The 72,089-nt window shown below is 38.3% G+C and overlaps 2 pseudogenes; both read right to left on the minus strand.

Moving 5' to 3' along the window:
• Positions 1 to 30,274: 30,274 nt before the first annotated feature.
• LOC126061077 (putative olfactory receptor 8G3) lies at positions 30,275 to 31,220 on the minus strand (annotated as a pseudogene).
• Positions 31,221 to 40,112: 8,892 nt separating this feature from the next.
• Positions 40,113 to 41,063, minus strand: LOC126061078 (olfactory receptor 150-like; annotated as a pseudogene).
• Positions 41,064 to 72,089: the final 31,026 nt, after the last annotated feature.

The raw sequence follows: 72,089 nt of genomic DNA on the forward strand, positions 1-72,089 counted from the left end.
ATGACGAAAGTTATTATAAAGTAATCTTAGTCCTTGCTGTTAGCAATTTTCACATGCTTACTACTTTGTGGATTACTATTAGAATTAAATCCTCTAAAATCTTAAATCATTATATTTTGAAAGTTTTTGTTTGTTAATAGGAAATAGTTTTGTTGTTGAAGCTTCTTATCTATAGTAGAGTTTACCCATGACTGTGAAAGAATTCTTTTGAATGAGGGCCTGTTAGTCTGTAAGTAGCATCATAACACCACAAAGTTACAATTTAAAAGTGATTTGTCTAGAATTTAGTAATAGTACCAGAAAAACTGATTATCTTCTCAGGTAAACAATTATGTGACTTTTTTGAAAACTAAAGTGAGTTTGAAACAAAGAAGAAGGAACAACAGCTGGAAAATATGGTCTTGGTGATAAAAATGACATGGGAGATAGCATGATACAATTTTCCAAGATCAACAACTTATTAACTGGAAATACCTTTTCACAACATAAATGGTTACTAAACAGCTGGATGTCACTGGATGGATACACAGGAATCAAATTGACTACATCTGTGGAAAGATATGATGGAGAAGCTCAGTATCATCAGCCAGAGCAAGGTCAGGAGCCAACTACAGAACCAAACAGCAATTGTTCATACATAAGTTCAAACTGGAGCTGAAGAAAATTAAAAGAAGTTCACAAGAGCCAAAATGCAATTTTGAGTATATCCTGCCTGAATTTAGAGACCACATCAAGAATAGATTTGATACAGTGAACTCTAATGACTAAAGACCAGGCAAGTTGGAGAATGACACCAAGGACATCATAAATGAACAAAGCTAAAAGTCATAAAAAGACAAAAAATAGGGGAAAAAAGGCCAAAAATGGATATGAGAAGAAAACCAAAACTTGTTCTTGAACTTAGATTAGCTAAAGAGAAAAGAAGAAATTATGAAGTAAAAGAGCTGAACAGAAGATTTCAAAGAATGGATCAAGAAGAAAAAAGTAAAGTATTACAATGAAATATGCCAAGGCCTGGAGCTAGAAAACCAAAAGGAAAGAGCATGATCAATATTTCTCAAGCTCAAAGAACTGAAGAAAAAAATTCAAGATTTGAGTTGCAATTTGAGGGATTTTATGGGCAAAATATTTAACAACTCAGGAAGCATTTAAAGAAGATGGCAGGAATACCAAGAGTCACTGTAACAAAAAGAGTTGGTCAACATTTATTCATTTCAGGAAGTTCAAGCTTCACTGATGGCATTGCTGAAAAACACGGCTCCAGGAATTGATGGGATATCAATTGAAATGTTTCAACAAAAAGATGCAGGCCTGAAAGCACTCACTCCTCTATGCGAAGAAATTTGAAGGACAGCTTCCAGGCTAACCTAATAGAAGAGATCCATATACGCACCTTCCCAAAGAAAGGTGATCCAACAGAAGGTGGGAATTTTGTAACAATACATTAATATCACAAAAAAGTAAAATTTTGCTGAAAACACTTAAAAAATGGTGTCAGCAGTACATACACAGGAAATTACCAGAAATTCAAGTCAATTCAGTAGAGGATGTGGAACCTGGGATATCACTGCTGATGTCAGATGGATCTTGGCTGAAAGCAGAGAATACCAGGAAGATGTTTCCCTGTGTTTTATTGACTATGCAAAGTATTCAGTTCTGTGATCTTACTTAACAAATTGGGATGACATTGTGAAGAACAGGAATTCCAGAACACTTAACTGTACTTATGCAGAACCTGTACAAGACCAAGAGGCAGTTGTTCAAACAGAACAAGGAGATACTGCATGGTTCAAAATCAGTAAAGTTGTGTGTCAGGGTTGTATCTTTTCACCATACTTATTCTGAATGCTGAAAAATAAATCCTAAAATCTGGACTGCATGAAGGAAAACAGGGCATCAGGATTGAGCAAAACTCATTAACAACCTCTGATATGCTGATGACACAAGGACCTTGCCTGCTGAAAGTGAAGAGGACCTGAAGCACTTACTGTGAAGTTCAAAATCTACAACCTTCAGTATTGACTATACCTTAACATAAAGAAAATGAAAATCTTCATAACTGGACCAAAAAACAACATCATAATAAATGGAGAAAAGATTGAAGTTGTCAAGGATTTCATTTTACTTGGATCCACAATCAATACCCACAGAAGCAGCAGTCATGTACCAACAAAGAATACTCCAAACTGAAATTAGAAAAAAAAATACATTTGCAATAGCATCAAAAAGAATAAGCTAGAAGTAAATTAAACAGAAGAAATTCGAGACATGTACACTGAAAAGTACAAAACATTTTTTAAAGAACTTAAGAAAGACCTAAGTCAATAGAATACCATCACATGTTAAGCAATCAGAAGCTTGATATTGTTAAGATGACAGTACTCCCCAAATTTATGTACGGCATCAAAGCAATTGGTATTAAACTCCCAGGTTCTTTTTTTGCACAAGCTAATCCAGAAATTCGTAAGGAAATTCAAGGGGACTTAAACAGTCAAAACAAATTTTAATGAAAAGAAAAAAAATGGAAGAGTAACTATTACTCATTTCTAAATTCAATACAAAGCAACAGTAATCAAAACTGTATGATACAGGCATAAGGCCAAACATACAAATAAATGGAAAAGAATTGAAAGCTCAGAAATAAACCCATACAACTATGGTCAATTGACTTTTGACTAGGGTGCCAAGACCATTCAATGGGGGAAGAATACTGTCTTCAACAAACGATGTAGGAAAACTGGATGTCCAGGTGCAAAAGAGTGAAGCTGGACCCCCTTCTTCACACCATACATAATTAACTCATAATATATCACTGATCTAAATGTAAAAAAGTACAACCATAACACTACTGAAAGAAATATAAGAGCAAATTTTTGGGACCTTGGATTGTGTGATGGTTTCTTAGATATGACACCAAAAGCAAAAGCAACAACAACAACAAAAATAGATTAACTGGATTGCAACAAAAATAAAAGAAAAAAAATTACATTAAAAGACATTAACAAAAACATGAAAAGACAACCTACAAAATGGAAGAAAATATTTTCAAAGCATATATCTAATAATCAACATCTGATTGATGCAGCAGCCAAGAAATCAGATGACACATTGCTTTGGGCAAATCTGCTGTAAAAAACCTCTTTAAAGTGTTAAAAAGCAAAGACATCACTTTAAGGACTAAGGTGTGCCTGACCAAGCCATGGTCTTTTCAGTCACCTTATATGCATGGGAAAGCTGGGCTATGAATAAGGAAGACTGAAGAAGAATTGGTGCCTTTTAATTATAGTGCTGGTGAAGAATATTGACTACACAATGGACTAGCAAAAGAATGGACAAACTTGTCTTGGAAGAAGTACAGCCAGAATGTTCCTTAGAGGGGAGGATGGTGAGACTTCATCTCACATACTTTTGTCATGTTATTAGGAGGGATTTGTCCCTAGAGAAGGACATCATGCTTGGTAGAGAGTCAGCGAAAAAAAGGGGGAGCCTAAACATGATGGATTGACACAGCAGATGCAACAATGGCTCAAGCATAACGATGATCATGGGGACGGCACAGGAAAGGACAAGATAGTGTTTCATTTTGTTGCATATAGTGTCACTATGAATCCGAACTGACATGACACACCAAACAATAACAACACTATGTAATAAGGGTCTAATATCTAGAGTATGTAAAGGAGACTTGTTGGAGTAGTGGTTAAGTGCTCAGCTGTTAACCAAAAGTTTCGTAGGTCAAACTCACCAAATGGCTCCATGGGAGAAAAACTTGGTGATTTGCTCACGTAAAGATTACAGCCTAGGAATCCCTGTAGGGTAATTCTTATCTGTCACATGGGTATCACTGTGAGCTGAAATTGACTTCATGGCACCTAATCACAAAAAAGTCTAGAATATGTTAAGAATTCTTACAACACAAGAGTAAAAAGACAAACACCCAATGAAAATATGAGCAAAAAACTTGAATAGACATTTCTCTAAAAAGGATATACAAATGTCTTATAAACACATTAAAAGATGGTCAACATCATTAATCAATAAAAGGATGGAAGTAAAAACCACAATGAGACAACACTTCACACTCACTAGGAAGACTATAATTAAAAAGATAGACAATAAGAAGTTTAGACAATACATTGCTGGTGGGATTGTAAAATGGAGGAGCTGCTTAGGCAGCTCATCAAAATGCTAAATACAGTGTTAGCCAGCAATTACACTCTTAGGTACATAGCCAAGAGATTGAAAACATACGTACACATAAAAACTTATACATGAATGTTCAGAAAAGAAATATTCATAACAAAGAGTGAAAATAGCCTAAATGTCCATAAAGTGATAAATGAATAAAAAAAATGTGGTATATTGCAGAATAACATTCCATAAAAAGGAATGTTATTCTGCAATAAGAGGGAATGAAGTACTAAGACATGTCAAGCTATGAATTAAAAATATTCTGTTAAGTGAAAAAGCTATTCACAAAAGGCCAACAATTGTATGATTCCAGTCATATGAAAACTTCAAAAGAGACTTGTAGAGACAGAAAAGAACTTAGTGTCTGCCAAGTGGTAGGGGGAGGGGAGAGTGAAGAGTGACTGCCAATGAGTGTGGGGATTGTTTTTGTGGGGATGATGAAAATGCTGAAAAATTAAATAGTTGTGAGAGTTGTACAACTGTATGAACATACTTAAAAACACTGATTCACACCCATTAAAAGTGGAAATTTTGTGGTACGTGATTATATGTCAAAATAATAATAAAAAAGAAAGCAAAGACGTTATAAATAATAAACCACCAGCACTACCAACACCACAGCAACAACCACAAAATAGTACCTCCAGGCTGAGAGTTTACCACCCTTCTCTAAGCCTTTCCCATTTAGGTTATACCTGGTGTATACCACTTCATTTATTTCAAACATACCCTTAAGGTCTTGTCCAAACAATGAAGTATTCCCCTAGTCGAAAAAGGAATGCTATATTGCCTCAAAAACTATGACCCAAAAACTATGACTATCTTTTACAATTATAGTCTTTCTCTCTCTCTCTCTAATACATTAGCAAGAAAAACATATGCCTTTGCAATCATAAGTTACATACATGGGGTAGATATATATCTATTTGAATTTTTCCCCTATGTCTTTTGAATCAAGAAATATGGAAATAAGATAAATATAACCGAAAAACAAACCACATCCATTCTCGTTGAGTCCATTTCAACTCATAATGACCCCATAGAACAGGGTAGAACTGCCCCATAGGGTTTCTAAGACTTCAAATCTTTACAGAAGCAGACTTCCATGTCTTTCTCCCATCAAGCAGTTGGTGTTTTCTAACTGACAAACTTTCAATTAGCAGCTGAGCACTTAACTATGCGCCCTTAAAAAAAAACTTAGGGCTCCTTAAATGTAGCTTCCAAAAACAAAAAAAAAACCATTGCTATAGATTCCAAGTCATAGTGACCCTACAGTGTAGTGTAGAACTGCCCCATAGGATTTCCTATGTTGTAAAATTTATGTGAGCAGATCACTGGGGCTTTTCTCCCGTGGAGATGCTAGAGTCTGAACTTGGCTTCCAAGGGTTCTACCCAGTTCAATCATGGCCGAGGAGGCAAAACCGGAACAGACCCAAATTTTTAAATTTGAGGTGAACTGGAACCATACCTAGAGGGAAAATTTATGGTTTGAAGTCCTGCTAGAAACTTAATCTCCCTCTTGGAAAACAAGGGCAGCATACGCATTGCATCGCAACAAACTCTCATGTCTGTCAGATTTTGAGAAGAATTGGAAACGGCGGTGCCTGTTCCAGATGGCAACTGACCACACCACTTTGAATGTGTGTCACTCTCCTCAGTCCTGGCAATAATCCAGTCTCACACATCAGACTCCTGAAAGGACTCTCTACCCCTCTTCGTAGTCACCCATTCCAGGGCTTCGATCTGTAATTTTTCTCATTTCAGTTATGTTTCCGGATTACACAAATTAAAAAAAAATTGGGTCTACTCTGGATTCGCGTTGGCTGCCATGACTGAAATGATCTGAACCAGTTTGAAAAACTAATTTGAATCTCCAGGCTTTCAGTTAGTAGGCAAGCTCTTAACCATTGTGCAAGCAGAGCTCCTTGAACATAGCTTAAAACCAAAACCAAGCCCATTGCCATCAAATCCATTCTGACACACAGCAACAATATAACAAAGTCAGCATAATATTACTAAGGTATGCTGATATTTTTTATTTTGAGTTTTACTGGTTTGGTAGAATAAAAAGATGTTATTGTCCTAGGTTTTCTTGATGTTAGTCAAGTAGTTGCTAAATCTCTTGTAATATTCTTATGTACAGGATGTGGTTATCTGTGGTGGATGAAAATACAGAAAAATACCTTAAAAGTACATGAACTCAAAGAGCATCTCAAGACTAAATATAAGTGAATAATCTATGATTATCATTCCATATGACTTTACACATAGTCTTGTCTTGAAAAATCATCTTATGAATAGTTGGATGAAGTCGTAGAAGAAATTATTATAAAATTCAAAGATAGCATCAACACAGAAAAGAATAATGAATACTTATATGATGATAATAATTCAAGAAGATATTGTTAGATATGGACTGATATTTAAAAGAATAGCTTTAGCAGTGATAAACATACTTTTTCTGTGAAATATAAATTCCTTCATTTCATGGACATTTGGGCACCCTGCACTAGTCAGAAATTATTTAGGGCACTCAAAATAGAGAGATGAATAGTATAGGATTCCCTGCCCTTCAGGATCTCATAGTCTAGAAAGAGAGAAGGGAAGACTAGAAACTGTAATAAATGTTAGGATTGCACAGGTCCTACAGGAACATAGTGAACATGGTACTAAATAAGAATGAGGGGTCATTGCAGAGGCATAGCAAGTGGGGGGAAGAAGGAGGCATTTGCTCCCAGCTGCAAATCCAAGAGGGCAGGACACAAGGCACCAACTGACATTACCATGCACCACAAACATGAAAGGCACCTGACTGAGGCAGCCAGACAAAAAGGGAGGAAGACATTTCTGCTGACATGTCACTGCCATCAAAGTCTTTTCTTGAAATTGGTGTGTAGGGGGGTGCAATTTAGAGATTGCCTCTGTGCGCTGTTCATTTCCCTATGCTCCTGGATCATTGAAGGCTTCCAGGAGCAGCCTGAATCCAGAAGTATAAATAGGGGTTAGCCAGACTTGCAAAATGTTCAAAATTGAGAAGCATTGAACTAACAGATCTTCATGTTCGAAAGATCTGCATCAAGAGAAAAGAAAAAAAAAATTTTTTTTTTTTAAAAGACACCTGAAAATGCAATGAATCCCAAAGGATTCATTAAAAGGAACATAATACCCAGAATAAGGGACATGATATCCACATAAGATCAGTTGCACCTGGTGAACTGTGCTTAGTTCTAGGTTCTATATTTTAGGATGGCCATTAACAAATTATAACTATCCAGGAAAATTGAAGATATGGATCAAGAAAATTTATAAAAAATATCAACATGACTAATAACACAGTAAAGGGATTTGACTTATTGTATGTTACCTCAGATGGCAGACCTATGTCTAATGTCTCAACATCAGAACCTTTCTAACAATAAATGTGACTGGAAGTAGGATAGGTTGACATATGCAAAAAAAAGATAATTTTATGCCTTTGAATGCATTACAGGAAAAAAGGAGTAACCATTTGACAGGTGGCTTTAGGAATTTCCTAAATTGTTGTAAGGAGGGTAAGACTTCAAGAAGATCAAAAGGTACTAGGACAGAGGGGAGTCAGGTACTCACCTTTTCTCTGCGTGGGGAGACCAAGTGCCCTCTGAAGGAAACAGCTCTTAGTAACGTTAGTAGTGGCAGTGCTGAGGGTTCAGAATGCAGATCTCAGTTTTTGAGCTGCTCATGTAAAGAGTATGAGTCAAAAGTCATGATTCCTTAGTCTAGCTCCCTCAGAGTGCTACCTGAGACACTGGACAAAGTGGCATGTTTTTATCCAGGCATTGGATATACCAGAGGTCTCACCAAAAACGTACAGATAGAAAGTCCCTCAAGATTTCTGTTCATCAGGGATAAGCTATTGGGAAAAAGGAAGGAGCAATTAAAATTTTGTTTTCTTGTCCTTCTTACGATGCTCTTGTTAGTTCCTTTGTGTACATGATATTCTCATTCATTAGGTTATTGATTAGAAACTAAGATTTAGTAGACATTGTTCTAGGAGGTCCTCATAACAACACCTTCCAGCATGAATATTATTTCTGAAATATTTGAAAACATAGTTTTAATCTTTTTCTGTTTCTTTAAGGTTTACAGAAGTAGTTCATTGTATTTGTTAGTGTTGTTCTCTATAGTTCTGAAGACTATTTTTACTGAATACTTACTATGTACCACTCACAATTTTGAACTTGTTACTTGTATTAACAAATTCAATCCTCTCCCAGCCCAAATTGAAAAATATTAATTTGAATCAAGTAGCAATTTCACATGATTTATCTTAGTATTTTATGCCCATTTAAAAAATAATGGAGCTGAGGTGCAGAAAGGTAATTTGCTTACACTTACCCAGATAGTCAGATGAACTTTAGTTTGCTCATAAAATGATTACATTTAGTATACTGCATTTTTAAAACATTTATTTAGTTATTCATTTAACACATGTGCAAAACACCATGGTGACTTAGGATGCAAACTCACAAATACAAAACTGTTTTTAAACAAATTTTCCTAGCTTAATATGTGTTTTGTACACAGATAACACTTACTCTGATGGTGCAGTGATGAAAGCTAACTACTGCTAACAGAAAGGTCTTCTGTTCAAAACCACTGGTGGCTCCAAGAGAGAAAGATGTGGCACCTTGCTTCTGCAGAGGCTAATAGCCATGAAAACCCTATAGTGTTACTAGGAGTCGGGATTGACCTCATGGCAGTGGGTTGGGTTATTTTGGTTTTATACATCAAATAGTGTTTTAAGCACTCTACAGCTTTAGACCTCCCATGTTTATATGTATTATCCTCTTTTATGAATGAGGAAACTGAAGCACAGAAAGGTTGATCAACTTTTGAACATGAGGGTACTGTCAATAATTATGCAAAGACGACGGTTATAAACCAAAATTGCGCAAGGTAAGCTGAGACTGTAAATTTATTTTGTAGAATCTATTTGTTTTCTTTGCAAATGTTGACCAAAGATGTGTCTCTTTGTAAAAATCTACATCACACTGGTGACTAGTAGTGTACTTAGACTGAAATCCATAATGCATGTTGCATATGCTCTACTAAACCCAATCTCCGCAATCTGTAACTTCCTCCTGTAGCAAACACACCTGGAATATATGATATAAAAACTGATGAGTATAGAAGACATGTAATGTTTGACTTCTAAAACCCTTCATATCTTTTAGTAGTATACACAGTCTTCTGACCTCTGACACTTCAGACATGAAGTCAAATTAAAGTAGTAGACCTATCATCATAGTCTACTGCTCTTTGGGCCACACGAGTGGAGTTAAAAAACAAACGAACAAACAAAAACCAAGCCCAATGCCATCTAATTGATTCCTACTCATAGTGACCCTATAGGACACAGAAGAACTGCCTCAAAGGATTGTCAACCAGCAACAGGTGGATTCTAACTGCCAACCTTTTTGGTTAGCAACCGAATGCTTAACCACTGTACCACCAGGGGTCCCTGGAATATTTAGAGGGTGCTAAATTAGTCAATCACTGAGGAAAAATATCTCTGAGTCTCTATTAGCCATAAACATCACAGACTTTAATTCTCTTAGATGTAAGTCAAAATTCAGGAAAGAAATATTCACACTGAGTTTAAATTATCAATAACATTTATTGTTATATGAAGTGATGCCTTTATTTTGACCACTTTTCTGTATCTTGAGAGGTCATTGTAAGTCAGTTCCATTTGTAAGCGTTTACTATAATCTCTACTTTTAGAACAAACACAAGCATATCCATCCAGTGATACCAAATTCACACTTGCTCTTGGGCCTTCTTGCTTCTTTGTTATGAACAAAAAGGAAATCTCTCCAATTCTCTGTTATTCCCTGTTTTAGTTGGCTATATGCCCAGCTGGTGGAAGCAAGTGTTTGCCTTCTCTGTCAATATTAACCCACAGGTTGACCTCTATCACTCTCTACATACTGAGTATTCAGGAAAGGTCTTTCTGTAAGAGGAAAGAAGAAAATATATTCCTGTCATGACATAAATAGTTTATACTCTCAAGCTCTGAGTTAGTTCTGCTTCTACCAAAAGGCTGTGCATGTGTGGTGGGCTGTTCAGTTATGTACTTCCTCTCATTTGTCTAGAATGCACCATTTATAAAAACACATTGACATTCATTACCTCATTTCAGTAAACCTGTGTAAAGATTTGGTGCAAATTACGATGGTTCAGGTTATGTGTCAACTTGGCTGGGCCACGATTCTCAGTGGTTTGGCAATTATGTTGAAGTTTGGCAGCTATCTAATGATGTAATTACCTCTATCATGAGATCTGAAATAATGTAATCAGGTCCATGATGAGGTCTGTTATGAGCAGCCAATCAGTTGAAAGGGAGTTTCTTTTGGGGTGTACTTGCATCCAATGTAGGCGAACCTTCTGGTAAAACTCTAGGGCTTTTCTTCGTTCTGAAAGCTACAGCTGTCTCCTGTTTATCTGACCTTCAGTTCTTGAGGCTTTAGCTATCTGCTTACCTGTCCATCTTAGTATTCCTCAGCCTCCACCGTCTCTGAGGCAGTGACCTGACAGCTTACCTTGGGTTAACCAACCCAGGCAGCTACATCAGTCAGGAGAAGCCACCAGCCTAACCTACTGATTTGGGACTTATCAGCCTCTATAACTACATGAGTAGTTTCCTTGATGTAAATCTCTCTCTCTCTCTCTATGTATGTATATATACACATATATATATTGTCAGGTGCCCTCACTTCGGTTCCAACTCATAGTGACCCTATGTACAACAGAACAAAACACTACCTGGTCCTTCACCATTCTCACAATCGTTGTTATGCTTGAGCCCATTGTTGTTGCAGCCACTGTGTCAGTCTGTCTCATTGATGGCCTTCCTCTTTCTCACCATCCCTCTACCAAGCTTGATGCCCTTCTCCAGGGACTGGTCCCTCCTGATAACATGTCCCAAATATGTGAGATGAGGCCTTGCCATCCCTGCTTCTAAGGCACATTCTTGCTATACTTCTTCCACGAGAGATTTGTCCATAGTATATTCAATATTCTTTGCCAGCACCATAATTCAAAGGCGTCAATTATTCTTCAGTCTTCCTTATTCATTGTCCACCTTTCACAGTCATATGAGACGATTGAAAACACCATGGCTTGGGTTGGGCGCACAATTAAATGTTTCTGAATTCCCATTCTTCACAATGTTGCTCATGATTTGTTATGATCTTCACAGTCAAATGCCTTTGCAGAGTCAATAAAACACAGGTATACATCTTTCTGGAATTCTCGGCTTTAAGCCAGGATCCATCTGCATTAGTAATAATATCCCTGGTTCCACATTCTCTTCTGAATCCAGCTTGAATTTCTGGTAGCTCCCTGATGATATACTGCTGCAACTGCTTTTGAATGATCTTCAGGAAATTTTACTTCCCTGTGATATTAATGATATTCCTCGATAATTTCCACATTCAATTGAATCACCTTCCTTTGGAAAGGGCATAAATCTGGATATCTTCCAACCCAATTGGTCAGGTAGATGTCTTCCAAATTTTTTTGCATAGGCTTTTAGTGAGCACTTCTAAATCAGCATCTGTTTTTTGAAACAGCTCAGTTGATATTCCATCAATTGCTGGAGTCTTGTTTTTCGCCAGTGCCTTCAGTGCAACTTGGTCATCTTCCTTCAGTATCATGGGTTTCCGATCATGTGCAACTGCCTGAAATGGATGAACAATGACCAAATCTTTTTGGTACAGTGACTCTGTGTGTGACTTATATCTTCATTTGATGCCTCTTATGTTGTTTAATATTTTCTCTGTAGGATCCTTCAATATTGCAACTGTAATACTCTTGTTAGCAAAACATTATCTGTCAGTCACCATGCGTTGCCAGTCTCACTATTTCCAACAAATAATTACTCACGTATTTAGTTACGAGATCTCCTTTTAAGAACCTTGTCCTACCAATGGGATTGACATAGTATTCAACTATTTAAATACATAACCCAAAATACTGTCCACTTTGCCTTTATTTTGGAGGCCGTTGTTGTTGTTAGGTGTCGTTGTGTTGGTTCTGACTCATAGTGACCCTATGCACAACAGAACGAAACATTGCCCAGTCCTACACCATCCTTACAATACCTGTTATGCTTGAGCTCATTGTTGAAGCCACTGTGTCAATCCACCTCTTTGAGGGGTCTTCCTCTTTTCCACTGACGCTGTATCTTGCCAAACATAATGTCCTTCTCCAGGGACTGATCCCTCCTGACAACATGTCCAAAGTATGTAAGATGCAGTCTCTCCATCCTTGCTTCCAAGGAGCATTCTGGTTATACTTCCTCCAAGATGGATTTGTTTGTTCTTCCGGCAGTCTATGGTATATTCAATATTCTTCAGCAATGCCACAATTCAAAGGCGTCAGTTCTTCTTTGGTCTTCCTTATTCATTGTCCAGCTTTCACATGCATATGATGTGATTGAAAGCACCATGGCTTGGGTCAGGTGTACCTTAGCCTTCAAGGTGACACCTTTGCTTTTTAATACTTTGAAAAGGTCCTTTGCAGCAGATTTACCCAATGCAATGCATCTTTTGATATCTTGACTGCTGCTTACATGGCTATTGATTGTGGATCCAAGTAAAATGAAATCCTTGACAACTTCAATCTTTTCTCTGTTTATCATGATGATGTTGCTCATTGGTCCAGTTGTGAGGATTTTTGTTTTCTTTATGTTGAAGTGCAGTCCATACTGAAGGCCATGGTCTTTGATCTTCATTAGTAAGTGCTCCAAGTCCTTTTCATTTTCAGCAAGGAAGGTTGTGAATAAGTGGCATAGCTTCCAGCATCACAGCAACATGTAAGCCCCCACAGTACGGCAAACTGACAAACATGTGGGGGATTTGGGAGGCTAGAGTTACAGTAATTTTGATCTATGGAAAGTTTTGAATACTTCAGGTTTAACTCCAAGTTTCTTTTAACAAAAACATTTAGAATGAGGCCCAAGAATTCTACCAACTAGCTTTAATTTTAATCTCTTTCACTTTTATTTATGACCACTAATGACTAGAGCAGAGAACAGAGTACATCTCCTACTCATCTTATTTTGAGAACTTTATTGATTGAATGCTATAATCCACTTATGAAATAGGCCCAGCTTATAATTATGTAAAATATTGATAAGAAGTATGCTTACTCCGTCCTTATTATTGGAAAATAGAATTGGGATAATTTAGATCTGTAGAAAATTTGGAATGTTTCTATGCCCCCAAATCTATTTTATTAATGAAATTCAAGAAGAGAAAAATGACTTTCCAGTTAAGATGTAATTCAAATGACTTTTAATTTTATTGATTTCCATTTTATTTAGGTTCATTAATAACTAGGTTTTACAATTAAGTACTCATCTACTAGGCAGTAGCGTCTTGGGAGACAATCTTGGTGATAAGTTTTTAAAGGTTCACAGCCTTGAAAACTCTATGGAGTATTTCTATTTTGCATACGTGGCACCACTCTGAGTCAGAATCCTATGATGGGAACTAACAATAACTATGAAGACCAAAAAGCCCATTCCTGTGGAGCCAATTCCTATTCATAGCAACCCTATAGGACAGAGTAGAGCTTCCTCATAGAATTTCCAAGGCTATAAATTCTTACAGAATCAGGCTGCTATATCTTTCCTCAAGGGGAGCTGGTGAGTTCAAACTGCCAACATTTTACTTAGCAGCCAAATTCTTTAAACACTGTGCCACCGGGGCTCCTTAATAATAACTATAGTAAAAAAAATTAATTTTGATATAGCACAGAGAATAGAAAACACAGAACAGAGTTCCAGGGAAACACAGTATCCTGCACATATGGGGCAGGTTGCTACCTTCTTGGGGGTAAGAAATCACTTCTTTCATTCACACATTCTATACATGCCTTTTTGATTTTGTTGTGAATACCATTATGAGTTTTAAGTTATAAGTGCCCCTTCCTTTGTATAATTCGCATTTATCATGGAAATGACACTGAAATTACTCTCCTGTTAAAGAGAACAGATTAGCAAATACTTGACTCCTACTTGAAAGCACTTAGGGAAAAAGAAAAAAACAATCCAATGTTTTATGGTATGATTGTAATTACAGAATATTGCAAATAGAAAATTCCAATTTATTTCTCAAAGATGCAGTTTTATTGGTAGGACCCCACTTCTGCCCAAGATACATTCTTTATATCATTCAAAACCAAACTCACAGCGGTTGAGTCAATTCCTACTCATAGCAACCAAAAAGAACAGAGCAGTACCGCCCCATAGGGTTTCCAAGACCGTAAATCTTCACTGATGCAGATCGCCATGTCTTTCTCCTGTGAATCAGGCTGGTAGGTTCCAACCACTGACATTTCAGTTAGTAACCAAGCCCTTTAACCACTGCAACACCAGGGCTTCTCTTCATATCATAGGTTATTAAAATATATAGCTTTAAGATATGTTGAATATAATATTATTCACCATTACTTTTAAGGGATGAGGTAGCTAAGGTTTTGATCTAATGACTCTTCTGAAACTCAATATTTGTTGAATGATCGAATAACATTACACATATGCACACACATACAGAAATACACAAGTATATTACTTATCTACTGAGAGTTTCTCAAAATAAGAAGACTTTACACAAAACTGATTCACAGCAATTAAGCTCTGTTTTGGGTATAGAGTTCCAGACTGGGAAAGCCTTGCTTGATTAGGTTTTGTTCTGTTTTATTCCCCCACCACACACACACCACCCTGCTTAAATAATTAAATTAGTCAGTCTTGCTCTTAACCTAAGGGGTTGCAGTATATTATTTTCTAAATCATTAGCTAATTAATAAGAATTTCTGAAGAGAACTAATAACTGCTCACATTATTCAATGGTGGTTTCATTTCTGTTTGTTCACTTTTTTTTATTGTTTTATTTTACAAAGTAAAATTCTGACATAAACATTTTGTTCCTTTACTGAAAACGTCTTCAATATGTTTTCATTTTCTTTTGACTTCAGGACTAATTATGTTGAGTTTGACATTCAGAGCTTTCTGGCTCTGCTTTCAATCTATATTGCACATTTAATTCCTCTATCTTCCTTTCCAATTGAGACACTTCAACAAACAGATGCAGCACTAGAGGTGCTCATTTCTCTATGTCAAGACATTCAGAAGACAGCTTCCTGGCAAAATGACTGGAAGAGATCTATATCTGTGCCCATTCCAAAGAAAGGTGATAAAACAATTGTGAAATTATGGAATAATATCATTTATATCACGTATAAGTAAAATTTTGCTGAAGATCATTAAAAAGCAGTTGTAGCAGTGGATCAAAAGGGAGCTGCCAGAAGTTCCAGCCAGATCCAGACAAGGATGGGGAACAAAAGGTATCACTGCTGATGTCAAATACATCTTGGCTGAAAGCAGAGCATGCCAATTAACCTATATTTTAGTGACTATGTATAGACATTCAACTCTATGGAACATAACAACTTATGGATAACACTACTAAGAAATGAAATTGAAGAACACTTAATTGTGCTCTTTAGGAACCTGTGCACACACCAAGGGCAGTCGTTTGAACAGAAGAAGGGAATACTGTGTGGTGTAAACTCAGGAAAGGTGTCCATTAAGTTTGTATCCTTTCTCCATACTTATTCAATCTGAATGCTCAGCAAATAATCCGATAAATTGGACTGTATGGAGAAGGATGCTACATCAGAATAGGAGGAAGACTCATTAACAACCTGTGTTATACAGATGACTCAAATGTTGCTTTGCTGAAAGTGAAAAGGACTTGAAACCCTAAGCTATGAAGGTCAAAGACTATATAGCATTCAGATGGATTGCACTTGAACATAAAGGAAACCAAAATCTTCCCAACTGGACCAATAAGCAACAACATGATAAATGGGGAAAAATTTTGAAGTTGTCAAGGATTTCATTTTATTTGAATCCACAATCAACACTCATGGAAGCAGCAGACAAGACATCAAACATCATATTGTACCACGCAAATCTGCTGCAAAAGACTTCTTAAAGGGTTAAAAAGCAAGACATCACTTTAAGGATTAAGGTGCATCTGGCCCAAGCCATGTTTTCAATTTCCTCATGTGCATGCAAAAGCTGGACAATGAGTAAGGAAGATCTTAGAAGAATACACACCTTTGAATTATGGTGTTGGCGAAGAATATTGATTATACCATGAACTGACAAAATAAGAAACAAATCTTTCATGAAGAAATACGGGGTGAAGCCAAGAAGGCAGAAAAGACAGACTCTTCTGCCCAGCCCTCAAAGACCCGAAAAAACAAGTGAAATGAGTATGTTTGTGACAAGCTGGGAGCCCTGAGCATCAAAGGCAAACTTCGACAACGAACTGAGGAGTGGGGGAGGAAGAGGCTGTTCAGAAGTGGAGAAGAGTTACCAGACCTGAATCATGGGGAGCCCTCAGACACCATTCATGGAGCAGCAGCGGTGGCAGCATTGGGCTGGTACTAGGGTTCAGCCGCAGCTTCCTCAGGGAGAAGCAACCAGCCACATAGCCCACTGAGCCCTCCAGAACCTGAGGAGAACTGCGCTCTCAGCAAAAGCGAAGTACTTCCATATATTTTATCATGCCCCCCCCCCCAACCCCCAAGCCAGCTTCAGTGGCTGAATCCCTGGGCCTGAGGTAGACCCTGGTGAGCACCTAGAGCCAGCCTCCTAGCATTGGGGAAGGAAAAAATTTGCAAATGCGGAGAAAAGATAATTTGCTAGCTCCATTAACCGGGAGAGCTCAGGAGAGAAGTGGCTCCTGTCTAGGCCTTAAACCGTCCATGGACCTTGAGCACCTTTCCCTTCTGCATGGACCTGTGTGGGCCTATTTCAGAAGAATAGACCTTTGTTGGCAGACTCCAGCCATTTCAGCTGTGTGGTGGATTGGTGGATGTTTGACATTTGACATCGCTTTGCCTATTAAACAAGGTCCTCGCCTGCCCACAACAGGGACATAAGGACTAGCAACTCAACTCAGGTTACCTGGCCACCCATGACAGGGGGTTCAAAGATAACTGGTACCTCCCAGTCCTTACAACCAAAAACTTTGGAAGCCCATGGTCCATCTGCAGAATCCTACCCACCTGCACACTCTAGGGAACAGGGATGCATTTTCTTCAGAGACACTCGGGGGGGTCAGTTCTCAGCCCCTACCTTGTTCAGAGCGTGACTCCCTGCTGCAATCAGATACTGGTATATGCGCCAATCACCCCTGCCCCTCTAAGACTGTAGGATGGAGCCTGTCCCACACACTTGATGATCAGCTACCTGGAAACATAAGCTGAATTCATACAAGAAAACTGAATGGACCCCTAGGCTGATATACCTGATAACAGCTCTAGCCAGCTGGGGACAGGACATCAGAGCACCAAAAGTGAAAATAATCAAGCTACCTCACTCAAGCAACCCACATGGGTATACCAAAACAAAACAAAGCAAGCAGCTACAACACAGTAAGCAAGCATAAACTAATTAAATAACTTATAGATGGCTCAGAGACAACAGTCAATATCAAGTCACATAAAGAAACGGACCACACAGACCATGATCACCTCAACAGGCTCTCAAAACAAAGAATCCAGGGATCTTTTAGATGAAAGTGCATTCCTGGAATTACCAGATGCAGAACACAAAACTTTAATACACAGAACCCTTCAAGATATCAGGAAGGAAATGAGGCAATATGCAGAACAAGCCAAGGAAAACACAGATAAAGCAACTGAAGAAATCAGAAAGATTATTCAGGACCATAATTAATAGTTTAATAAGCTCAAAAAATCCGTAGACAACAATCAGAAATTCAGAAGATTAACAATAAAATTACAGAATTAGACAACTCAATAGAAAGTCAGGGGAGAGAATTGAGTAAGTAGAAGCTAGAATTTCTGAACTTGAAGATAAATCACTTGGCACTAATATATTTGAAGAAAAATAAGATACAAGAATTAAAAAAAAATGAAGAAATCTTAAGAATCATGTGGGACTCTATCAAGAGAAATAACCTACAAGTGATTGAAGTACCACAACAGGGAGGGATAGCAGAAAACACAGAGAAAATTGTTGAGGATTTCTTGGCAGAAAACTTCCCTGATATTGTGAAAGAAGTGAAGATATCTATCCAAGATGCTCATCGAACTCCACAGAAGGGAGATCTTAAAAGAAAGTCACCAAGACATATTATAATCAAGCTTGTCAAAACCAAAGATAAACAGAGAACTACAAGAGCAGGGAGGAATAAACGAAAAGTCACCTACAAAGGAGAGCCAATAAGAATAAGCTGGAACTACTCGGCAGAAAAGATGCATGCAAGAAGGAAATGGGACGACACATTTTGAAAAATTGAAGGAAAAAAATTGTCTGCCAAGCATCATATATCCATCAAAACTGTCTCTTAAATATGAAGGTGAAATGAAGACACTTCCAGATAAACACAAGTTGAGGGAATTCATAAAAACCAAACCAAAACTATAAGAAATACTAAAGGGAGTTCTTTGGGTAGAAAATCAACAATATCAGGTATCAACCCAACACTAGAACAGTGGGCAGAGCAACCAGAAGTCAATTCAGGGAGGGAAATCCAAAAAAACAAAGCAAGATTTTATATACATATATATATATATATATATATATACACGTATATGTATCTACGTGTATATATATATATATATGAAAGCCCAAAACAGGGTAACGTGATGTTCTTATATAAAAGAAGACAACATTAAAATAATAAACAGGGACTAAGAAATGTAATCATACACCTTCCATATGGAGAGGAAGATATGGTGATACAAAGAAATAAAAGTTTTATATTTAGAAAAATAGCGGTAAATAATAAGGTAACCACAAAGGAGACAAACTATCCTACTCATCAAAATAAAATACAAGGGAAAAATACAGACTCAGCAGAAACAAAATCAACAACAACAAATATGAGGAAAGGACAGTATATAAAGAAAATCTACTCAGCACAAAAAAACAACATGGAAAAAGAAACTGTCTACACACAAAAAAAGACATCAAGATCTGTCTATATGCTGCCTACAAGAGACACATCTTAGACTTAGAGACAAAAACAAATGAAATCTCAAAGGATGGAAAAAAGTATATCAAGGAAACAACAATCAAAAAACAGCAGGAGTGGCAATATTAATTTCTGACAAAATAGACTTTAAAGTTAAATCCATCAGAAAGGATAAGGAAGGACACTATATAATGATTAAAGGGACAATACAACGAGAAGGTATAACCATATTAAATATTTATGCACCCAATGACAGGGCTGCAAGATGCATAAAACAAACTCTATCAGCATTGAAAAGTGAGATAGACAGCTCCACAGTAATAGTAGGAGACTTCAACACACCACTTTCAGTGAAGGACAGGACATCCAGAAAGAAGCTCAATAGAGACATGGAAGATATAAACACCATGATCAACCAACTTTACCTCGTAGACATATACAGGACACTCCACCCAACAGCAACCAACTATACTTTCTTTTCTAGTGCACATGGAACATTCTCTAGAATAGACCACATATTAGGTCATAAAGCAAGCGTTAGCAGAATCCAAAACATTGAAATATTACAAAGCATCTTCTCTGACCATAAGGCCATAAAAGTGGTAATCAATAGCAGGAAAAGAAATCAAACACTTGGAAACTGAACAATACCCTGCTCAAAAAAGAATGGATTAGAGAAGACATTAAGGATGGAATAAAGAAATTCATAGAATCCAATGAGAATGAAAACGCTTCCGATCGGAACCTTTGGGACACAGCAAGGGCCGTGCTCAGAGGCCAATTTATATCAATAAATGCACGTATCCAAAAGGAAGAAAGGGCCAAAATCAAAGAATTATCCCTACAACTTGAACAATTAGAAAGAGAGCAACAAAAGAAACCCACAGGCACCAGAAGACAACAAATAAAAATTAGAGCTGAACTAAATGAAATAGAAAACAGAAAAACAATTGAAAGAATTAACAAGACCAAAAGCTGGTTTTTTGAAAAACTGAACAAAATTGATAAACCACTGGCCAAACTGACAAAAGAAAAACAGGAGAAGAAGCAAATAACCAGAATAAGAAATGAGATGGGCGCTATTAAAACAGACCCAACTGAAATTAAAAGAATCATCAGATTACTATGAAAAACTATACTCCAACAAATTTGAAAACCTAGAAGAAATGGATGAATTCCTAGAAACCCACTACCTACCTAAACTAACACAAACAGAGGTAGAACAACTAAATATACCCATAACAAAAGAAGAGATTGAAAAGGTAATCAAAAAACTCCCAACAAAAAAAAAGCCCTTGTCCGAACGGCTTCACCGCAGAGTTCTACCAAACTTTCAGAGAGAAGGTAACACCACTACTACTAAAGGCATTTCAGAGCATAGAAAAAGACGGAATACTACCAAACTCATTCTATGAATCCACCAAATCCCTGATACCAAAACCAGGTAAAGACACCACAAGAACAGAAAATTATAGACCTACATCCTTCATGAATGTAGGTGCAAAAATCCTCAACCAAATTCTAGCCAATAGAATTCAACAACATATCAAAAAAATAATTCACCATGACCAAGTGGGATTCATACCAGGTATGCAGGGATGGTTCAACATTAGAAAAACAATTAATGTAATCCACCCCATAAATAAAACAAAGGAAAAGAATCACATGATTTTATCAGTCGATGCACAAAAGGCATTTGACATAGTACACTCATTCATGAAAAAAACTTTCAGTAAAATAGGAGTAGAAGGAAAATGTCTCAACAAAATAAAGGTCATCTATACAAAGCCAACAGCCAACATCACCCTAAATGGAGAGAGCCTGAAAACATTCCCACTGAGATCAGGAACCAGACCAGGGTGCCCTTTATCACCACTCTTATTCAACATTGCCCTGGAAGTACTAGCCAGAGCAATTAGGCTAGATAAAGAAATAGGCAAGGAAGAAGTAAAAAAGTATCTCTATTTGCAGATGACATGATCTTATACACAGAAAACCCTAAGGAATCCTCCAGAAAACTACTGAAACTAGTAGAAGAGTTTGGCAGAGTCTCAGGATACAAGATAAACATACAAAAATCAGTTGGATTCCTCTATACCAACAAAAGGAACATCGAAGAGGAAATCACCAAATCCATGTCATTTATTGTATCCCCTAAGAAGATAAAATACTTAGGAATAAATCTTACCAGAGATATAAAAGACTTATGCAAAGAAAACTACAGTACACTTCTGCAAGAAACCAAAAGAGACTTATATAAGTGGAAGAACATACCTTGCTCATGGATAGGAAGACTTAACATTATAAAAACATGTATTCTACCAAAAGCCATCTATACATTCAAGGCAATTCCCATCCAAATCCCAAGGACATTCTTTAACGAAATGGAGAAACAAATCACTAACTGCATATGGAAGGGAAAGAGGCCCCGGATAAATAAGGTACTGAAGAACAAAGTGGGAAGCCTTACTTCACCTAATTTTACAGCCTATTATACCACCACAGTAGTCAAAACAGCCTGGTACTGGTACAACAACAGATACATGGATCAATGGAACAGAATTAAGAATCCAGGCATAAATCCATCCACATATGAGCAGTTAATATTTGACAAAGGCCCCAATACAGTTAAATGGGGAAAAGACAGTCTTTTAAACAAATGGTGCTGGCATAACTGTATATCCATCTGCAAAAAATATGAAACAAGACCCATACCTCACTCCATGCACAAAAACTAACTCAAAATGGAACAAAGACCTAAATATAAAATCTAAAATGATAAAGATCATGGAAGAAAAAATAGGGACAACATTAGGAGCCCTAATACATGGCATAAACAGCATACAAAACATTATTAAGAATGCAGAAGAAAAACTAGATAACTGGGAGCTCCTAAAAATCAAACACCTACTCATCCAAAGACTTCACCAAAAGAGTAAAAAGATTACCTACAGACTGGGAAAAAGTTTTTAGCTATGACATTTCCGATCAGCACCTGATCTCTAAAATCTACATGATACTGCAAAAACTCAACTGCAAAAAGACAAATCACCGGGGAGGTGGGGCCAAGATGGCTGACTAGGTAGTAGCTACCTCGGATCCCTCTTGCAACAAAGATGTGGTAAAACAAGTGAATCAATCACATACATGATAATCTACAAACCCTGACCGTCAAACACAGATCTAAAGAGTCGACCTGAGTGACGGAACTCAGCCAGCACAAGCAGGCTGCACACTGATGCGGCTAAGGAGAGAAAAAGCAACCACAGGGAAGCAGCGACTGTTTTCAGAGCCTAGAGCCAGCATCCCAGCCAGACCACCTTGGCACCAGGCTTTGGACTGGGCACAGGGTAGATGAGCACGGCATCCTGAGACGGCGCAAACACAGGACGCAGCCCTAGCCCCCAGAAGTGACCTCGGGGGAAGCCGGTCCAGTGCACACAGGCAGCACAGCAACACGGCTGACAGAAGGAGAAGTCGCCGGGAGGAAGCAACTAGTCTTGGAGCCTGGAGAGCGGTGTCCCAGCCAGGGAACCTTGGCTCTGGGGTTTGGACTCGGAGCGGAGGAACTGACCATGGCTTCTGAGACAGCGCAAGCACAGGACGCGGTCCTGACCCTCAGGGGCAATCTCATCCCAGCCAATGCACAAAGACTACACACCCCTCGGGAATCTCAGATAAAACAGTCCTCACCAAGCAAGATAAGTAACTTTGTCTATATTCCTGGGTGCTACTCTCTCCTATCTATCTGATCCCTCCCCTCCCCTTGCAGGCAGCTTCATTAACATTGGAATTTCCTGAGCCAGAGAGAGAAGTGCTCTGCTGTTTTATTTGCTTGTTTGTTTCTTTGTTTTTGTCTTTTCCTAACCCATTCTCCTGGCCTGAGAGAAGCAGCTACAAAAAACCCAGGGGCCAAAAATCCTTCCCTGACTTCCTGAAATTGGACTAAAAATACAGAACTAGCTCCAGCCAAGCATATGAGATCCACAGTCTTGGGCTTTCATCCCTACAGGAAACAAGGTGGCTACTACAATGCAAAGGCATTTCTGATAGTGATCTGACGGTAATTGTTTTAGCAGATTACTGGAAAGACAAGTTTCCAAGATCTGATATCTCTACCTATTAAACAGAGCCCTCACTGACCCACAATGGGGAACTGAGGCCTGAAGCTCCACCCAAACCACCTAGCCTCCTGCCGTAGGGGTCTGAGGATAGTGACACCTACCAATCTATAGAGGTACATGCATTGGGTGCCTAAGGTACAGCTGCAGAGTCCACCCACCAAAGTGCTTTAGGAATAGAGACACACCTACCTCACTGGCACTTGGGGAAAGCCTGTCAGCATCCTGCTCCCCCTGGAGTGTGACCCCCTGCTGCTACTAGAATCTGGTGTACACAACTATCACCACTACTCCTCTAAGTGGATAGGTGACAGCCTACCCCACACACTTGGTGATCCAAAATCAGATTCTACTCAAGAATAGTGAATGGACTCTTAGGCTTATATATCTGGTAACAGCCCAAAACACCTGGTAATAGGACATAAGTGATTCAAAGGCTACAACAATCAAGACAGCGCAATCTAGTAGCCCATCTATGTATATTGAAAGAAAAAAAACAAGATAAGACTCAGGGAGAAAATATAAAATAAATCATTATAATATCTTATAGATGGCTCGGAGACAGCAGTCATATCAAACCACATAAAGAAGCAGACCATGATTGCTTCTACAACTCCCCAAATTAAAGAATCATAATCTTTCCCAAATGAGGATACGATCCTGGAATTGCCTGATGCAGAATATAAAAAACTAATTTACAGAATGCTTCACGACATCAGGGATGACCTCAGAAATAAAATAAGGCAATCTACAGAAAAAGCCAAGGAACACACTGATAAAGAAGTTGAAGAAATCAAAAAGATTATTCAAGAACATAGTGGAAAAATTAATAACCTGAAGAATCCATAGAGAGACAGCATTCAGAAATGCAAAAATTAACAGTAAGATTATAGAATTAGCTCAATAGGAAGTCAGAGGAGCAGACTCAAGCAATTGGAATGCAGGGTGGGGGAGAAGGAGGATAAGGCAATTGACACAAATATAGTTGAAGAAAAATCATATAAAAGAATTTTAAAAAATGAAGAAACCCTAAGAATTATGTGGGACTCTATCAAGAAGAATAACTTGTGTGTGATTGGAGTTCCAGAACAGGGAGGGATAACAGAAAATACAGAGAGAATAGTTGAAGCTCCGTTGGCAGAAAACTTCCCTGACATCATGAAAGACGAAAGAATATCTATCCAAGATGCTCATCGAACCCCATATAAGATTGATCCAAAAAGAAAATCACCAAGACATATTATCATCAAACTTGCCAAAACTAAAGATAAAGAGAAAATTTTAAAAGCATCCAGGGATAAAAGAAAGGTCTCCTACAAAGGAGAATCAATAAGAATAAGTTCAGACTACTCAGCAGAAACCATGCAGGCAAGAAGGCAATAGGATGACATATATAGGGAACTGAAGGAGAAAAACATCCAGCCAAGGATCATATATCCAGCAAAACTCTCTCTCAAATATGAAGGTGAAATTAAAACATTTACAGATAAACACAAGCTTAGAGAATTTGTAAAAACCAAACCAAAGCTACAAGAAATGCTAAAAAGAAATTGTTTGGTCAGAAAATCAATAATATCAGATACCAGCACAACACAAGGTCACAGAACAGAACATCCTGATATCAGCTCAAATAGGGAAATCACAAAAACAAATTAAGATTAATTTTAAAAAGAAAAAATGCTCAAAACAAGGAATCATTGAAGTCAATATGTAAAAGATTACAATAACCAAAAAGAGGGACTAAATACAGGAGGCATAGAACTGCCATATGGAGAGGAAAACAAGGATGATACAAGTTAGGTTTTTACTTAGAAACATAGGGGTAAATATTAAGGTAACCACAAAGAGGTCTAACAATTCCATAACTCAAAAAAAAAAAAAAAAGACAAATAACCCAATTAAAAAATGTGCAAAAGATATGAATAGACACTTCACTAAAGAAGGCATTCAGGTAGCTAACGGATACATGAGAAATATTCACGATCATTAGCCATTAGAGAAATGCAGATCAAAACTACAATGAGATTTCATCTCACTCCAGCAAGGCTGGCATTAATCCAAAAAACACAAAAGAATAAATATTGGAGAGTCTGTGGAGAGATTGGAACACTTATACACTGCTGGTGGGAATGTAAAATGGTACAATCACTTTGGAAATCCATTTGGCGCTTCCTTAAAAAGCTAGAAATATAAGAAATTCAAAAGGACACACTTAAATGGAAAAACATACCCTGCTCATGGATAGGAAGACTTAACATAGTAAAAATGTCTATTCTACCAAAAGCCATTTATACATACAACGCACTTCCAATCCAAATACCAATGTCATACTTTAAGGGAATAGAGAAACAAATCACTAATTTCATATGGAAAGGAAAGAACCCCCGGATAAGCAAAACATTACTGAAAAAGAAGAAGAAAGTGGGAGGCCTCACCCTACCTGATTTCAGAACCTATTATATAGCTACAGTAGTCAAAACAGCCTGGTACTGGTACAACAACAGGCACATAGACCAATGGAACAGAATTGAGAATCCAGATATAAATCCATCCATTTATGAGCAGCTGATATTTGACAAAGGACCAGTGTCAGTCAATTGGGGAAATAATAGTCTTTTTAACAAATGGTGCTGGCATACCTGGATATCCATTTGCAAAAGAATGAAACAGGACCCATACCTCACACCATGCACAAAAACTAACTCCAAGTGGATCAAAGACCTAAACATAAAGACTAAAACGATAAAAATCATGGAAGAAAAAATAGGATCTACCCTAGGAACCCTAATACAGGGCATAAACAGAATACAAAACATTGCCAAAAATGATGAAGAGAAACCAGATAACTGGGAGCTCCTAAAAATCAAACACCTATGCACATCTAAAGACTTCACCAAAAGAGTAAAAAGACCACCTACAGACTGGGAAAGAATATTCAGCTATGACATCTCAGACCAGCGCCTGATCTCTAAAATCTACATGATTCTGTCAAAACTCAACCACAAAAAGACAAACAACCCAATCAAGAAGTGGGCAAAGGATATGAACACACATTTCACTAAGGAAGATATTCAGGCAGCCAACAGATACATGAGAAAATGCTCTCGATCATTAGTCATTAGAGAAATGCAAATTAAAACTATGATGAGATTCCATCTGACACCAACTAGACTGGCATTAATTCAAAAAACACAAAATAATAAATGTTGGAGAGGCTGCGGAGAGATTGGAACTCTCATACACTGCTGGTGGGGTTGTAAAATGGTACAACCACTTTGGAAATCCATCTGGCGTTATCTTAAACAGTTAGAAATAGAACTACCACACAACCCAGAAATCCCACTCCTCGGAATATACCCTAAAAATACAAGACCCTTCACACAAACAGATATATGCACACCCATGTTTATTGCAGCTCTGTTTACAATAGCAAAAAGCTGGAAGCAAACAAGATGTCCATCAACGGACGAATGGGTAAATAAATTGTGGTATATTCACACAATGGAATACTACGCATCGATAAAGAACAGTGACGAATCTCTGAAACACTTCATAACATGGAGGAATCTGGAAGGCATTATGCTGAGCGAAATGAGTCAGTTGCAAAAGGACAAATATTGTATAAGACCACTATTATAAGATCTTGAGAAATAGAAAAAACAGAAAAGAACACATACTTTTGTGGTTACAAAGGGGGGAGGGAGGGAGGGAGGGAGGGAGAGGGCTTTTTATTGATCAATCTGTAGATGGGAACTGCTTTGGGTGAAGGGAAAGACAACACTCAAAACAAGGAAGGTCAGCCTAATTGGACAGGATTAAAAGTAAAGAGGTTTCCGAGATAAAATGAAAGCTTCAAAGGATAGCGAAGCAGGGGCTGGGGTCTGGGGAACTTGGTTTGAGGGGACTTCTAAGTCAATGGGCAAAACAATTCTATTATGAAAACACTCTGCATCCCACTTTGAATTGTGGCACCTGGGGTCCTAAATGCTAACAAGCAGCCATCTAAAATACATTAATTGGTCTCAACCCACCTGGAGCAAAGGCAAAGGAAGAACACCAAGGTCACACGACAACTAAGAACCCAAGAGACAGAAAGGGCCACTTGAACCAGAGACCTACAATATCCTGAGACCAGAAGAACTAGTTGGTGCCCGGCCACAATCGATGTCTGCCCTGTCAGGGAACACAACAGACAACTCCTGAGGGAGCAGGAGACCAATGGGATGCAGACCCCAAATTCTCATTAAAAGACCACACCTAATGGTATGATTGCGACTAGAGGAATCCCAGAGACAATGCTCCCCAGAACTTCTGATGGCACAGGACAGGAACCATCCCCGAAGACAAATCATCAGGCATGAAAAGGACTGGTCAGTGGGGGGGAGAGAGATACTGATGAAGAGTGAGCTAATTAAATCAGGTGGACACGGGAGAGTGTGTTGGCAACTCTTGACTGGAGGGGGGATGGGAAGATAGAGAGAGAAGGAAGAAGGTAAAATTGGCACGAAACGAGAGACTGTAAGGGCTGACTCAATAGGGGGAGAGCAAGTGGGAGAAGGGAGTAAGATGTATGTAAACCTACATGTGACAGACTGATTGGAATGGTAAATGTTCACTTGAAGCTTAATAAAAATTTAAAAAAAAAAGCTAGAAATAGAACTACCATACGAACCAGCAATCCCACTCCTTGGAATATATCCTAGAGAAATAAGAGCCTTTACATGAACTGGTATATGCACACCCATGTTTATTGCAGCACTGTTTACAATAGCAAAAAGGTGGAAGCAACCAAGGTGCCCATCAACAAATGAATGGATAAATAAATTATGGTATATTCACACAATGGAATACTATGCATTGATAAAGAACAGTGATGAATCTGTGAAACATTTCATAACATGGAGGAATCTGGAAGGCATTACGCTGAGTGAAATTAGTCAGTTGCAAAAGGACAAATATTGTATAAAACCACTATTATAAGAACTTGAGAAATAGTTTAAACTGAGAAGAAAACATTCTTTAGTGGTTACGAGAGCGGGGAGGGAGGGAGGGTGAGAGAGGGGCATTCACTAATTAGATAGTAGATAAGAATTACTTTAGGTGAAGGGAAAGACAGCACACAATACAGGGGAGATCAGCACAATTGGACTAAGCCAAAAGCAAAGAAGTTTCTTGAATAAACTGAATGCTTTGAAGGCCAGCGTAGCAGGGGCAGGGGTCTGGGGACCATGGTTTCAGGGGACATCTAAGTCAATTGGCATAATAAAATCTAATAAGAAAACCTTCTGCATCCCACTTTGAACAGTGGCATTTGGGGTCTTAAACCCTAGCAATCAGCCATCTAAGATGCATCAATTGGTCTCAACCCACCTGGATCAAAGGACAATGAAGGACACCAAGGACCCAAGGTGATTATGAGGCCAAGAGACAGAAAGGGCCACATGAAGCAGAGACTACATCATCCTGAGACCAGAGGAACTAGATGGTGCCCAGCTATAACCGATGACTGCCCTGACAGGGAATGCAACAGAGAACCCCTGAGGGAGCAGGAGATCAGTGGGATGCAGACCCCAAATTCTCATAAGACCAGACTTAATGGTCTGGCTGAGACTAGAAGGACCCTGGTGGTCATGGCCCCCAGACCATCTGTTGGCCCGGGACAGGAACCATTCCCGAAGCCAACTCTTCAGACATGGATTGGACTGGACAATGGGTTGCAGAGCATTGCTGGTGAAGAGTGAGCTTCTTGGATTAGGTGGACACTTAAGACTGTGTTGGCATCTCCTTCCCGCAGGGGAGATGAGAGGGCTGAGGGGGTTAGAAGCTTGCAAAACGGACACAAAAGAAAGAGTGGAGGGAGAGTAATTGGAAGTGTGGAGCAAGGTGTATGTGGGTTTTTGTGCAAGAGACTGACTTGATTTGTAAACTTTCAGTTAAAGAACAATAAAATTTATAAAAAAAGAAAAGAAATACTGGCAGAATGCTTCTTAGGAACATGATGGCAAAACTTCGTCTCAAGTATTTTGGATATGTTACCAGGAGGGACAAATCCCTGGAAAAGGATATTATGCTTGGTAAAGTAGAGCCTCAGTGAAAAAGAGTAAGACCATCAACAAGATGGATTGATACAATGGTTGCAGCAATGGACTCAAGTATAACAATGATTGTGAGGATGGTGGAGGTCCAGGCAATGTTTCATTCTGTTTTGTGTAGGGTCTCTACATGAGTCGGAACTGACATCAGGACAACTAACAATAAAAACGACATACTTAGTGAACAGCAGAAGTCATATGGGGAGCTAGTAATACTTGGTGTGTAGAGAATTCTTAGGGAGTCCTTAGACCTCCTACAATTACCTTAGTCTGATTAGCACTTTGAGTGCAATCATGAATCTTGGAGTCAAACTTCTCAAGTTTGTTTGCAGGCTTAATTGCTTTTTGTTTGAGACTTGAGACAGGTTATGCAAACTCTTTAAGATTTAATTTCTTCAATTTTGAAAGGGGAATACTAATAGTGCTTGCCTTGGGGGAATACTGTAAATAACAAATAAAGTGATGCACTTAAGTTGTTTAGTAGAGGGTTTGACATCTTGTAAAATCTCCATAATGTATGTTACTCTCATTATCATAATCATCATCAATGTTGTTCTTTTTTGCTTGTATATGATTTAAAAATGAAACTATAACTCTTGTGATTCTAAACAGCCTTTGATTTTACTCTCCAAATTTCTATATATATACTCATTGCAATACAGGCTTGAAGAAAGAGGTAGCCTGAAGGGGATTTTGGGGCAAATATTATATAGGGGAAAAAAGTGTCAATGAACCCAAAATTTTCAATAATTAACTGAAGAAATTACATATATTGGCAAACCAAAGACCTGTTTCTGATAAGACATTACAACATTGATTCTATTTGTGAGCATACTTTAGTTTCTAGAATTTTTTTCAGGACAAATTTGACATCCTTATTCTTCAGATGGTAGATCAAGGGGCTCAGCATGGGCACAACAATAGTGTAGAACACAGAGGACACTTCACCTTGGTCCATGGAGCCGACATTTGATGGATGCAGGTACATGAATGCTACAGAACTATAGAAGATCATGACAGCCAAGATATGGGAGCTGAAGTGTTAAAGGCTTCAGACCTGCCCTCAGTGGAGCAAACGTGGAGAATGCTACTAATGATAAAGGTGTAGGAAGCAAGCATAGTTAAGACAAGAGTCAAAATATTAAATGCACTCAGACTCAGAGCCAATAATTCATTGATATAGATGCTGGAGCAAGATAACTCCAGGAGTAGAAACAGATCACAGAAATAATGGTTAACCACACTGGTCTTGCAGAAGTTTCAACATAAAACCTGTGTGAATTGTAGACCCAATGATGCCTAAAATATACATCCCACTGTGAGCCAGAAGCATATATGATAAGACATGATAACATTATAAAACAAGGGGTTACGGATGGAACATAACAGTCATATACCATTGCAGCCAGCACGTGACACTTTGCAGTAGCAAAAATGAGGAAGAAATAGAGCTGAGACATGCATTCAGGACAGGAAATGGTGTTCATCTCTGTCAAAAACCTCACCAGCATTTTGGGGGTAATGACAGTGGAATGGCAGAGATCAATGAAGGACAAACTGCTGTGGAAATAGTACATGGTGGTGTGAAGGTGAGAACTGAGTCCAGTCAGCATGATCATGCCCAGGTTCCCCATCACTGTGACCACATAGATTCCTAGGAAGAGGAAGAAGAGGGGCAGCTGGAGTTCAGAATGTTCTGTTAGCCCAGAGAGGATGAACTCAGTTACTAAGGAATGGTTTCTGTGGTACATTTTCCTCTCAACAGGTTCTAAAACAGAGAAAATAAGTTCACTTGTGTCTGTGTGTGAGTGTATATGTGAGTGTATGCACATGTGTGTGTTTGTGTGTGGAGGGGAGAAAGTAACTCTGTGAAGATACTTATTTTTGCCCTCATCAGAAGAGATTAATATTCCAGAGATCTCTTGAGCCTCTCATGTGCGTTTGGAAAATCCAATGACTATGGTTGAGCACAGAAGGAATTATAGACTTCAAAGAGCTTCTAATGAAGATATTCTATAAATTTTTAAGAGAAAGCACAAATTCGTGAATTTTTTTGATCAGTCAGAAGGAATGCTAGTCATTTTTTCTCAATGCTTTTTTCTTCTGCTCCCATATTCTTTATGTTTACATTAACAATCGTACATATTAAAAGGCACAATAATTACATTTACATTTGACACTGAATAAGGAATAATAGTGAATGCTTTTTATAATTAATAAACAAAGGGTTCATAAATCTGTGAAAACTAATACTGGTATGAGTTACTTTTCTTCCTAGAATCCCAACTCACAATAGCTGAAGGACTGGACAGCTGCCAAGACCTTTTCATCATGAGACTTTGTGGTTCTTTGTCCCAGCTTCCTTCACACAAACTATAAGGCAGGGACATAACTGCCTGGCTAATCTGACACAATGTCAACAGCTTCACCAAGGGTGACATACTGTTTTCTACTCTTTCTAGTTGAACAATCCCAGGGACATAGTAAATATAATGACCTAAATTTCAGTCATATATTCCACCCCTGTGGCCTGGAGAGCAGTAGATATGATTGGTCTACTACTCTAACTTCATGGCTGAAGTGGTAGAGGTTAGAAGACTACGCATATTACTAAAACATATGAAGGGTTTTCGAAGACAGACGTGACAAGTCTTCTACACTGGTCAGGTTTTATAATCATATATTCTACAGAAGTTAAAGTTTTCAGAGAAATGGATTAGTAGAGCACATGCAACATACAATTTTGGATTCCAGTCTAAGTACAATACTGGTCAACAGTGTAATGTAGAATTTACAAAGACACATACATTTAGTCTACATTTGCAAATAAAACAAATAGAGTCTACAAAACAGAAATTCATACTTCTACTTAAGACTGAAGGAAAAACTGTTTAGCTGGGATACAGTATGTGGAATACAGAGAAATTGCAAAATTTCAGGAAAAATAGAAATCTTGTGTTTTGAGAAATACTGGAAAGAATTGGGGATACATAACTAGCAAAAAAAAAAATGCAGCATGTGACAGCCATCTTCAACTGGTTACGATGTTATGCTTAAGAGGTGTTGGACACTTTTTAAAGAGCCCTGGTAGTACAGTGGTTGACAGTTTGGCTGGTAACTGAAAGGTTGGTAGTTCGAACCCAACAGCCACTCCTTGGTAGAAAGATGTGGCAGCCTGCTCTGTACAGACTACAACATTGGAAGCCCTGAGGGGAAGTTCTCCTCTGTACTACAGGGTACCTAGGAGTTGCAATTAACTCAACTGCAAAGGGTTTTTTGGACTTTTTTAAATATGTTTTCAAGAGACCGGAGTAAAACAAACTGCTGAAAACCATGCAGAGACATTTTGTTTCACAAGAAGTAAGAACACTCTACCAGTCAGAAATATCCAGAAATGAAATCAGCTGCCTTAGTGTGCAACCACCTACTCGCAATTAGAACTGTTCAAGCATAGCCTGAATAACCACTTGGCATTTATATTGTTCAAAGACAAAAGCAATGCATGGAGCATTGGATATATCATCTTTAATACCTCTCTCAATTCTAGCATTTCATGATTTTATAAATTTAAGGGGCACTGCTTTTTTTTTTATGAGTCGGAATTGACTCGACAGCAGTGGGTTTGTTTTTTTTTTTGTATTGTTAGACAATCCTGAGTTCAAATCTCAGCTCAGCTGCATGTTTGCTGTATGGCCTTGGGCAAACTACTTTCACTCTCCAAGCCTCTGGAAAAAAACAGAGATATTAATGTCTATCTCTTGGAGGTGGCGTGAAAACTAAATAAAATGACACCTGAAGGTGCTTAGCACAGTTACTGGCTGTTGGCAAGAACTTCATTTTAGTTTTGTTTCAATTGCAATCTATTAAGTTTCTCTCTAAAATAACTTTCAATTGCCCAACATGTTCATTTCCAGGCTGATGGCCATAATTTATTTTCTTAGCCTACTTTTCCTATTTGTCCTTTTTACATTAATATGTGTAATAATACAGAGATTCACAATTATTTTAAACTCTTAAATGCCATCAATATTCTCCATGTTCTGTGGATAAAGTTCAGACCAATTTTCATGGCATGCAAAGATTTGTGTCATCTAAAAACAAATTAGTTTTATTATAATTTCTTCTTTGATTTCCCTACAAGTAGTGGTTAAGAGTTCAGCTGCTAACCTAAAGGTCAACAGTTCAAACCCACCAACCATTCCATGGAAACCCTTTGGAACAGTTCTACTCTGTCCTATATGGTTGCTATGAGTAGGAATTGACTCGAATGCACATAACAACAACAATCACATACTTCGGCTATTCCACAAAAGGACATTTGGACGGCCCTTTGTTTTGACCCATTGTATTTCCTTAACTTTCTTCTCCTTTCAATTCCTATCCTTCTGAAATCTAATATAATATTTAAGGCATAGCAGAAAATCCAATTTAATCCATAAGACCATTTTCTATACATCCATGAATATTTTCATGTTTACATTTAGCACTTAATCGTTTAATTCTGTATTGCTTATCATAAATTGTTTACTGGTTTTTCTACTTCCCTAGATTGTAAACTCAAAAAAGTGCCTAGGACAGTGGCTCTCAAATATGTGTTAGATGAAATTGTTAGTGATAAGTTAACATAGACTAAATGTAAGTGAACAAAGATATCTCTGTGCCTGAATTGAAATGAACAAAGAAGTGTTTGCTATAATTTTATAATGTAGGGGACAGGGAGATGGTAAGGAAATTAATTGTGTGTGTAAATATTACAGTGAGGGTGTTATGGACTGAATTAGGTCCCCCCATAATGTGTGTTGTAAATCCTAACCTCTGTGTCTGTTGTTATAATCCCAGTTGGGAATGGGTTGTCTTTGTCGTGTTAATGAGGCAGGATTAGTGTAGGGTGTATCTTGAGCCAATCTCTTTTGAGATATAAAAGAGATTAACCAAGCAAGAGGAGCAGAAATGGGGAAGAGAGTTGCCAAGCCACATGAAGATTGCCCAGGAGCAGAAGCTCAAAAGAGACAAGGACCTTCCTCCAGGGACAACAGAGGGAGAAAGCATCCCCATAGAGCTTGCACCCTGAATTCAGACTTCTAGCCTTCTAAACTGTGAGAAAAGAAATCCGTTTGTTAAAGCCATCTGTTTGTGGGATTTCTGTTAAAGCAGCACTAGATAAGTGAGACAGAGGACAAGTGGAGATACATAATTAGTTATGCTCATCATTAAGTACCTTGGGACAGAAGCTAGAGAAGAGGACTCTAAGATTCTAAGAATCAAAGACAGATTCAAACACAGTCCTCCTTCTTCCTAAAGAGCTCAATGCTGTACATTTTCTCTTCCATTGGCCTGGAGGGGAAAATGATTCTGATGATCCCAGTGGATAGTTCTGAACACTAACCTTGCTCTACTCTTTGATGCTGAATGAGGCATAACCTCAAGGTTTCCTTTGGCAATTACTATGCATCACTTGTCTTGATCTCTTATGACGCTGATCTCCAAGGGCATCAGGCATTTTGCAGTGGTTGGTTGACACGATAGAAAGAATTTGTATTCTGGATATAGATGCTAAGGTTCTGAATAGAAATAAACAGCCATAATGATCTCCCACTAGATTCATGTCTCACAGGTATCAACTCTTGGGCAAGGAAATATTCAGAATTTCCTCTTTTCCCCATTGGTTCTCATGTATTTAATATTCTTACATAAGTGTAATTTATTGCTCTTATTTCATTATGAATTTCAAACAAAGATGTGAAAGATCTTGTTAGAGCTCCAGGAGGCTTCAAGCTAAGCTATGTACATTTTTAAAAATTAAAATGTCAGAAAATGTTGAAGACATAGAAGAAATATATTTTCTAAAGTGATTTCCCATAGGAAAAAGAAAACAACCTAAAATATAAGACTTAAAAGGTTTTATTTTTTTTTCTCAATGATATCGTCTTACAATATTTAGATATTATGATGTACTTATAAAACAGTCGTATATGGAATATTTTAATTTGGAGGCTGAAAGAAAACATCTTGCAAATATTGCCTTGAGTTCCTGACAAGCCTACCGTGGAGCGATTAATTCCTTTTTTCTTTTAAAATAAGAGAATTGTTTTGAAAAAACTGAAAACATATGTATTTATAGAGATTATTTAATTATAAAGACTGAATTACCTTGGTTGGTGTAAAATTTATACTGTGAAATATTGATTCAAAATACTTATTAAATGTTATGTCATTTTAATATAATAATTATAATGAATAAATACAATAATTGAGATAATTTGCCTAGTTGAGTTTACCTTAAATGTTTTAATTACTGATTGATGGGGGGCTTTAATCTGTTTATTTTTTAATTATTTTTGCACATTGGAGTAAGAAGGACAAAAACTTAGTAAAGATAGTCCATAAACCCATGTGGAAAATTTTGCATATAAATAATTACATAAGGAGCCTTGGTAGCACAAAGTGTGATGCACTAGGCTGCTAACCAAAAAGACAGCAGTTCGAACTCACCAGTGGCTCCATGGAGAAAAGACTTACGTAAAGTTTACAGCCTAGAAAACCCTATGAGGCAGTTCTACTCTGTTCTACAGGCTTGCTGTGAGTCAGAATGGACTTGATGGCACACAAAAAAACAATAATTATATAACTTATAGACCAAGAAATATGATACAAGGCAAAACACAATTTTCTGTTCTCAAGAATTTGACAATCTTGATAGAGATATCTACAAGCATTTATTAACAGTAAACAATACCAGAAAAGACAGTATTACTATAGGATGTGTGATGAACTAGAAATGCACCTAATGATAACCCAGTATGGTAAAAAACGCACGGAGAAACAAACACTTGAGCTTTTCATTGAAAGGTGTGTAAAATTTGGAAAGTCAGGATGGAATCAAAGGACATTTCAGGACTGGGAAGCAGCATGAATGAATGCAAGGGCATAGACATGAGTCCAGCTTTGTTGAGATATTCTATGAGCTACCCCACCCAGCAGAGTTAATACCTTTCTAGCATATCTTAGTAGTTATTAAAATATTAATACATTTTATTTATGTATATGCATTCTATTTTACTCACATTTAAAACTATTATTTTCTTAGATACCATGCCTAATCCAAATGTTAAGCTCTTGAGAAACCAACAGAGAGTTGTCTGTGACTAAATACAAATTTTGTAAGATGTGGCTAAAATAGCTATTATTATTTATACTCATTCTCCTTTCTTCCTCAGTAATATGTATCCTGAATCTCAGTTTGGCACATGGCCATGCAAGATAATCATGGCATTTCTTAGCCTCCCTTGCATCTGGGTTTGGAATGTGACTCAGTCTAGCCAAAGGGATATTAGTGGATATTAGTGTCACTTCTAGGTAGTATACTCCAAGGAGGAGGCATTCTCTTCTTCACAGCTTCCTTTCTGCTGACTGGGTGGCGGAAATGAATGATGGATTTGGAGCTATTATCTAGGACCATAAGGTAAAAGCTACATGGCAGAGCCAGCAGAGGAACAAGTGACCCCTGATGAGTGAGCTACCACACCAACCCTGAATTGTCTTCTGGTTAAGGCACTCTGCTGTGTGTGTATATGTGTGTGTTTCTGTGTTTGTGTGCAAGTGCATGTGTGTGTCTCACAGCCAAACCTAATCCTAATTAGCGTAGTAGGTGAAAGTCAATTCTGTCTCTGTGATACACTGAAGTCCATGAAGATGGTGATTGTAAATGAAAAATTGTTTTCTTTTGGATATTAAAAAAAAAAAAAAAAACCTGTGTCAGAGGAGATGAAAGATAAACTCACTATGACAACATTATTCAAGTTCATCATAGGGCTTAATGTTAGAATATATTTAATATACCATGTTATCAGCTATTATTAAAACTTTTGATTATATGTATTCTTCTGTAAAAGTATTTTATAAGCACTATGCATTTTGTATTTTCTTTCCTAATTTGTTAAAGGTTTACTCCTTCAAGGTTTTTCAACAATTTTTTTTTCCTTTCTTTTTTATGGTACAGCTTTATGTCCATTTTGGAACCTGTATAATATCTATTCTAGTATTTTGATAGCATGTCTTCCACCAGTTGTCAGAATAACTAGAGATGGTTCAAACATTTTCATATGCATTAACACCGTTAAAAAGTTTTTATATTAAATGAATAATTTCTTTCATAAGGATCAGCACAAAGCTCATGTCTATGAGGAGGAGGTTAAAGATGTCCCAAATGTTCAACTTTTCCAAACGGCTTTTTTTTAATACCTCTCTATCATCTCTACCATCTCTAACATCAACTATTCCCTCTCCCCTCGCTCCTCTCTCTCCCGTATTTGGGTTCTATAATTCTCTGCAATGTCTCACAGAACTCACGAACCATAGAAAGGAAATGGCTCGTGCAGTTGTAGAGGTTGGTAAGTCCCAAATTTGTGGGTCGGGCTTAGTATTCTCCCAGCTCACGTGGCTGCAGGGGCTGAGAAGCCCAAAACGGCAGATCAGATCACAGTCTCCTGGCTCTCAAGGCTGCTGAAGCTGGCAAATCACCTCACGCAAGAGGCCGCTGGCCAATGGGGCTGTGGAGCCCTGTGATTCCAAGAATCAGCAGGTTGGACAGCAGGCCTGAGTCCCAAGAACCTGAAGTCAATTGATAACTAACCAGAAGTGGGATCAAGATAAGGAGAGAAAGAGCCTCAGCAGGGCACAAAGGTGTATCTTAGACGCAGGCCACACCTCAGGGAAGGGCATAACTTTAGTAAGGGTGGCACTTGAGTCATGCCCACCTGCAAGGCTACAACCCAAGACATGCCCTAGACCAGTAATGCCTCATCAACCTGTAGAGGTCAGGATCCACAACACATAAAAAGGAGTAGAACCATACAATATTGGGAATCATGGCCTAGCCAAGTTGACCCATAACCTCAGCCATCACAGATTGCATATACCTTATTTGCATAGTTTGATTAATCATTCTGTTTGAGTCACAAAGACCATGGTTACAAGGGCCATATTAAGCAATTCATTAAACTTGAAATGTATAAATAAATCCTCTGAAACACGTACAATTCTTATAAACAGTTAATTTAACCTATCACCCATCAGTGAGGAAAAAAAGTTCTCACTGAATGTTTGTTCAATGCCTGGAGTAATGCAATAAAAATGACTCACACATAGCCCTTGTAAAACATATCTAAGCAGTATGCATTTATGTGTATAATACAAATACAAAGACATATATGTTATACATAAATGTATATAAATACAAGAATCATATACATATATATGTATATAGATGAACAGATTTTTTTTTGTAGCATTAACACATGAAGTGTGTAGATAAGGACTGATTAGTACAAAGAAAATAAAGAAAGATGTTCCTTCTAGTTTCCAAAAAGAGAAAGAGCCTCACCTCTATCATTATGACTTGTGCTTTTATGTGGTTAGGTAAAAAGTGGCATCACGCTGGGGTATCAACGTTACATGTTTAGAAACACTGGTGGCATAGTAGTTAAGAGCTACTGCTGCTAATCAAAAGTTCAGCAGTTTGAATCCACCAGGCACTCCTTGGAAACCCTATGAGAAATTCTTCTCTGTCCTATAGGGTCACTATAGGTAGAAATCAACTCGATGACAATTTTTTTTTTTTACTCAGTGACAAGCTAATGACAAAGCAAGCACAGTTTCATGCATGCTAAACCTTTCAGATGATTTTAAAAATCCATTTTAACCACCTTTAAATGCTCACCCTTAGTCAAAAAAAAAAAACAGTAGCCCCGTGCTCTGCCTCTGGGCATAGCTTTATAGAGATGAGCAGTAAAGAGCATGAAGTTATATGGAGATGTCCATGCTTCTTTCTCCTTAATATGACTATTTTGGAGGCTTTGAATCTCAGAAGCACTAAAATGAACACACCAGGAGTTCTCATCTAGAAGTGGTTCTAAAAGTAAAGTGAACTATCTGGTCTTTAAGACTCTGAAGAGCCATTCTAGGGAGAGATGGGGAAATACATCCAGGTTCTGCTACCAACAGCAAGAGAAGATGTGGGAACTCAGCAACTGGCAGTAGGAGCTGGAGGAAGCTGGTCCTGCCAAGGGCTGCTAACAGTTATCTTCCACTGTACAGTTATCATCTTGTGGGCAGAAATTATGTCTTATCATCCATCATATGCCCCCATATTCCTTAATACAGTTCTCTGGACTTAGTAACTAGTACAGATTGATCTTGCAGATTTCAAATGGTTAAAAATTATTTATTTTAGATATTAGTTTTTTTCTAGTTTATTTGCACACTTATTAATAAACAAGGGCCAATACACTAAGTATTAAGAAGATCAAAGGATACAGACCAAACAGATCATTCTATGAATTATGATAGGTAAGCCTTATCTAACAAAGTGTCAAATCCCATGTATATTAATCATAACCGTACCACATAAAGTCCTTTAAAGATTTTTTTTAAAATGATTATAGGTACTATGGCTTACTATGGGTGACCTGTGAGAGTTCCTAGAATTGACACTGCCCTTCATGTGGTTTTCCTCCATGTGACACTATGAATCCAGTCTTATCCTTGGGAGCTTTCTTCTAAATAAATTGATGGCAGTAATCTCACTACTTGTGTATATATGTTGCTGTCTCTGGACTCCTTCCTTACCGAATCGTCTCCAAGAATTATAAATCTTTGCTAATGCAAAATGGTCTTTTCTCAATGATTTTATTGAAAGCAACTTTGACGTCTTTATTCCTCAGGCTGTAGATCAGAGGGTTCAGCATTGGCACAATAATGGTGTAAAACAGAGAAGACACTTTGCTTTGGTCCATGCAGCTGATGTATGATGGCCGTAGGTACATGAATGTTAAAGAACCATAAAAGAGTGTAACAGCCGAGATGCGGGAGCTGCATGTGCTGAAGGCTTTGGATCTGCCCTCGGTGGAGCTGATTCTTAGAATGCTGGCAATGATGGAGATGTAGGAGCCAAGGATGGTCAAGGTTGGTGCAAGAACATTAAATACACTGAAGCACAAAAGTACCACTTCATTGATGTAGGTATTGGAGCAGGACAGCTCCAGAAGTGGTAAAAAGCCACAGAAGTAATGGTTGATTATTGTAGCCTTGCAGAGAATCACTCTTAGCACGCAAGCTGTGTGAGCTGTTGCAACAGTCAAGCCCATCATATATACCTCAACTACCAACCAGGAGCAGACCTGATAAGATATGGTGACATTGTAAAGCAATGGGTTACAGATGGAAACATAGCGATCATATGCCATCACAGCCAACATATGACACTCTGCAATAGCAAAAACAATAAAGAGATAGAGCCGAGTCATGCATTCCGGTTAGGAGATAGTGTTCTCCTCTGTCAAAAAGTTCACCAGCATTTTGGGGGTAATGATAGTGGACTGGCAGAGATCAACGAAGGACAAATTGCTGAGGAAATAGTATATGGGGATGTGCAGGTGAGAACTGAGCACAATCAGTGTAATCATGCCCAGGTTCCCCACCACTGTGACCACATAGGTTCCTAGGAAGAAAAGAAAGAGGACCAGATGGAGCTCTGGTTTTTCTGTTAGCCCAGCGAGGATGAACTCAGTCACTGTGGAGTGATTTCCTGCTGCCATTTTCCTCTGGGAATTTTATGGAGAAACAAGGAGAAATTTTAGGTAGTTGTTTATTTATACAGTATGAAACAGATGCAAGTCTTATCATTCAGGTATTTCCAGTTCTCACTCCCTGTCCCTGTTCTATGTTCGAAGTTATAGACTCTGGGATTCCTGCGCTATGAGTCACGAAAATAAACATCAAATTAAATTATATCATTTTTAGTTTCTGTGCTATAAGGGTGAATCAGTACTGACCAGCCTGAACATCCAAGAACGGTTTTGATAACTTGGAATCTTGAGTGTTCTGAGCCCTGTTGGTACAATGGTTACGCACTCTGCTGTTAACTGAAAGGTTAGCAGTTCAATCCCACCAAGTGGATCTCTGGGAGAAATACATGGCAATATGCTTCTGTAAAGGTTACAGCCTAGAAAGCCCTGTGGTGTAGTTCTGTTCTGTCATGTGAGATCAGTAAGAGCTGAAAATCTGCTCAATGAAACCTAACAACAACCACAATAAGAAAGCACATTCCATGCTTTATATGCAATTTTCTCTACTCTTCTGCAAAATATATACTACCAGGTATTAAGTATTGGTTGCCATTGAGTTGGCTTTGACTTACGGCAATCCCATGTGTGTCAGAGAAGGGCTATGCTCCACAAAGCAGTCAGTGCTAACTTTTTGGAAGTGTATCACCAGGACTTTCTTCTTTGGCACTTTAAACATTTGGACTCTACAGAGGTTCCACAACGATTACTAATATACGTATTTTAGGTATTAGGTCGCTAAGGCTCAAACTGGTTTAATTTTTCCCCATAGTTAGGCATATTGTAACAAGTGATCAGTATATGAGAGAAGGTTTGTCTATCTCTATACAGGCCTTTCCCTCTTTCACCTTCCATTTCTTCTTTTAACTACTCATGTCTGCTCTCCTATCTTATCTCTGTCATATCAGAGAAACCATTCACTGCAATTAATGTGAGGCAAGTATTAATGGAAAGTACAAAAATAATGTATTGACCACTGATGTTGGCTGGTTTCCCTTTAGAGAGTACATTGACTACGGGCACCAATTCACAAATACAGAAATAGTGGTTCTGGAAAGTAACTGAATGACCAACATTAAGTATATCACTCAAATTGAGCTCTACATCCAGAGAGGAAGTGTGTTTTCTAATGAGGAGAACTCAAAAGTTCCTATGACTCAAGATAAAACTCATTCATTCTCAAAACACTATGTGTTACATACTCTTGTATAACCTGAAGTGGTCCATGACACTTGAGGCTTTTGTTCTGGAGGATCATACCTATAGAATGGAAATTTTGCACGGTATTTAGACCATCCTGTCTTTGCATGTCCAGGCAAGTCGTCTTGGTGTGTTTTGCTTTCATTTTCAAATCAGGCCTTTGATCACTCCCTTGATGGCATTAAAGACCAAACCAGAAAGAATGTATATACCTCTGAGATCTGAGTTTTGAAGGAAGTTGATGAGTTTCTGCCATGGTATACCATGATAACTGTTCTACATTAAAAAAATAAGAGATCAAAGGATATCATCAAAGATTGATGGTGTGGCAAAAACAAGGAAAAGAGTGTTGACATAAGAATGAATGTGAAGTTGATATTACTATTTATTATAGGATGATATTATTCAGTGTTTACCATGTTTCATGGATTGAATTATGTGCCCCAAAAATCCATGTCAACTTGGCTAGGACATGATTCCCAGTATTGTGTGATTGTCCACCTTTTTGTCATCAGATGTGATTTTCCTGTATTGTAAATCCTATGTCTATGTTGTGAATAAGGTGGGATTAGAAGCAGTTATGTTAATGAGGCAGGACTCATTCTACAAGATTAGCTTGCATCTTAAGCCAATCTCTTTTGAGATATAAAAGAGAGAAGCCAGCAGAGAGACAAGGAGAACTCATACCACCACGAAAGCAGAGCCAGGAATACACGTCTTTTGGACTCGGGGTCCCTCAGCTGAAAACTTCTAGTCCAGGGGAAGATTAATGACAAGAACCTTCCTCCAGAGCTGACAGAGAGAGAAAGCCTTCCGCTGGAGCTTGCACCATGAATTTGGGTTTCTGGTCTCCTAGAATGTGAGAGAATAAACTTCTGTTTGTTAAGGCCATTTACTGGTGGTATTTGAGTTATAATAGCACTAGTAACTAAGGTACCGTGTGATTAGAACTATCCAGGAACTTCATAAATATTATCTGATATACTTTTTCCACCAAGTCTAAATGGTATGAGCTTATTATTCCCATTTTATGGATTAAAAAACTGAAACTTGAGAGTCTTAAGGGAGTTACTAATGGTGACCCTATGGATTTTCAATACAGATGTGGAAGGTGGTTTCTTAATACCACAGATAAATTTGACACATCTATGGGAAATAAAAATTGATAATAAAAGACTGGAACTAATGCTGACATCTTCTGGAAATACCAATCTGCTAAAAATGAACAAACCAACAACAACAAAAAATCATGCGCAAAATACATGCGATATTCATAGAACATAAGAGCTAGAAAAAAATTGTAATAGCAATAATTAACATTTTTGTATGGTTCCAATTGGGCCAGCTTCTATACTAGATTCCACAGTTTTGATGCCTGTAATTGTCATTTACCAGTTCTCAGATTGCTCAATGAATGGTGTATGGATAAAGGGACATAATTAATTTCACAACTTGAATTAAATCAAAAAGCTGTTATCTTTCCCAAATTGTCAGTTTCATTTAAATTCTCCTATTATCAGGGTAAGGTGTCATTCCACCACTAAAATGTTTGCTGAAGGTATTTATGTTTACACTGTCAAAGTGATACCTAAAAACTAATAAATATAAAGCCAACATTGCACCTTCTGTGGAGTCCTCTACTTTCATGTTCCAAGATGTTTCAAGTATAATACTAATGGCAAAGGTCGTTATAAAGTAATCTCGATCTTTGGTATTGGAAATTTCCACATGCTTACTACTTGGTGGATTATTGTTAAAACTAAAATTCTCTAAAGTTTTAAATAATTATATTTTGCAAAATTTTTGTTTGTTAATACAAAATAGTTTTCTCTTGTTGAAGCTTGTTATCTATAGGAATAGAGTTTATGCATGATTGTGCTGGAGTCCTTCTAGAGCGAGGGCCTGTTAGTCTTTACATAGCATCATAACACTGCAAAATTATATGTAAAAGTGATTTGTCAAGAATTTAGTAATGGTACCAGGAAAAACTGCTTACCTTCTCAAGTACACTATTAATTGACTTGTTTTGAAAAATAAAGTGAGTTAGAATCCAAGAAGAAGGATCAGTAGTTGGAAAATATGGCCTTGGTGATACAAATGGCGTTGGAGATCACATGATATACTTTTACCAGACCAACAACTTATTAATTGGAAATACCTTTTTACATCAACATAAACAGCTAAACAAGTTGATTTTGCCACACAGAATACACAGTAATCAAATTGACTGTATCTGTGGAAAAAAATGATTGTAATGTTCAATGTCATCAGTCAGAAGAAGGCCAGGAGAAAACTACAGAACACGCCAATCAACTTCTCCTATGCAAGTTCAAACTGAAGGTGAAGAAAATTAAAACGCGTTTATAAGACCCAAAATATGACATTGAGTTACCCCACTTGAATTTAGAGACTGCCTCAAGAATAGATTTTATGCACTGAACACGAACGACAGAAAACCAGACAAGCTGTGGGATGACATCAAGGACATCATACATGAAGAAAGCAAAAGGTCATAAAAAGACAGAAGAGGGGGGAATAAAAGACCAAAAAATAGATGTCAGAAAAGATCTGAGGCTTGTCCTTGAAAACACAGAGTAGCTAAAGCAAAAAGAAGAAATGATGACGTGCAAGGAGCTAAGCAGAAGATTTCAAAGGGTGGATCAAGAAGACAAAATAAAGTATTATAATTGAATGTGCAAAGATCTGGAGTTAGAAAATCAAAAGGGAAGAACATGCTTAAGAAGATATACAAATGACCTATAAACACATTAAAAGATGTTGAACATCGTTGATCAATAGAAGCATGAAAATAAAACCACAAAAAGCCACATTTCACACATACTACGATGACTATAATTCAAAAGACAGGCAATAGCAAGCTTTGACAAGGATGTGGAGAAATTGGAAACCTCATACGTTGCTCGTGGAATTGTAAAATGGTACAGCTGGTTAGGCATTTCATCAAAATGTTAAAAACAGAGTTAGCCAGCAATTACACTCTTAGGTACATAACCAAAATAATTGGAAATATACATACACATAAAAACTTGTGCATGAATATTCAGGGAAGAATTATTCATAACAGCCAAAGAGTGGAAATAGCCCAAATGTCCATCCAGTGATAAATGAATAAACAAAATGTGGTATATCCATAAAATGGATTGTTATTCTACAATAAGAAGGAATGAAATACTGAGACATGGCACATCATGAATGAAACTTGAAAATATTATGTTAAATGAAAGAAGCCATTCACCAAAGGACACCTATTGCATGATTCCATGCAAATGAAAAGTTCAAAATAGACAGATTCATAGAAACAGACAATAACTTAGTGTCTGCCACGTGGTAGAGGAAAGGGAGAGTGAAGATTGTCAGTGAGTAAGGGGAATTTTTTGAGGGGATGATGAGAATGTTCTAAAATTAGGTAGTGGTGAAGATCGTACAACTCAGTGAACATACTTAAAAACACTGAATGGTTCACTTGAAAAAGGATAAGTTTTGTTGTATGTGATTATAAGTCAAAGCTGCTATAAAAATAATAACAACCACCACCACCATCACCACAGCAACAACAAAATAGTAACTCCATACTGATAGTTCACCACCCTCCTCTAAGCCTTTCCCATCTATGTTACGCCTGGTGTACACTTCTTTATTTCAAACGTACCCTTTAAGTTCTTCTCTGAACAATTAAGCATTCCCCCAGTCCAAAACAAGCATGCTGGATTAGCTCAAAAACTATGACAATCTTTTGCAAGTAGTCTTTTTTTCTCTCTAATACATTAGCAAGAAAAATGTAGACCTTTTTAATCGTGAATTATTAATGTTACATATGATAGGCATATATTCTATTCAAAATTTTCTCTTGTGTCTTTTATCAGAGAAAACAAATCAAGAAATATAAAAATAAACATAACTTAAAACCAAAACGAATCCTTCACATGGAGTCTATTCTGACCCATATTGATCCAATAGGACAGGGTAGAACTGCCCCATAGTGTTTCTAAGGCTGTAAATATTTACAGAAGCAGACTGCCACATCTTTCTCCAGCCGAGAAGCTGGTGGGTTCTAACTGCCAAACTTTTGGTTACCAGCTGAGTGCTTAATCATGTACCACCAGGGCTCCTTAAACATAGCTTCCAAAAAAAAAGCTCCATTGCCATGTAGTCGATTCAGACTCATAGTAACCGTGTAGTAGAGTAGAACTGCTCCATAGAGTTTCCTAGGCTGTAATATTTATGGGAGCGGATTGCTAGGTGTTTTCTCACATGGAACTGCTGATGAATTTCAACCTGAGCTTAGAATGGTTCTTTCTGGTTCAATTATTGCCGAGGAAAGAAAACTGGAACAGACCCAAATGTCTTAAAATTTGGGTGAACAAGAATCATAACTAGAGGGTAAAATTATGGGTCAAACCCTGCTAGAAAATTAATCTCTTTCTTAGAAAACAAAGGCAACATGTGGGTTGCATAGCAACCAAATCTCATAGGTGTAAGACTTTGAGTAGAGTCAGAAACAGCAATACCTCACTCAAAGTTGACAGCCAACCACAGGACTTTGAATGTGTGTTGCTCTCCTCAGTCCTCGCAATAATCTTATCTTACACATCAGGCTCCTGAAAGGACTTACTAATCCTTTTCATAGTCTAACCTTCTAGGGATTCAACTTGTAATTTTTCCCATTCCATTTGTGGTTCTGGATCACCCAAATTGAAAAAAAAAAAAAGGGTCTGTTCTGGTTTCAATTTGTCTGCAATGATTGAACCAGTTTGAACCAGTTCAAAACCCTGGTTCAAACCTCCAACATTTCAGTTAGCAGCCAGCACTGAACTATTGTGCCAACAGGGCTCCTTAAACATAGATTAAAACCAAAGCCAAGCCCATTGCCATCAAATCTCTTCCAACTCACAGCAACAATATAACGCAGAGTAGAACTGCCCCATAGGGTTTCCAAGGCTGTAAATCTTTACAGAAGAAGACTGTCACATCTTTCTCCCACTGGGCAGCTTGTGGGCTTGAACCACTGACATTTTGTTTAGCAGCCGAGTGCTTTAACCACATCACCACAGAGTTTAGAAGGTCTGAAATCACTATAGTTGCATAGATTGTCAGGAAATGCCCAGCAGATTTAAGTGAGGTATCCAGCAACATGTTACCTGACATCAGCTTTCCTTTGACTCCCAGATAACCAGGTTGCCACCTACAGATAGCAGTGTTCCCTGGTTCTGGGTGAGTTCTGTACTATTACTATGAAGAATTTAAAGACGTCTAGACTACAAGCACATTGCAATTTGTTACCACCTGAAAAGTTGGTGGTTTGAACCCACTCAGCAGTGCCATGGAAGAAATGCTTGACAATCTGTGTCCGTAAAAGGTTAGAGCCAAAAAAAAACCCTATGGACCTCAGTTCTATTCTGTAACACAGGAGGTCTCCATGAATCAGAATGAAACTGAGGTCAACAGCTTTAGATTATAAAACTCTCCATCCATAATCAAACCAAACCTGCTATTCATTTTGTAACCCCAGAAATTGTGATTTACCAGTTATCGTTTATAAAATTTCAGTTATGTCTTTTAAAAACCCCTTTATTTTACCTCTATTAAAGGATGACTTACAAAATCACCTGTCCTGTGTCGGTAGTCTTAGCCTACGTTGACTGACTCACCTTAGAGATCAGTGAATCCTGAGCGAATTAGTTTAAGAAATTATATATATATATATAAGTTCTTAAACTAATTATATATATATATATAGCAAGCTCTCCTAAAAAGAAAGCAGTGATGATTCAAAGCCAGCATAAGATTGTTAAGGTATGCCAAGCATTTTTGTACACAGGGGCCCTGGTGGTTCTGTGGTTAAGTATTTGGCTGCTAACCAAAAGGCTGGCAGTTCAAATCTACCAACCACTCCTTGGAAATCCTGTGCTGGCAGTTCTATTCTGTCCTATAGGGTCTCTATGAGCTGGAATCCACTGTATGCAACAGGTTTGGCTTTGGTTTTAAATGAGCTGAGCTGTTGTATCCTCCCATATCCCTGACTCTTAACATCATCCAGTTGACTGTTTTCCTGTATTCTTTGCCACAAAAGACTGACCCATTAATAATAACCCCATCGGAGAAGCCCAATTATCTACTGTACAGTCTTTGTAACTCTGACTGCAGACACAGGGCTGTTGTTCGATACCGTATATGTACATAAGTAACAAGCACCTTCTATATCTGTTTGCCACCCATTCCTTTCCCACCCCGCAAGGTATTTTAGTAAACACTTTACTATTTTTTTTTTACAAAGCAATATCTAAAAAAAAAAAAAAAAAAAAAAATTGCCATAGAGGCATTTCTGAAAATATCTCCAGGGGAGGGAGTGACTGGCAAAGAAACATAGAAGGCAAGTGTTAGTTGTGTAAAAATACAGTACATAGGACCAGCCCCCTCCCCATGACAACACGTGTTTTAATTCCTATTGCTTTCTGTTCTGCTGCCCTGTTTAACATCACCTGTCTAAATGCCCTCTGACTGCTGTTTTTGGAGGACAAGCCCTATGTCAGCGGTCTTAGCCTACATTGACTGACTCACCTTAGAGATCAATGAATCCTGAGCAAATTAAAGATATATATATAGAGAGAGAGAGAGAGAGAGAGAGAGCACTCCTAAAGGAAAACAGTGATGATTCAAAGCCAGCACAAGATTGCTAAGGAATTCCAAGCATTTTTTTTTTTTTTTTTGAGTTTTACTGGGTTGGTAGAATGAAAGTGTGTTATAGCTCTAGGTTATCTTGATATTAGATGATGTGGTTATGTGTGGTGGATAAAAATACAGAAAAATATCTCATAAATGAACTCAAAAAGCATCTCAAAACTAAATATAAAGTAGATAATCTCGAGTTATCATTCTACAGGACTTTACACACAATTTTGTCTTGAAAAACCAACTTATGAATTGGATGAAGCCATAGAAGAAATTATTATAGAATTAATAGACAGAAGCTACATAGAAAAGAGTAATGAATACTTACATAGTGATAATGATTCAAGAAGATATTGTTAGGCTGTGGATATGGACTGATATTTAAAAGAATAAGTTTAACAATGAAAAACATGTTTTCCTATGAAATATAAGTTTATTCATTTCATGGATACTTGGGCACCTTTTCTGTGCCAGAAATTACTTAGAGCACTCAAAATAGAGAAATGAATAAGATAGAATTCCCTGCTCTTCAGAGTCTCACAGTGTAGAAAGAGAGAAGGGCAGACTAGAAACTGTAATAAATGTTAAGATTGCACAGGTCCTACAGGAACACAGTGAACATGGTACTAACTCTGAATGGGGGAGTCACTGCAGTGGCATTGTGGGGGGTGGCAGAAGGAGGCACTGGCTCCTGGGTGCAAATCGAAGGGAGTGCCAGACAAGGCGTGGATTGATATTACCATGCACCACAAACATGGAAGGAGCCTGACTGAGACAGCTGGACAAGAAGGGGGGAAGAAATTTCTACAGACATATCACCATTATCAAAGTCTATTCTTGAAATTGGTGCATAGGGAGATGCAACTTAGAGATTGACCCTGTGAGCTTGTTACCCTCCCTATGCCCCTGGATCATTGAAGGCTTCCAGAGCAACCTGAATCTAGAAGGAGAAATACCTGTAAGCCAGGCTTGCACAATGTTCAAAATTGAGAAGCATTGAACTAACAGGTCTTCATGTTCAAAAGATTTTCATCAAGAGAAAAAAACACTTCAAAATGCAACAAATTCCAAAAGATTCATTAAAAGGAACATAAAATCCAGAATAAGGGACGTGATAGCCACACAAGATCAACTGCATCTGGTGAACTGTTCTTAGTTCTAGGTGCTGTATTTTAGGATAATCCTTTACAAATTATAATTATTCAGGAAAATTGATGATTTAGATCAAGATGATTTATCACAAATACCCACATGACTGATAACACGGCAGAAGGGTTGGAATTATTGTATGTTACCTAGATGTCAGAGCTATGTCTAATGTCTGGACATCAGAACTTTTCTAAAGAAAAATGTATCTGAATTTAAGATAGGTTGAAATATGAAAAAAAAAAATTCCATCTTCAAATGCATTACGGGAAAAAATGAGTAACCATTTGGCAGGTAGCTTTAGGAAATCCCTGTGTTGTTGTAAGGAGGCTAAGACCATGAAGACTAAAAGGTCGTAGGACAGATGGGATTCATATACTCACCTTTTCTCTGAGGGGAATGCTTACCAAGGGTGCTCTGCGTGCTTTAGACCAAGTGCCCTCTAAAGGAAAAAGCTTTCAGTAATGTTGGTGGTGGCAGTTCAAAATAGAGACCCCTTGGTTCTCTTTTACTAAGGGCTCAGAATGGATAAGTCAGATTCTGAGGTGATCAGGTAAATATTATGAATCAAAAGTCCTGATTCCCTAGTGTAGCTCCCTCATAGTGCTACCTGAGATACTTGCCAAAGTAGCATGTTTTTTATTCAGGGTTTGGAAATTCAAGAGGTCTCAGCAAAAACATACAGACAGAAGGCCCCTCAAGATTCCTATTCACCAGGGATGAGCTATTGGGAAAAAGCAACAATTAAAATTTCCTTTTCTTATGCTTTTTATGATGCTCTCCTTAGCTCCCTTGTGTATAATATTCTCTCTCAGTGTTGAAATAGTGAACAGACATTATATTATTGACTAGAAATTAAGGTCTAGGCAGGGCCAAGATGGCGGAGCAGTCAGATGCTTCTGGTGGTCCCTCTAACAACAAAGATCTGAAAAAACAAATGAATCAATTATACATGGCAATCTAGGAGCCCTGAACATCAAATTCAAAGTTGAGGAATCGGACTGAGTGGCAGGGGGAGGGGAGACAGTTCAGAAGTAGCAAGGAGTAACCAGACCTGACCTCGTGAGAAGCATCACCTTGCAGGCCAGGCTGCCTACTGTGCGTGGTGAGGCAACCAGTGGAGTTCGAGATGCATTTCCCATATTGGGAGAGAGCAAGCAACAAACTTTCTGCTCAACCCTCCAGAACTAGAGAGAAGCAGCCCTCAATTAGAAAAAGATAAGTACACACATATAACCAACCATGCGGATCCAAAAACACCCTGTTTGGAAAGAACGTCTCTCCCATTTACCCACTGCCTCCCCATTCTGCACAAGGTTTGGGGCCAGTTTCAATGATTGTCACATCCCTTGGGCTGGAAGTAGTGTCCTTCACATGCCCTAACCCATCCTCCCAGCCTAGGAGAGGGAATAAATTAACGAAAAGGAAAAAATAATCTGCCACCTCCCTTAAGCTGGGAACTCATGGCAGGAACAGCTCCTTTGCCTAGGCACAGGCATAAGGGGTTCACAGACTTTGAATGTGTTTCACCAATGCATAGACCTGTGTGGGCCCATTTCAACAGCATAGGCCCTCATTAGCACGGTACAACAGGGTACATACCTGAAGCCTAACTTCTGTATATCAGCTATATGGTAGAGTGGTAGGTCCGTGACATTTGACATCACCCATTAAGCACGGTCCGCACCTACCCACATCAGGAGCCTGAGGACTGGTGTCTCCACCCATGCTACCTAGTCACCTGCAACAGGGGTCCAAGAATAAGTAGTGTCTCCCAGTCTTTAGAGCCAACAAAACTGGATGCCAATAGTCCAGCTGTAAAACCCACTCATCTACATACTCTAGGGAACAGGGACACGTTTTCCTCCCAGACACTCAGGGGCAGCTGTCAGCACTCTGCCTCATTCAGCACATGACCAACTACTGCGGCCAGATGCCTGTGTCTACTCCAACCATCCCTGCCAGTCTAGGACTGTAGGTAAGAGCCTGCTCCACTCACTTGGTGACCAACTGTCTGCACAGCTGAGATGAATCCATGCAAGAAAATAAACAAACTCCTGGGATCACATACCTAGTAGCAAATTTAACCACCCGGGGACACAGGATGTTACAGCTTCAGAGATGCCAATAATCAAGCTAGATCACATGAGCAGCCTATTTGGGCACATCAAAACAAAACAAGAAGCTAGGACATGGTAAGCTAACATAAAATAAATATAATAACTTATTGATGACTTGGAAACAACAGTCAATATCAAATCACGTAAAGATCCAGACCATGATGGCTTTAACAAGTTCCCAAAATAAATAATCAAGAAATCTCCCAGAGGAAGATAGTTTCTTGGAATTAGCAAAGGTAGAATACAAAATGCTAATACATAGAACTCTTCAAGAGATTAGGCAAAAGATCAGGCAAAAGACAGAAAAAGTCACAGAACACACAGACAAAAGAATAGAGGAACTTAAAAAAATTATAGAAGAGAGGGCGGAGCCAAGATGGCGGACTAGGCAGACGCTACCACGGATCCCTCTTACAACAAAGACACGGAAAAACAAGTGAATCGATCACATACATAACAATCTACAAACTCTGAACAACAAACACAGATTTAGAGACGGAGAACGAACTAATACGGGGAAGCAGCGATTGTTTCCAGAGCCTGAAGCCAGCGTACCAGTCAGGTACGACACAAGCACAGAAACCTGCTCCACCCGCCTGAACTAACCCCGGGAGGGGGACCAGCCGGTTCCACGGGCGGCGTGGGACGCAGCCGGTAGGAGAAGTCCCCGGGAGGCAGTGACTGGTCTTGGAGCAGAAAGAGCAGCATCCGAGCCGGGGAACCGTCCCGCAGGGATTTGGACTGGACGCAGCGGATTTTCTGGAAAAACTAGTTTCCCAGTGATGGCTCGGAGACAACAACCCATATCAAACCACTTAAAGAAGCAGACCGTGACAGCTTCTCCAACCCCCCAAAGAATCAAAACCTTTCCCAAATGAAGATACAATCTTGGAATTATCAGATACAGAATATAAAAAACTAATTTACAGAATGCTTAATGATATCACAAATGAAATTAGGATAACTGCGGAAAAAGCCAAGGAACACACTGATAAAACTGTTGAAGAACTCAGAAAGATTATTCAAGAACATACTGGAAAAATTAATAAGTTGCAAGAATCCATAGAGAGACAACATGTAGAAATCCAAAAGATTAACAATAAAATAACAGAATTAGACAACGCACTAGGAAGTCAGAGGAGCAGACTCGAGCAATTAGAATGCAGACTGGGACATCTGGAGGACCAGGGAATCAACACCAACATAGCTGAAAAAAAATCAGATAAAAGAATTAAAAAAAATGAAGAAACCCTAAGAATTATGTGGGACTCTATCAAGAAGGATAACCTGCGGGTGATTGGAGTCCCAGAACAGGGAGGGGGGACAGAAAACACAGAGAAAATAGTTGAAGAACTCCTGACAGAAAACTTCCCTGACATCATGAAAGACGAAAGGATAGCTATCCAAGATGCTCATCGAACCCCATTTAAGATTGATCCAAAAAGAAAAACACCAAGACATATTATCATCAAACTCACCAAAACCAAAGATAAACAGAAAATTTTAAAAGCAGCCAGGGAGAAAAGAAAGGTTTCCTTCAAGGGAGAATCAATAAGAATATGTTCTGACTACTCAGCAGAAACCATGCAGGCAAGAAGGGAATGGGACGACATATACAGAACACAGAAGGAGAAAAACTGCCAGCCAAGGATCATATATCCAGCAAAACTCTCTCTGAAATATGAAGGCGAAATTAAGATATTTACAGACAAATACAAGTTTAGAGAATTTGCAAAAACCAAACCAAAGCTACAAGAAATACTAAAGGATATTGTTTGGTCAGAGAACCAATAATATGAGATATCAGCACAACACAAGGTCACAAAACAGAACGTCCTGATATCAACTCAAAGAGGGAAATCACAAAAACAAACAAATTAAGATTAATTAAAAAAAAATACACATAACAGGGAATCATGGAAGTCAATAGGTAAAAGATCACAATAATCAAAAAGAGGGACTAAATACAAGAGGCATTGAACTGCCATATGGAGAGTGATACAAGGCGATACAGAACAATACAAGTTAGGTTTTTATTTAGAAAAATAGGGGTAAATAATAAGGTAACCACAAAAAAGTATAACAACTCTATAACTCAAGATAAAAACCAAGAAAAACGTAACGACTCAACTAACATAAAGTCAAGCACTATGAAAATGAGGATCTCACAATTTACTAAGAAAAACGCCTCAGCACAAAAAAGTATGTGGAAAAATGAAATTGTCAACAACACACATAAAAAGGCATCAAAATGACAGCACTAAAAACTTATTTATCTATAATTACGCTGAATGTAAATGGACTAAAGGCACCAATAAAGAGACAGAGAGTCACAGACTGGATAAAGAAACACGATCCATCTATATGCTGCCTACAAGAGACACACCTTAGACTTAGAGACACAAACAAACTAAAACTCAAAGGATGGAAAAAAGTATATCAAGCAAACAATAAGCAAAAAAGAAGAGGAGTAGCAATATTAATTTCTGACAAAATAGACTTTAGACTTAAATCCACCACAAAGGATAAAGAAGGACACTATATAATGATAAAAGGGACAATTGATCAGGAAGACATAACCATATTAAATATTTACGCACCCAATGACAGGGCTGCAAGATACATAAATCAAATTTTAACAGAACTGAAAAGTGAGATAGACACCTCCACAATTATAGTAGGAGACTTCAACACACCACTTTCGGAGAAGGACAGGACATCTAGTAAGAAGCTCAACAGAGACACGGAAGATCTAATTACAACAACCAACCAACTTGACCTCATTGACTTATACAGAACTCTCCACCCAACTGCTACAAAATATACTTTTTTTTCTAGCGCACATGGAACATTCTCTAGAATAGACCACATATTAGGTCATAAAACAAACCTTTGCAGAGTCCAAAACATCGAAATATTACAAAGCATCTTCTCAGACCACAAGGCAATAAAACTAGAGATCAATAACAGAAAAACTAGGGAAAAGAAATCAAATACTTGTAAAATGAACAATACCCTCCTGAAAAAAGACTGGGTTATAGAAGACATTACGGAGGGAATAAAGAAATTCCTAGAATGCAACTAGAATGAAAATACTTCCTATCAAAACCTCTGGGACACAGCAAAAGCAGTGCTCAGAGGCCAATTTATATCAATAAATGCACACATACAAAAAGAAGAAAGAGCCAAAATCAGAGAACTGTCCCTACAACTTGAACAAATAGAAAGTGAGCAACAAAAGAATCCATCAGGCACCCGAAGAAAACAAATAATAAATATTAGAGCTGAACTAAATGAATTAGAGAACAGAAAAACAATCGAAAGAATTAACAAAGCCAAAAGCTGGTTCTTTGAAAAAATTAACAAAATTGATAAACCATTGGCTAGACTGACTAAAGAAATACAGGAAAGGAAACAAATAACCCGAATAAGAAATGAGAAGGACCACATCACAACAGAACTAAATGAAATTAAAAGAATCATTTCAAATTATTATGAAAAATTGTACTCTAACAAATTTGAAAACCTAGAAGAAATGGATGAATTCCTGGAAAAACACTACCTACCTAAACTAACACATTCAGAAGTAGAACAAATAAATAGACCCATAACAAAAAAAAGAGATTGAAACGGTAATCAAAAAACTCCCAACAAAAAAAAGCCCTGGCCCGGACGGCTTCACTGCAGAGTTCTACCAAACTTTCAGAGAAGAGTTAACACCACTACTACTAAAGGTATTCCAAAGCATAGAAAATGACGGAATACTACCCAACTCATTCTATGAAGCCACCATCTCCCTGATACCAAAACCAGGTGAAGACATTACAAAAAAAGAAAATTATAGACCTATATCCCTCATGAACATTGATGCAAAAATCCTCAACAAAATTCTAGCCAATAGAATCCAACAACACATCAAAAAAATAATTCACCCTGATCAAGTGGGATTTATACCAGGTCTGCAAGGCTGGTTTAATATCAGAAAAACCATTAATGTAATCCATCACATAAATAAAACAAAAGACAAAAACCACATGATCTTATCAATTGATGCAGAAAAGGCATTTGACAAAGTCCAACACCCATTCATGATAAAAACTCTTACCAAAATAGGAATTGAAGGAAAATTCCTCAACATAATAAAGGGCATCTATGCAAAGCCAACAGCCAATATCACTCTAAATGGAGAGAACCTGAAAGCATTTCCCTTGAGAACGGGAACCAAACAAGGATGCCCTTTATCACCGCTCTTATTCAACATCGTGTTGGAAGTCTTAGCCAGGGCAATTAGGCTAGACAAAGAAATAAAAGGTATCCGGATTGGCAAGGAAGAAGTAAAGTTATCACTATTTGCAGATGACATGATTATATACACAGAAAACCCTAAGGAATCCTCCAGAAAACTACTGAAACTAATAGAAGAGTTTGGCAGAGTCTCAGGTTATAAAATAAACATACAAAAATCACTTGGATTCCTCTACATCAACAAAAAGAACATCGAAGAGGAAATAACCAAATCAATACCATTCACAGTAGTCCCCAAGAAGATAAGATACTTAGGAATAAATCTTACCAAGGATGTAAAAGACCTATACAAAGAAAACTACAAAGCTCTACTACAAGAAATTCAAAAGGACATACTTAAGTGGAAAAACATACCTTGCTCATGGATAGGAAGACTTAACATAGTAAAAATGTCTATTCTACCAAAAGCCATCTATACATTTAACACACTTCCGATCCAAATTCCAATGTCATATTTTAAGGGGATAGAGAAACAAATCACCAATTTCATATGGAAGGGAAAGAAGCCCCGGATCAGCAAAGCACTACTGAAAAAGAAGAAGAAAGTGGGAGGCCTCACCTTACCTGACTTCAGAACCTATTATACAGCCACAGTAGTCAAAACAGCCTGGTATTGGTACAACAACAGACACATAGACGAATGGAACAGAATTGAGAATCCAGACATAGATCCATCCACGTATGAGCAGCTGATATTTGATAAAGGACCAGTGTCAATTAACTGGGGAAAAGATAGCCTTTTTAACAAACGGTGCTGGCATAACTGGATATCCATTTGCAAAAAAATGAAACAGGACCCATACCTCACACCATGCACAAAAACTAACTCCAAGTGGATCAAAGACCTAAACATAAAGACTAAAACGATAAAGATCATGGAAGAAAAAATTGGGACAACCCTAGGAGCCCTAATACAAGGTATAAACAGAATACAAAACATTACCAAAAATGATGAAGAGAAACCCGATAACTGGGAGCTCCTAAAAATCAAACACCTAAGCTCATCTAAAGACTTCTCCAAAAGAGTAAAAAGACCACCTACAGATTGGGAAAGAATTTTCAGCTATGACATCTCCGACCAGAGCCTGATCTCTAAAATCTACATGATTCTGTCAAATCTCAACCACAAAAAGACAAACAACCCAATCAAGAAGTGGGCAAAGGATATGAACACACATTTCACTAAAGAAGATATTCAGGCAGCCAACAGATACATGCGAAAATGCTCTCAATCATTAGCCATTAGAGAAATGCAAATTAAAACTACGATGAGATTCCATCTCACACCAGCAAGGCTGGCATTAATCCAAAAAACACAAAATAATAAATGTTGGAGGGGCTGCGGAGAGATTGGAACTCTCATACACTGCTGGTGGGAATGTAAAATGGTACAACCACTTTGGAAATCTATCTGGCGTTATCTTAAACAGTTAGAAATAGAACTACCATACAACCCAGAAATCCCACTCCTCGGAATATACCCTAGAGATACAAGAGCCTTCATACAAACAGATATATGCACACCCATGTTTATTGCAGCTCTGTTTACAATAGCAAAAAGCTGGAAGCAACCAAGGTGTCCATCAACGGATGAATGGTTAAATAAATTGTGGTGTACTCACACAATGGAATACTACGCATCGATAAAGAACAGTGACGAATCTCTGAAACATTTCATAACATGGAGGAACCTGGAAGGCATTATGCTGAGCGAAATGAGTCAGAGGCAAAAGGACAAATATTGTATAAGACCACTATTATAAGATCTTGAGAAATAGTAAACCTGAGAAGAACACATACTTTTGTGGTTACGAGGGGGGGAGGGAGGGAGGGTGGGCGAGTGTTTTTTATTGATTAATCAGTAGATAAGAACTGCTTTAGGTGAAGGGAAAGACAACACTCAATACATGGAAGGTCAGCTCAATTGGACTGGACCAAAAGCAAAGAAGTTTCCGGGATAAAATGAATGCTTCAAAGGTCAGCGGAGCAAGCGCGGGGGTCTGGGGAACTTGGTTTGAGGGGACTTCTAAGTCAATTGGCAAAATAATTCTATTATGAAAACATTCTGCATCCCACTTTGAAATGTGGCGTCTGGGGTCTTAAATACTAACAAGCGGCCATCTAAGATGCAGCAATTGGTCTCAACCCACCTGGAGCAAAGGAAAATGAAGAACACCAAGCCCACATGACAACTAAGAGCCCAAGAGACAGAAAGGGCCACATGAACCAGAGACCTACATCATCCTGAGACCAGAAGAACTAGTTGGTGCCCGGCCACAATCGATGACTGCCCTGACAGGGAGCACAGCAGAAGACCCCTGAGGGAGCAGGAGATCAGTGGGATGCAGACCCCAAATTCTCAAACTTAATGGTCTGACTGAGACTGGCCGAATCCCGGCGGCCATGCTCTCCAGACCTTCTGTTGACACAGGACAGGAACCATCCCCGAAGACAACTCATCAGACATGAAAGGGACTGGTCAGCGGGGGGGGGGGGGGGGGAGAGAGATGCTGATGAAGAGTGAGCTAATTATATCAGGTGGTCACTTGAGAATGTGTTGGCAACTCTTGTCTGGAGGGGGGATGGGAGGATAGAGAGAGAGGGAAGCTGGCAAAATTGTCACGAAAGGAGAGACTGAAAGGGCTGACTCAATAGGGGAAGAGCAAGTGGGAGTACAGAGTAAGATGTAAGTAAACTTATATGTGACAGACTGACTGGATTTGTAAATGTTCACTTGAAGCTTAATAAAAGTTAATAAAAAATAATAATAATAATTTTATTGTGCTTTAAGTGAAAGTTTACAAATCAAGTCAGTCTCTCACATATAAACTTATATACACCTTACTCCATACTCCCATTTACTCTCCCCTCAATGAGTCAGCCCGCTCCCTTCTTCCAGGCTCTCCTTTTGTAACCATTTTGCCAGTTTCTAACCCCCTCTATCCTCTCATCTCCCCTCTAGACAGGAGATGTCAACACAGTCTCAAGTGTCCACCTGATGCAAGTAGCTCACTCCTCATCAGCATCTCTCTCCAATCCATTGTCCAGTCCAACCCACGTCTGATGAGTTGGCCTCTGGAATGGTTCCTGTCCTGGGCAAACAGAACGTTTGGGGGCCATGACCACCAGAATTCTTCTCGTCTCACTCAGGCCATTAAGTCTGGTCTTTTTATGAGAATATAAGTCTGCATTCCACTGTTCTTCTGCTCCCTCAGGGGTTCTCTGTTGTGCTCCCTGTCAGGGCAGTCATCGGTTGTGGCTGGGCAACATCTAGTTCTTCTGGTCTCAAGATGATGTAACTCTCTTGTTCATGTGACCCTTTCTGTCTCTTGGGCTCATAATTACCTTGTGACCTTGGCGTTTTCATTCTCCTTTGATCCAGGTGGGTTGAGACCAATTGATGCAACTTAGATGGGCAATTGTTAGCCTTTAAGACCCCAGATGCCACACTTCCAAGTGGGATGTAGAATGTTTTCCTAATAGAATTTACTTTGCCAATTGACTTAGATGTCCCCTGAAGCCATAGTCCCCAAAACCCCACCCTTGCTTCAAAGCATTCAGTTTATTCAGGAAACTGCTTTGCTTTCTGTCCTGTCCAGTTGAGCTGAACTTCCCTGTATTCCATGTTGTCCTTCCCTTCACCTAAAGAAGTTCTTATCTACTAACTAATCAGTAAATAACCCTCTCCCATCCTCCCTGCCTCCCCCTCTCATAACCACAAAAGAATTTGTTCTTCTTAGTTTTAAATATTTCTCAAGATCTTATAATATTGGTCTTATACAATATTTGTCCTTTTGCCTGTCACTAATTTCATTCAGCATAATGCCTTCCAGGTTCCTCCATGTTATGAAATGTTTCACAGATTCATCACTGTTCTTTATCGATGTGTAGTATCCCATTGTGTGTATGTACAATAATTTATTTACCCATTCATCCATTGATAGACACCTTGCTTGCTTCCAGCTTTTTGCTATTGTAAACAGTGCTGCAATAAATATGGGTGTGCATATATCTGTTGGTGTAAAGGCACTTATTTCTCTAGGATATATTCCGAGTAGTGGGATTTCCGGGTTTTACGGTAGTTCTATTTCCAACTTTTTAAGAAAATGCCAGATAGATTTCCAAAGTGGCTGTACCATTTTACATTCCCACCAGCAGTGTATAAGAGTTCCAATCTCTCTGCAGCCTCTCCAACATTTATTATTTTGTGTTTTTGGATTAAAGTCAGCCTTGTTGGAGTGAGATGGAATCTCATCGTAGTTTTAATTTGCATTTCTCTAATGGCTAATGATCGAGAGCATTTTCTCATGTACCTGTTAGCCACCTGAATATCTTCTTTAGTGAAGTGCGTGTTCATATCCTTTGCCCAATTTTTAATTGTGTTGTTTGTCTTTTTGTGGTTGAGTTTTAACAGAATCATATAGATTTTAGAGATCAGGTGATGGTCAGAGATGTCATAGCTGAAAATTTTTTCCCAGTCTTTAGGTGCTGTTTTTACTCTTGGTGAAGTCTTTAGATGAGCATAGGTGTTTGATTTTTAGGATCTCCCAGTTATCTGATTTCTCTTCCTCATTTTCAGTAATGTTTTGTATTCTGTTTATGCCTTGTATTAGGGCTCCTAATGTTGTCCCTATTTTTTCTTCCATGATCTTTATCGTTTTAGTCTTTATGTTTAGGTCTTTGGTCCACTTGGAGTTAGTTTTTGTGCATGGTGTGAGGTATGGGTCCTGTTTCATTCTTTTGCAAATGGATATCCAGTTATGCCAGAACTATTTGTTAAAAAGACTATCTTTTCCCCAATTAACTGACACTGGTCCTTTGTCAAATATCAGCTGCTCATATGTGGATGGATTTATGTCTTGATTCTCAGTTCTGTTCCATTGGTCTATGTGCCAGTTGTTGTACCAGTACCAGTCTGTTTTGACTACTGTGGCTGTATAATAAGTTCTAAAATCAGGTAGAGTGAGGCCTCCCACTTTCTTCTTCTTTTTCAGTAATGCTTTACTTATCCGGGGCTTCTTTCCCTTCCATATGAAGTTCGTGATTTGTTTCTCCATCATATTAAAAAATGTCATTGGAATTTGGATCAGAAGTGCATTGTATATATAGATGGCTATTGGCAGAATAGCCATTTTTACAATGTTAAATCTTCCTATCCATGAGCAAGGTATGTTTTTCCACTTATGTAGGTCCCTTTTAGTTTCTTGCACTAGTACTTTGTAGTTTTCTTTGTATAGGTCTTTTACATCTTTGGTAAGATTTATTCCTAAGTATTTTATCTTCTTGGGGGCTACTGTGAATGGTATTGATTTGGTGATTTCCTCTTCGATGTTCTTTTTGTTGATGTAGAGGTATCCAAGTGATTTTTGTATGTTTATCTCGTAACCTGAAACTCTGCCAAACTCTTCTATTAGTTTCAATAGTTTTCTGGAGGATTCCTTAGGGTTTTCTGTGTATAAGATCATGTCATCTGCAAAGAGAGATAATTTTACTTCTTCCTTGCTAATCCAGATGCCCTTTATTTCTTCATCTAGCTTAATTGCACTGGCTAGGACTTCTAGCACAATGTTGAATAAGAGCGGTGATAAAGGGCATCCTTGTCTGGTTCCCGTTCTCAAGGGAAATGCCTCCAGCTCTCTCCATTTAGAACGGTGTTGGCTCTTGGATTTGTATAAAACACCCTTTATTTTATTGAGAAATTTTCCTTCAGTGCCTATTTTGCTGAAAGTTTTTACCATGAATGGGTGTTGGACTTTGTGAAATGCCCTTTCTGGGTCAATTGATAAGATCATGTGGTTTTTGTCTTTTGTTTTATTTATATGGTGGATTACATTAATGGTTTTTCTAATATTAAACCAACCTTGCATACCTGGTATAAATCCAACTTGGTCACGGTGGATTATTTTTCTGATATATTGTTGAATTCTATTGGCTAGTATTTTGTCGAGGATTTTTGCATCTATGTTCATGAGGGATATAGGTCTCTCATTTTCTTTTTTTGTGGTGTCTTTACCTGGTTTTGGTATCAGGGATATGGTGGCTTCATAGAATGAGCTAGGTAGTATTCCATCATTTTCTATGCTTTGAAATACCTTTAGTAGTAGTGGTGTAAACTCTTCTCTGAAAGTTTAGTAGAACTCTGCAGTGAAGCCGTCAGGGCCAGGGCTTTTTTTTGTTGGTAGTTTTTGGATTACCTTTTCAAACTCTTTTTTTGTTATGGGTCTATTTTTTTGTTCTACTTCTGATTGTGTTAGTTTAGGCAGGTAGTGTTTTTCTAGGAATTCATCCATTTCTTCTAGGTTTGCAGATTTGTTAGAGTACGATTTTTTGTAATAATCTGATATGATTCCTTTAATTTCAGTTGGGTTTGTTGTGATATGGCCCATTTCATTTCTTATTCTGGTTATTTGTTTCCTTTCCTGTATTTCTTTAGTCAGTCTGGCCAATGGATTATCAATTTTGTTAATTTTTTCAAAGAACCAGCTTTTGGCTTTGTTAATTCTTTTAATTCTTTTTCTGTTCTCTAATTCATTTAGTTCAGCTCTAATTTTTATTATTTTCTTCTGGTGCCTGATGGATTCTTTTGTTGCTTGGTTTCTATTCAAGCTGTAGGGGCAGTTCTCTGATTTTGTCTCTTTCTTCTTTATGTATGTGTGCATTTATTGATATAAATTGACCTTTGAGCACTGCTTTTGCTGTGTCCTGGAGGTTTTGATAGGAAGTGTTTTTATTCTCACTGCATGCTATGAATTTCTTTATTCCCTCCTTAGTGTCTCCTATAACCCAGTCTTTTTTCAGCAGGGTATTGTTCAGTTTCCAAGTATTTGATTTCTTTTCCCTGATTTTTCTGTTACTGATTTCCACTTTTATGGCCTAGTGGTCTGAGAAGGTGCTTTGTAATATTTTGATGTTTTGGATTCTGCAAAGGTTTGTTTTATGACCTAATATGTGGTCTATTCTAGAGAATGTTCCATGTGCACTAGAAAAAAAAGTATACTTTGCAGCAGCTGTTGGGTGGAGTGTTCTGTATAAGTCTATGAGGTCAAGTGGGTTGATTGTAGCAGTTCGGTCTTCCGGATCTCTATTGAGCTTCTTACTGGAAGTCCTATCCTTCTCCGAAAGTGGTGTGTTGAAGTCTCCTACTATAATTATGGAGGTGTCTAGCTCACTTTTCTATTGTGTTAAAGTTTTTTTTATGTATCTTTCAGCCCTGTCATTGGGTGCATAAACATTTAATATGATTATATCTTCCTGGTCAATTGTCCCTTTAATCATTATACAGTGTCCTTCTTTATCCTTTGTGGTGGATTTAACTTTAAAATCTATTTTGTCAGAAATTAATATTGCCGCTCCTGCTCTTTTTTGTTTGTTGTTAGCTTGATATATTTTTTCCATCCTTTGAGTTTTAGTTTGTTTGTGTCTCTAAGGTGTGTCTTTATCCAGACAGATCATGTTTCTTTATCCAGTCTGAGACTCTCTGTTTCTTTATCCAGTCTGAGACTCTCTATTTCTTTATTGGTGTATTTAGTCCCTTTACATTCAGCGTAATTATAGATAAGTACAAGTTTCGTGCTGTCATTTTTATGCCTTTTTGTGTGTGTTGTTGACAATTTCATTTTTCCACTTACTTTTTTGTGCTGAGAAGTTTTCCTTGTGAATTGTGTGTTCCTCATTTTCATAGTATCTCAATTTATGTTTGCTGTGTTATTATGTTTTTCTTGGTTTTTATTTTGAATTATGGAATTGTTAGACCTCTTTGTGGTTACCTTAATATTTACCCCATTTTTCTAAGTAAAAACCTAACTTGTATCTTCCTGTATTGCCTTGTTTTCCTCTCCATATGGAAGATCTATTCCTCCTGTATTTCGTTCCTCTTTTTTGATTATTGTAAACTATTACATAATGACTTCAATGACTCCCTGTTTTGAGCATTTTTGTCTTTTTAAAATTAATCTTATTTTGTTTTTCTGATTTCCCTTTTTGAGTTGATATCAGGATGTTCTGTTCTGTGACCTTGTGTTGTGCTGGTATCTGATATCATTGATTTTCTGATGAAACAATTTCCTTTAGTAATTCTTTTTAGCTTTGGTTTGGTTTTTGCAAATTCTCCAAGCTTGTGTTTGTCTATAAATGTTTTAATTTCACCTTCATATTTGAGAGAGAGTTTTGCTGGATATATGATCACTGGCTGGCAGTTTTTCTCCTTCAATGCTCTATATATGTCATCCCATTGTCTACTTGCCTGCATGGTTTCTGCTGAGTAGTCTGAATTTATTCTTATTGATTCTCCTTTATAGGTGACTTTTCTTTTATCCCTGGTTTCTTTTAAAATTTTCTCTTTATCTTTGGTTTTAGCAAGTTTGATGATAATATGTCTTGGTGATTTTCTTTTTGGATCAATCTTATATGGGGTTTGATGAGCATCTTGGATAGATGTCCTTTCATCTTTCATGATGCCAGGGAAGTTTTCTGCCAACAGATCTTCAGCTATTCTCTCTGTATTTTCTGTTATCCCTCCCTGTTCTGGCACTTAAATCACACAGAAGTTTTTCTTCTTTATAGAGTCCCACATGATTCTTAGGGTTTCTTCATTTTTTTTAATTCTTTTATCTGATTTTTGTTCAACTATATTGGTGTCAATTGCCTTATCCTCCAACTTCTCCACTCTGCATTCCAATTCCTTGAGTGTGCTCCTCTACCTGTTGATTTGTCTAATTCTGTAATTTGACTGTTAATCTTTTGGATTTCTGAATGCTGCCTCTCTATGGATTCTTGCAGCTTCTTAATTTCTCCACTATGTTCTTGAATAATTTTTTTGATTTCTTCAACTGCTTTATCAGTGTGTTCCTTGACTTTTTCTATAAATTGCCTTATTTCATTTCTGAGGTCATCCCTGATGTCTTGAAGCATTCTGTATATTAGTTTTTTGTATTCTGCATCTGGTAATTCCAAGATTTGTATCTTCTTTTGGGAATCGACTCTACAGCACTTGATTTTTGTTCTTTTGGGAAAGATTTTGATTCTTTAATTTGGGGATTTGTAGAGGCAATCATGGTCTGCTACTTTATGTGATTTGATATTGACTGCTGTCTCCAATCCATTTATAAGATATTGTAATGAATTATTTTATATTTGCTCACTGAGTCTTATCATGTTTTGTTTTGTTTCAGTCTACCCAGATGGGCTACTAGATTACGCTATCTTGGTTGTCGTAGCCTTTGAATCACTTATGTCCTATTGCCAGCTGGTTTGAGCTGTTACCAGATATATAAGCCTAAGAGTCCATTCACTATTCTTGAATAGAATCAGCTTAGGTGTTCTGATTTTGGCTCACCAAGTGTGTGGTGTAGACTGTCACCTAGTAACTTAGAGGAGTAGTGGTGATAGTTGTGTGCACCAGATTCTAGTAGCGGCAGGGGGTCATGCTCCAGGGGAGCAGGATGCTGACAGCCTTCCCCACGTGCCAGTGAGGTAGGTGTGTCTCTATTCCTAAAGCACTTTGGTGGGTGGGCTCTGCAGCTGTAGCTTAGGCACCCAATGGTTGTACTTCTAAAGATTGGTAGGCATCAGTATCCTCAGACCCCTTTGGCAGGTGGCTAGGTGGTTTGGATGGAGCTTCAGCCCTTAGTTCCCAGTTGTGGATCAGTGAGGTCTCTGTTTAATAAGTAGAGATATAGACCTGGAAAACTTGTCTTTCCAGTGCTTAGCTAAAACGATTACCAACAGATCTCTATCAGAGGTGCCTTTGCATTATAATAGCCACCTTGTTCCCTGTAGGGATGAAGGCCAAAGACTTTGGATCTCATATGCTTGGCTGGAGCTGCTTCTGTATTTTTATTCCAGTTTAGGGAAGTCAGGGAAGGATTTTTCATCCCTGGGTTGTTAGTAGCTGCTTCTCTAAGGCCAAGAGAATGGGTTAGGCAAAAAAAAAAAAAAAAAAAAAAACCTGCAGAGCACTTCACTCCCTGGCCCAGGAAAAGCCAATGTTAATGAAGCTGCCTGGGGCAGGGAGGGGAGGGATCAGAGAGATAGTAGAGAGTAGCATCCAGCAATATAGACAAAGTTACTTGTCTTTCTTGGTGATGACTGTTTTATCTGAGATTCCCTAGGGGCATGTAGTTTGTATGCACTGGCTGGGTCAAGATTGCCCCCAAGGGTCAGACCTGTGTCCCGTGCTTGTGGGGTCTCAGAAGCCGTGGTCAGCTCCTCTGCTCCTAGTCCAAAGCCTAGTGCCAAGGCTTCCCAGCTGGGACACTGCACTCCAGGCTCCAAAACCATTCTCTGCTTCCCGGTGATTTATCCTCCTGTCAACAGCGTCGTTGTGCTGCCTGCGTGTGCTGCTTAGGTTTCCCCCGAGGTTACTTCAGGGGGCTAGGGCTGCGTCCTATCCTTGCACCATCTCAGGAAGCTGTGCTCCGTTCCTCTGCGCTTAGTCCAAAGCCCGGCACCAAGGTTTTCTAAGTGGGACGCCGGCTCCAGGCTCTGAAAACAGTCGCTGCTTCCCCATGGTTGCTCGTTCTCACGTCAGCCACGCCAGTGTTCAGCCTGCTTGCTCTGGCTGTGTCTCTACCAAGGTTACGCCAGGTTACTCTCTACCGAGGTTAGGGGTTAGGGCTGCCTCCCGTCTCAGTAAATTGCAATCAGCCCCACCACTCGGCACCAGGGAACCACGAGGGCTCAAGGCTGTGGAGCAGGACACCTGTTCCAGAAGTGGTTGCTCCTTTAGTGCGCCTCTTTTTGTTCCCCTGTCACTCAGGTCAACTCTTTAGATCTGTGTTTGATGGTCAATGTTTGTAGATTGTCATGTATGTGATCGATTCACTTGCTTTTCCGAATCTGTGTTGCAAGAGGGATCTGCAGTGTGTTCTACCTAGTCAGCCATCTTGGCCCCACCTCTCCCCTTCAATTCTTTAAATATGTCATCCCATTGCCTTCTTGCCTGCATGGCTTCTGCTGAGTACTCCGAGCTTATTCTTATCGGCTCTCCTTCGTAGGTGACTTCGCATTTATCCCTCACTGTTCTTATAATTCTCTCTTTACCTTTGGTTTTGGCAAGTTTGATTATAATATGTGTTGGTGATTTTCTTTTAAGATCTACCTTATGTGGAGTTCGATGGATAGATATCTTCTCATCTTTCACATAGCAGGGAAGCTTTCTGTCTACAAATCTTTGACAATTCTCTCTGTATTTTCTGTTTTCCCTCCCAGTTCTGGTACTCCAATCACGCGTAGGTTATTTCTCTTGATAGAGTCCCACATGATTCTTAAGGTTTCTTCATTTTTTTTTTAAATTCTTTTATCTGATTTTTCTTCAAATATATTAGTGCCAAGTGATTTATCTTCGAGTTCCGAGATTCTGGCTTCTACTTGCTCAATTCTACTCCTCTGACTTTCCATTGAGTTGTCTACTTCTGTAATTTTATTGTTAATCATCTGAATTTCTGATTGCTGTCTGTCCTTGGATTTTTCCAGCTTATTAAACTTTTCATTATGTTCCTGAATAATCTTTCTAATTTCTTCAGTTGCTTTAGTTCTGTGTTCCTTGGCTCGTTCTGCATATTGCCTCGTTTCTTCCTGTTGTCTTGAAGGGCTCTGTATATTAAACTTTTATATTCTGGCTCTGGTAATTCCAGGAATGCACCTTCATCTAGAAGATCCCTGGATTCTTTGTTCTGAGAGCCTGTTGAGATGATCATTGTCTGTTTCTTTATGTGACTTGATATTGACTGTTGTCTCTGAGTCATCTATAAGTTATTGTATTAGTTTATGCTTGCTTACTGTGTCGTAGCTTCTTGCTTTGTTTTCTTTTGACATACCCAAATGGGTTGCTTGAGTGAGCTAGCTTGATTATTTTCACCTTTGGAGCTCTGATGTCCTGTCTCCAGATGGCTAGAGCTGTTTTCAGGTATATCAGTCTAGGAGTCTACTCACTTTTCTTTTATGAATTCAGCTCAAGTTTCCAGGTAGCTGATCATCAAGTGTGTGGTACAGGCTCTGTCCTACTGTCTTAGAGAGGTAGGGGTGATTTGCGTATATACTGGTATGTGATTGCAACAGGGTGTCATGCTCTGAACAAGGCAGGGGGCTGAGAACCTACCCCCGAGTGTCTCTGAGGAAAGCACATCCCTGTTCCCTAGAGCGTGCAGGTTCTTGGGTTCTGCAAATGGACCATGGGCACCCAAATTTTTTTGTTGTAAATGCCTGGGAGGTTCCAGTTATCCTTTGACCCCTGTCACAGGTGGCTGGGTGACCTGAGCAGAGCTACCAGTCTTAGGTCCCTGATGTGGGTAGGTGAGGAACTTGTTTAATAGGCAAAACAACCTCAATCATCAAACACCCACCTCTCCATCACACAGCTGAAATGGTTGGAATCAGCTAACAAGGGCCTATCCTCCTGAAATAGGCCCACACAGGTCCATGCAGAGGGGAAAGGTGCTCAAAGTCAATGGACCGTTTATGCCTGGACAGGAGCTGGTTCTCTCCTCAGCTCCCCCAGTTGGTGGAGCCAGCAAATTATCTTTTACCGCAGTTGCAAATTTTTTCCTTCCCCAAGGCCGCGAGGATGGCTCTAGGTGCTCAATAATTACTATCTCAGGCCTAGGGAATTCAGCCAGTGAAGCCGGCTTGGGGGTGGGGGGCTTGGTTAAATATACCCAAGTACTTAGCTTTTGCAGAAAGTGCCGTTCTTCTCTGGTTCCAGAGGTGTGAGTGGGCTGTGTGGCTGACTACTTCTCCCTGAGGAAACTGTGGCCAAATGCTTGTACCAGCCCGCCGTTGCAGCTCTGGGAATGGTGCCTGAGGGCTCCTTGAGATTCAGGTCCAGTAACTCCTCTCCATTTCTGAACAGTCTCTTCTTCCGCCTCTCCCTCAGTTCATTTTCTAAGTTTGCCTTTAAAGCTCAGGGCTCCCAGCTTGTCACAAATATTCTCGTTTCACTTGTTTTTTCGGGTCTTTGTTGTAAAGAGGGCTCCCTGGAAACATCTGTCTATTCCGCCATCTCGGCTCTGCCTCTCTTGCTGAAGTTTTTTGATGACCACAAATGTTTAGTTTTTCAGAAGATCCCAGTTATCTAACTTTTCTTCTGGAGTTTGTGTATGTTAATTTCAGTTTGTATCCTATTTATGCCTTATGTTAGGGTCTCTAGCGTTGATTCTGTTTTTTTTTTTTTTTTTCCCCATGATCATTATCCTTTTTGGTTTCATATTTAGGTCTTTGATCCATTTCAATTCATTTTTGTATATGGTGTGAGATATGGGTCCTCTTTCATTTTGTTACATACAAACATCTAGTTTTGCCCACAGCATTTGTTAAAAAGACTGTTTTTTCCCTATTTAATGGATTTGGGGCCTTTGTTGAAGATCAGGTAACCATAGGTGGATTCATGTATATCTGGGTTACCTATTCTGTTCCATTGGTCAATGTGTCTGTCATTGTACTAGTACCAGGACAGTTTGACTATTGTAGCTGTATAGTAGTTTCTGAGGTCAGGTAGTGCAAGGTCTCCTACCTTGTTTTTCTTCTTCAATAATTCTCAACTTATCCAGGGACTCTTTCCTTTCCAAATAAAGTTAATGATTAGTTTTACATCTTGTTAAGAATGTTGTTGGTATTTGGATCTTGATTGCATTATGTTTGTAGATTACTTTGGGTAGAATTGACATTTTACAATGTTGATTCTACTTATCTGTGAGCATGGTGTGTTTTTCCATTTACACAGGTCTCTTGCAGTAGTGTTTTGTAATTTTATTTGTACACATCTTTTATGTCACTGGTTAGATTTATTCCTAAGTTTTTTTTTTTTTTTTATAGGCTATTATAAATGATATTGCTTTCCTGTATTCCTTTTCGTACTTCTCATTGTTGGTGTATAGGAATGCAACTGATTTTGGCATGTTTATTTTGTATCCTACTGCTCTGCTGAATCTTTCTATTTGTTCCAGTATTTTTCTTGTGAAGTCCTTTGAGTTTTCTATGTATAGGATTATATCACCCATGAATAGGGATTTTTATACTTCTTTCTTACCAATTTAGATACACTTTATTTGTTTTTCTTGCCTTATTGCTCTAACTAGGATTTCCAACACAATGTCAAATAGGAATGGTGATAAAGCGCATTGTTGTCTCATTTCTGTTCTCAAGGGGAATATTTTCAGCCTCTCTCTGTTTTGAATGATGTTTTTTGTTGGTTTTGTAAAGATGCCCTTATTATGTCGAGGAATTTCATTTCTGTTCTTATATCATTGAGAGTTTTTATCAGGAATGGATGTTGGTCTTTATCAAATGTCTTTTCTGCATTTGTTGAGATGATTATATGATTCTTTTCTTTTATTCTATTTATGTAGTGGCTTATGTTGATTGATATTCTAATGTTGAACCATCCTTGCATACCTGATATGAATCCCACTTGGTCATGGTATATTATTATTATTTTTTATATGAATGCTGAATTCTATTGGCTAGAATTTTTACATCTATATTTATGAAAGATATTGGTTTTAATTTTCTTTTTTTGTGGTGTCTGGTTTTGGTAACAGGGTTATGCTAGCTTATGAAATGAATTTGGAAGTATCTCTTCCTTTCCTATGTTTTGAAATAGTTTGGGTGGTGTGATCTCTTCTGTTAATGTTTGGTAGAATTCTCCAGTGAAGCCATTTAGGCCGGGACTTTTTGTTGTTCTCCTTGAGAATATTTTTTTTTTTTTTTACTTTTTCAATCTCTTCTTTTGTTATGGGTCTTTTCAAATTTTCACCTCAGTTCATGTTAGTTTAGGTAGGTTGTATGTTTCTAGAAATTTGTTCATTTTCTTCTAGATTTTCAAATTTGTTGAACTACGCTTTTTCATAGTACTCTGTTATGATCTTTTTTATATCATGTGGGTCTATTTTAACGTCCCCCATTTCATTTTCAGTTTGGATTATTTGCTTCTGCTCCTTTTTTTTTGTCCATTTCTTCTTTGCTCAGGGTATCAGGCTGAAGGTATTCTGATGCTCATGGAATAACCTCATACTATCTGCTGTATGGACTGCTTTATTAGAATAATCTTCCTAATTTTAATCCAAGATTTTATTTCCTTCACTTGTAAAAACAAAATTGTAAATAATTCAACATGGTGGTTGGAATCAGAACTCTGAGGAGGATTGAATTTTTCATTGAAATGTATTGCAACATGAGTATGTGGTGGCTCTGACATAAAATGAAGTTTTCCTTTCAGTCTAGGTATCCTTGCTTTATACCTCTAGACTTGTAAGAATCATATTCAGTGAAGGAAATATTGATTAAGCAAGTGAGAAGGGATTGGTCTTGAAAGACTATAGGGAAGGCTCTTGCCTTGTGGAGGTCAGTTAGAAGGCTAGACTAAAACATGTCACAAAATGGTAAGCAATGCAAGATTCAAATGTATACTTCAGTCAGAATTTGAATGACAGGCCATTCATTATGTGCTTAAGAAGTCAGAGAAGGCAACACGGAGAAAGTTAGTGTCAACTAGGTCTTAAAGTCAAAGAAATAAAGGTTGAACAGATAATTTTAAATAAATGGA

Source organism: Elephas maximus, chromosome 17 (genome assembly GCF_024166365.1).
Source record: "Elephas maximus indicus isolate mEleMax1 chromosome 17, mEleMax1 primary haplotype, whole genome shotgun sequence".
Classification (NCBI taxonomy): domain Eukaryota; kingdom Metazoa; phylum Chordata; class Mammalia; order Proboscidea; family Elephantidae; genus Elephas; species Elephas maximus.